The sequence below is a fragment of the Oncorhynchus masou genome, unplaced genomic scaffold (genome assembly GCF_036934945.1).
Source record: "Oncorhynchus masou masou isolate Uvic2021 unplaced genomic scaffold, UVic_Omas_1.1 unplaced_scaffold_640, whole genome shotgun sequence".
In the NCBI taxonomy this organism is placed as follows: domain Eukaryota; kingdom Metazoa; phylum Chordata; class Actinopteri; order Salmoniformes; family Salmonidae; genus Oncorhynchus; species Oncorhynchus masou.
The window spans coordinates 171,026-234,650 of record NW_027012832.1 but is presented as its reverse complement, the minus strand read 5'-3'; the positions used below and the strand labels follow the sequence as shown (position 1 = coordinate 234,650).

The window sequence follows — 63,625 nt, the reverse complement described above, 5'->3', positions numbered from 1 at the left end:
CGATGCTATAAGACCTTTACTCTGATGCTACAGTTCCTTTACTCTGAGGAACACTGATGCTACAGTTCCTTTACTCTGAGGAACACTGAGGCTACAGTTCCTTTACTCTGAGGAACACTGAGGCTACGATGCTATAAGACCTTTACTCTGATGCTACAGTTCCTTTACTCTGAGGAACACTGATGCTACAGTTCCTTTACTCTGAGGAACACTGAGGCTACGATGCTACGATGCTACAGTTCCTTTACTCTGAGGAACACTGAGGCTACGATGCTACGATGCTACAGTTCCTTTACTCTGAGGAACACTGAGGCTACGATGCTATAAGACCTTTACTCTGATGCTACAGTTCCTTTACTCTGAGGAACACTGAGGCTACGATGCTATAAGACCTTTACTCTGATGCTACAGTTCCTTTTCTCTGAGGAACACTGATGCTACAGTTCCTTTACTCTGAGGAACACTGAGGTTTCAAGATGTAAAATCAGGATGTATCCTGACGGGTAGATCCTCTCTGTCTGATCTCATCACCGTGTTCTGTGTTGCCCTGGTGATAATGAAGAACACAATGCATAACGTTTCATTTATTTTCATCTCTCTGTTCTTCCCTATCAATCCAAGGGCCACTCAACAAAAAGTGTGATGTTCAGTGGTCTAGGAAGCTGAAATAGAAACTACATTTCACAAAGATTACGATTAGGCTCGGCTGTGAAAAAGATGATAGGTTAGTAGTGAGATGTGATACTTGCACCCTGACCTCATCCCACCTCCATGTCCACAGCCACACAGCCCGTGAATAGCGCCCTTTAGGCGTGTGAACACATCCAGACCATTAACCCAGAGTATAACCTCCCAGACTTGGGGGTGATGACGAGCGTGTTGTTGGACCTCCGACATGATGAGTCTGGCTGTGGAGCAACACTGCAGCTACATTAATATTGCACGTATTACCCTCCTCTCCTGGGTCCTTCTCTTGGTAACTACCAGTGAATAATGCATGACAGAGACACTGGAATACTGTATAATGGGTTACTGTGGTTTGGTGCACAATAGGAGCTGTTTGGGGGGGGGCTGTCGTTATGACTGCACTAGGACACGGGGGGGGGGCTGTCGTTATGACTGCACTAGGACCCTGGGGGGGGGGGGGGGGGGCTGTCGTTATGACTGCACTAGGACCCTGGGGGGGGGCGGGGGGGGGGCTGTCGTTATGACTGCACTAGGACACGGGGGGCAGGGGGGCTGTCGTTATGACTGCACTAGGACACGGGGGGCTGTCGTTATGACTGCACTCGGACACGGGGGTCGTTATGACTGCACTCGGACACGGGGGGTCGTTATGACTGCACTAGAACACGGGGGCGGGAGGGGCTGTCGCTATGACTGCACTCGGGCACGGGGGTCGTTATGACTGCACTCGGACACGGGGGGCGGGGGGGTTGACTACGCTAGGACACGGGGGCGGGAGGGGCTGTCGCTATGACTGCACTCGGACACGGGGGGGTAGTTATGACTGCACTAGGACATGGGGGACGGGGGGGCTGTCGTTATGACTACACTAGGACACGGGGGGCTGTCGTTATGACTACACTAGGACACGGGGGCTGTCGTTATGACTACACTAGGACACGGGGGGTCGTTATGACTGCACTAGGACACGAGGGGGTCGTTATGACGTCACTAGGACACGGGGGGTCTGTCGTTATGACTGCATTAGGACACGGGGGTCGTTATAACTGCACTAGGACACGGGGGGTCGTTATGACTTCACTAGGACACGGGGGGTCTGTTGTTATGACTGCACTAGGACACGGGGGGGTCGGGGGGGGGGGGGGGGCTGTCGTTATGACTGCGCGGGGGCGGGGACGGGGGGACGGGGGGCTGTCGTTATGACTGCATTAGGACACGGGGGGGGCTGTCGTTATGACTGCACTAGGACGGGGGGTACGGGGGGACGGGGGACGGGGGCTGTCGTTATGACTGCACAAGGCAGGTGGGATGGGGGGCTGTCGGGGGGCGACGGGGGGGCTGTCATGACTGCACTCGGACACGTGGGGGTCGTTATGACTGCACTAGGACACGGGGGGCTGTCGTTATGACTGCACTAGGACACGGGGGCGGGGGACAGGGGGGCTGTCGTTATGACTGCACTCGGACATGGGGGGGCTGTTGCTATGACTGCACTCGGACATGGGGGCGGGGACGGGGGGCTGTCGTTATGACTACACTAGGACACGGGGGCGGAGGACAGGGGGGCTGTCGTTATGACTGCACTAGGACACGGGGGACGGGGGGGCTGTCGTTATGACTGCACTAGGACACGGGGGCGGGGGCAGGGGGGCTGTCGTTATGACTGCACTCGGACACGGGGGTCGTTATGACTGCACTCGGACACGGGGGGGGTCGTTATGACTGCACTAGAACACGGGGGGGCGGGAGGGGCTGTCGCTATGACTGCACTCGGACACGGGGGTCGTTATGACTGCACTCGGACACGGGGGGCGGGGGTCGTTGACTACACTAGGACACGGGGGCGGGAGGGGCTGTCGCTATGACTGCACTCGGACACGGGGGGTCGTTATGACTGCACTAGGACATGGGGGGGCGGGGGTCGTTATGACTACACTCGGACACGGGGGTCGTTATGACTGCACTAGGACACGGGGGGGTCGTTATGACTGCACTAGGACACGGGGGGTCGTTATGACTGCACTAGGACACGGGGGGGTCGTTATGACTGCACTAGGACACGGGTGGGTCGTTATGACTGCACTAGGACAAGGGGGGTCGTTATGACTGCACTAGGACTCGGAGGGGTCGTTATGACTGCACTAGGACACGGGGGCGGGGGGCTGTCGTTATGACTGCACTAGGACACGGGGGTCGTTATGACTGCACTAGGACACGGGGGGTCGTTATGACTGCACTAGGACACGGGGGGGTCGTTATGACTGCACTAGGACACGGGGGCGGGGGGGGCTGTCGTTATGACTGCACTAGGACACGGGGGGGTCGTTATGACTGCACTAGGACACGGGGGTCGTTATGACTGCACTAGGACACGGGGGGAACGGGGGGGTCGTTATGACTACACAAGGACACGGGGGGAACGGGGGGTCGTTATGACTACACTAGGACACGGGGGGGGCTGTCGTTATGACTACACAAGGACACGGGGGGGGAACGGGGGGCGTTATGACTGCACTAGGACACGGGGGGGTCGTTATGTCTACACTAGGACACGGGGGGGGGTCGTTATGACTGCACTAGGACACGGGGGGGGTCGTTATGACTGCACTAGGACACGGGGGGGGTCGTTATGACTACACTAGGACACGGGCCTTATGCCTTTTGAAACACATTGAATTATTGCATCTCCTTCCTCTCTGACACCAACACACACAGGAGCTGCTGACATCTTGTATCTTAAGATACCTCATCATGGACTATTGTTCTCTTAACAACTATTCTTATGTTAACAATAGTACATGATGCTGAAATGAAACCTTGATCAAAAACATTCCCAAATAGGGTACTTTTCAGTTTAAAAATAAAAAATAAACTAACATGAGTGTGTTCTCTGGCGTGTAGTTATTGTGAATTATTTTTTTACTTTCTCAAGATTCATCTGGTGCTGAAGAAAAACAAAATCTAAACAATTACTTGAATTTTACAATTTTTCGGTTTTATAATTATGTCCAAAGTAAAAGAGATTTCGATAATGAAATGATCTTCTGAGCCCTTTACACATAATATTACAGGAACCCCAATGTCCTTCTGTACGACTTCTGAAGCATGAAATTAGAAAGTTAAAAAGACTTCCTTGTCTGAATAAACGTTTCCAGGGAGCAAATAATAACAGTCAAATATAAATAAATGAGATGCGGGTTCCCTAATTATAATATTATCAGTCCCCCTTAATGTATTTTTCTAACTTTAAAGATCATGATGTTATTTATAGAACTCCATTTCCCCCAAACTGTATTTATTTATTATGATCCCCGTCCTCTAAAATCCCCACAGTTCTTCACTTCATCTTTCAGAACGATGAAAGAGTTCAATATGTAGTGTGTGTGTGTGTGTGTGTGTGTGTGTGCGTGTGTGCGTGTGTGTGTGTGTGTGTGGATGGTAGTTGTTGAGCAAGGAGAGGCAGGAAGCACAACATACAGTGCAGGGTTCTTATTTTAAGGCTCTTGGAGCAGGTGCAGCTTTTAGCAACACGTAGAATTCATCCAACAAGATGCTTGACCAGGCTCAAAGTAAATAATAAACAAATTATTTTATTTTTTATTAGTCAAATAAATACAAAGACTGAAGATCAGTCTGACTAGCCCCTAGGACTCACATCAGCCCTAACTAACCCCTGCAGAGACAGGCAGCCATTTTGTATTGAATCTCCCATAAAGCTCTAGAACTGAGCATTTAAACCCTCCAGCCACTGGCAGAGATCAGGTGACAGGAAATAGGAAACACTTGCATTAACAGAGGGCACCCTGTCAAACTAAGCCCTGAGGAGGGAGCTATCACTCGATAATCCCCAGGTTCAAAATGATGGAAAATGATGTGGATATATTGAAGCAACATCTCAAGACATCAGTCAGGGAAGTTAAAGCTTGGTCGCAAATGGGTCTTCCAAATGGACAATGACCCCAAGCATACTTCCAAAGTTGTGGCAAAATGGCTTAAGGACAACAAAGTCAAGGTATTGGAGTGGCCATCACAAAGCCCTGACCTCATAACTATAGAATTCTTTTGGGGCAGAACTGAAAAAGTGTGTGAGAGCCAGGAGGCCTACAAACCTGACTCAGTTACACCAGCTCTGTCAGGAGGACTGGGCCCTAAACAATCTTGTAGCTTCGCATCCGCATCATCTAACCACTTCCGTATTGGCTGTAAAAAACCCGTCTCTGATTTGAAGACTTCCCCATAAGTGCTATGCTACCTAGGAGGGAGAGAGAGAGAGTGAGGACCCCCCAAAGAGCATCTGAAGGAGCTAAATATTAGCCAAGAAAGAAAGCTGTCCTTTTTAACGGCATGAAGAAAACAAACTCCTTGTCCTTTGGTGTCCAGCCATCTGTGCTTCTGTCCCTGCACCGTAAACAGAGTCTAGGGGGACAGAACAGAGCAGAGGCTCGGGAGGCGCCACAGATAAAACCCCTCTGATAATAAACTTCTACATCCCATTCATTTAAGACTTTACAAGTCGCCACACTCATCATCTTTTCTTCTGTCAAATCACGTCCCAAATCACGTCCCAAATCACGTCCCACACACCGACGTACGGTTCCTTTTAAATATTGATTAACCCAAAACACACCACCACACTGGGAGAGTCCACAGTGTTAACCCACACCACACCAGCACACTGGGAGAGTCCACAGTGTTAACCCACACCACACCACCATACTGGGAGAGTCCACAGTGTTAACCCACACCACACCAGCACACTGGGAGAGTCCACAGTGTTAACCCACACCACACCACCACACTGGGAGAGTCCACAGTGTTAACCCACACCACACCACCATACTGGGAGAGTCCACAGTGTTAACCCACACCACACCACCATACTGGGAGAGTCCACAGTGTTAACCCACACCACACCAACATACTGGGAGAGTCCACAGTGTTAACCCACACCACCATACTGGGAGAGTCCACAGTGTTAACCCACACCACACCACCATACTGGGAGAGTCCACAATGTTAACCCACACCACACCACCACACTGGGAGAGTCCACCGTGTTAACCCACACCACCACACTGGGAGAGTCCACAGTGTTAACCCAACCACACCACCACACTGGGAGAGTCCACAGTGTGAACCTACACCACCATACTGGGAGAGTCCACAGTGTTAACCCAAACCACAACACCATACTGAGAAAGTCCACAGTGTTAACCCACACCACACCACCACACTGGGTGAGTCCACAGTGTTAACCCACACCACACCACCATACTGGGAGAGTCCACAATGTTAACCCACACCACCACACTGGGGAGTCCACCGTGTTAACCCACACCACCACACTGGGAGAGTCCACAGTGTTAACCCACACCACACCACCACACTGGGAGAGTCCACAGTGTGAACCTACACCACCATACTGGGAGAGTCCACAGTGTTAACCCACACCACACCACCATACTGGGAGAGTCCACAGTGTTAACCCACACCACCATACTGGGAGAGTCCACAGTGTTAACCCACACCACACCACCGTACTGGGAGAGTCCACAGTGTTAACCCACACCACACCACCATACTGGGAGAGTCCACAGTGTTAACCCACACCACACCACCATACTGGGAGAGTCCACAGTGTTAACCCACACCACACCACCATACTGGGAGAGTCCACAGTGTTAACCCACACCACACAACCATACTGGGAGAGTCCACAGTGTTAACCCACACCACCATACTGGGAGAGTCCACAGTGTTAACCCACACCACCATACTAGGAGAGTCCACAGTGTTAACCCACACCACCATACTGGGAGAGTCCACAGTGTTAACCCACACCACACCACCATACTGGGAGAGTCCACAGTGTTAACCCACACCACACCACCACACTGGGAGAGTCCACAGTGTTAACCCACACCGCACCACCATACCGGGAGAGTCCACAATGTTAACCTATACCACCATACTGGGAGAGTCCACAGTGTTAACCCACACCACACCACCATACAGGGAAAGTCCACAGTGCAAACCCACACAACCACACTGGGAGAGTCCACAGTGTTAACCCACACCACACCACCGTACTGGGAGAGTCCTCAGTGTTAACCCATACCACCATACCCGGAGAGTCCACAGTGTTAACCCACACTACACCACCATACAGGGAGAGTCCACAGTGTTAACCCACACCACCATACTGGGAGAGTCCACAGTGTTAACCCACACCACCATACTGGGAGAGTCCACAGTGTTAACCCACACCACCATACTGGGAGAGTCCACAGTGTTAACCCACAACACCATACAGGGAGAGTCCACAGTGTTAACCCACACCACACCACCATACTGGGAGAGTCCACAGTGTTAACCCACACCACCACACTGGGAGAGTCCACAGTGTTATCCCACACCACACCACCATACTGGGAGAGTCCACAGTGTAAACCCACACCACACCACCATACTGGGAGAGTCCACAGTGTTAACCCAAACCACACCACCATACTGGGAGAGTCCACAGTGTAAACCTACACCACACCACCATACTGGGAGAGTCCACAGTGTAAACCTACACCACACCACCATACTGGGAGAGTCCACAGTGTTAACCCACACCACACCACACCACCATACTGGGAGAGTCCACAGTGTAAACCCACACCACACCACCATACTGGGAGAGTCCACAGTGTTAACCCAAACCACACCACCATACTGGGAGAGTCCACAGTGTAAACCTACACCACACCACCATACTGGGAGAGTCCACAGTGTAAACCTACACCACACCACCATACTGGGAGAGTCCACAGTGTTAACCCACACCACACCACACCACCATACTGGGAGAGTCCACAGTGTAAACCCACACCACACCACCATACAGGGAGAGTCCACAGTGTTAACCCACACCACACCACACCACCATACTGGTAGAGTCCACAGTGCAAACCCACACCACACCACCATACTGGGAGAGTCCACAGTGTTAACCCACACCACACCACCATACTGGGAGAGTCCACAGTGTTAACCCACACCACACCACCGTACTGGGAGAGTCCACAGTGTTAACCCACACCACACTACCATACTGGGAGAGTCCACAGTGTTAACCCACACCACACCACCATACTGGGAGAGTCCACAGTGTTAACCCACACCACCACACTGGGATAGTCAACAGTGTTAACCCACACCACCACACTGGGAGAGTCCACAGTGTTAACCCACACCACCACACTGGGAGAGTACACAGTGTTAACCCACACCACCACACTGGGAGAGTACACAGTGTTAACCCACACTACCGTACTAGGAGAGTCCACAGTGTTAACCCACACCACCATACTGGGAGAGTCCACAGTGTTATCCCACACCACCACACTGGGAGAGTCCACAGTGTGAACCTACACCACCATACTGGGAGAGTACACAGTGTTAACCCACACCACCACACTGGGAGAGTACACAGTGTTAACCCACACCACCATACTAGGAGAGTCCACAGTGTGAACCTACACCACCATACTGGGAGAGTCCACAGTGCTAACCCACACCACACCACCATACTGGGAGAGTCCACAGTGTTTACCCACACCACCATACTGGGAGAGTCCACAGTGTTAACCCACACCACCATACTGGGGGAGTCCACAGTGTTAACCCACACCACACCACCACACTGGGAGAGTCCACCGTGTTAACCCACACCACCACACTGGGAGAGTCCACAGTGTTAACCCACACCACACCACCATACTGGGAGAGTCCACAGTGTTAACCCACACCACACCACCATACTGGGAAAGTCCACAGTGTTAACCCACACCACCATACTGGGAGAGTCCACAGTGTTAACCCACACCACACCACCGTACTGGGAGAGTCCACAGTGTTAACCCACACCACACCACCATACTGGGAGAGTCCACAGTGTTAACCCACACCACACAACCATACTGGGAGTCCACAGTGTTAACCCACACCACCATACTGGGAGAGTCCACAGTCTTAACCCACACCACCATACTAGGAGAGTCCACAGTGTTAACCCACACCACCATACTGGGAGAGTCCACAGTGTTAACCCACACCACCATACTGGGAGAGTCCACAGTGTTAACCCACACCACACCACCATACTGGGAGAGTCCACAGTGTTAACCCACACCACCATACTGGAAGAGTCCACAGTGTTAACCCACACCACAACACCATACCGGGAGAGTCCACAATGTTAACCTATACCACCATACTGGGAGAGTCCACAGTGTTAACCCACACCACACCACCATACAGGGAAAGTCCACAGTGCAAACCCACACAACCACACTGGGAGAGTCCACAGTGTTAACCCACACCACACCACCGTACTGGGAGAGTCCTCAGTGTTAACCCATACCACCATACCGGGAGAGTCCACAGTGTTAACCCACACTACACCACCATACTGGGAGAGTCCACAGTGTTAACCCACACCACACAACCATACTGGGAGTCCACAGTGTTAACCCACACCACCATACTGGGAGAGTCCACAGTGTTAACCCACACCACCATACTAGGAGAGTCCACAGTGTTAACCCACACCACCATACTGGGAGAGTCCACAGTGTTAACCCACACCACACCACCATACTGGGAGAGTCCACAGTGTTAACCCACACCACACCACCGTACTGGGAGAGTCCACAGTGTTAACCCACACCACACCACCATACTGGGAGAGTCCACAGTGTTAACCCACACCACACAACCATACTGGGAGTCCACAGTGTTAACCCACACCACCATACTGGGAGAGTCCACAGTGTTAACCCACACCACCATACTAGGAGAGTCCACAGTGTTAACCCACACCACCATACTGGGAGAGTCCACAGTGTTAACCCACACCACACCACCATACTGGGAGAGTCCACAGTGTTAACCCACACCACACCACCATACTGGGAGAGTCCACAGTGTTAACCCACACCACCATACTGGAAGAGTCCACAGTGTTAACCCACACCACAACACCATACTGGGAGAGTCCACAATGTTAACCTATACCACCATACTGGGAGAGTCCACAGTGTTAACCCACACCACCATACAGGGAAAGTCCACAGTGCAAACCCACACAACCACACTGGGAGAGTCCACAGTGTTAACCCACACCACACCACCGTACTGGGAGAGTCCTCAGTGTTAACCCATACCACCATACCGGGAGAGTCCACAGTGTTAACCCACACTACACCACCATACAGGGAGAGTCCACAGTGTTAACCCACACCACCATACTGGGAGAGTCCACAGTGTTAACCCACACCACCATACTGGGAGAGTCCACAGTGTTAACCCACACCACCATACTGGGAGAGTCCACAGAGTTAACCCACAACACCATACTGGGAGAGTCCACAGTGTTAACCCACACCACATCACCACACTGGGAGAGTCCACAGTGTTAACCCACACCACCACACTGGGAGAGTCCACAGTGTTATCCCACACCACACCACCATACTGGGAGAGTCCACAGTGTAAACCCACACCACACCACCATACTGGGAGAGTCCACAGTGTTAACCCAAACCACACCACCATACTGGGAGAGTCCACAGTGTAAACCTACACCACACCACCATACTGGGAGAGTCCACAGTGTAAACCTACACCACACCACCATACTGGGAGAGTCCACAGTGTTAACCCACACCACACCACACCACCATACTGGGAGAGTCCACAGTGTAAACCCACACCACACCACCATACTGGGAGAGTCCACAGTGTTAACCCAAACCACACCACCATACTGGGAGAGTCCACAGTGTAAACCTACACCACACCACCATACTGGGAGAGTCCACAGTGTAAACCCACACCACACCACCATACTGGGAGAGTCCACAGTGTTAACCCACACCACACCACCGTACTGGGAGAGTCCACAGTGTTAACCCACACCACACTACCATACTGGGAGAGTCCACAGTGTTAACCCACACCACACCACCATACTGGGAGAGTCCACAGTGTTAACCCACACCACCACACTGGGATAGTCCACAGTGTTAACCCACACCACCACACTGGGAGAGTCCACAGTGTTAACCCACACCACCACACTGGGAGAGTACACAGTGTTAACCCACACCACCACACTGGGAGAGTACACAGTGTTAACCCACACCACCACACTGGGAGAGTACACAGTGTTAACCCACACTACCATACTGGGAGAGTCCACAGTGTTAACCCACACCACACCACCATACTGGGAGAGTCCACAGTGTTATCCCACACCACCACACTGGGAGAGTCCACAGTGTGAACCTACACCACCATACTGGGAGAGTACACAGTGTTAACCCACACCACCACACTGGGAGAGTACACAGTGTTAACCCACACCACCATACTAGGAGAGTCCACAGTGTGAACCTACACCACCATACTGGGAGAGTCCACAGTGCTAACCCACACCACACCACCATACTGGGAGAGTCCACAGTGTTTACCCACACCACCATACTGGGAGAGTCCACAGTGTTAACCCACACCACCATACTGGGAGAGTCCACAGTGTTAACCCACACCACACCACCACACTGGGAGAGTCCACCGTGTTAACCCACACCACCACACTGGGAGAGTCCACAGTGTTAACCCACACCACACCACCACACTGGGAGAGTCCACAGTGTGAACCTACACCACCATACTGGGAGAGTCCACAGTGTTAACCCACACCACACCACCATACTGGGAGAGTCCACAGTGTTAACCCACACCACCATACTGGGAGAGTCCACAGTGTTAACCCACACCACACCACCGTACTGGGAGAGTCCACAGTGTTAACCCACACCACACCACCATACTGGGAGAGTCCACAGTGTTAACCCACACCACACAACCATACTGGGAGTCCACAGTGTTAACCCACACCACCATACTGGGAGAGTCCACAGTGTTAACCCACACCACCATACTAGGAGAGTCCACAGTGTTAACCCACACCACCATACTGGGAGAGTCCACAGTGTTAACCCACACCACACCACCATACTGGGAGAGTCCACAGTGTTAACCCACACCACACCACCATACTGGGAGAGTCCACAGTGTTAACCCACACCACCATACTGGGAGAGTCCACAGTGTTAACCCACACCACAACACCATACCGGGAGAGTCCACAATGTTAACCTATACCACCATACTGGGAGAGTCCACAGTGTTAACCCACACCACACCACCATACAGGGAAAGTCCACAGTGCAAACCCACACAACCACACTGGGAGAGTCCACAGTGTTAACCCACACCACACCACCGTACTGGGAGAGTCCTCAGTGTTAACCCATACCACCATACCGGGAGAGTCCACAGTGTTAACCCACACTACACCACCATACAGGGAGAGTCCACAGTGTTAACCCACACCACCATACTGGGAGAGTCCACAGTGTTAACCCACACCACCATACTGGGAGAGTCCACAGTGTTAACCCACGACACCATACAGGGAGAGTCCACAGTGTTAACCCACACCACATCACCAGACTGGGAGAGTCCACAGTGTTAACCCACACCACCACACTGGGAGAGTCCACAGTGTTATCCCACACCACACCACCATACTGGGAGAGTCCACAGTGTAAACCCACACCACACCACCATACTGGGAGAGTCCACAGTGTTAACCCAAACCACACCACCATACTGGGAGAGTCCACAGTGTAAACCTACACCACACCACCATACTGGGAGAGTCCACAGTGTAAACCTACACCACACCACCATACTGGGAGAGTCCACAGTGTTAACCCACACCACACCACACCACCATACTGGGAGAGTCCACAGTGTAAACCCACACCACACCACCATACTGGGAGAGTCCACAGTGTTAACCCAAACCACACCACCATACTGGGAGAGTCCACAGTGTAAACCTACACCACACCACCATACTGGGAGAGTCCACAGTGTAAACCTACACCACACCACCATACTGGGAGAGTCCACAGTGTTAACCCACACCACACCACACCACCATACTGGGAGAGTCCACAGTGTAAACCCACACCACACCACCATACTGGGAGAGTCCACAGTGTTAACCCACACCACACCACACCACCATACTGGTAGAGTCCACAGTGCAAACCCACACCACACCACCATACAGGGAGAGTCCACAGTGTTAACCCACACCACACCACACCACCATACTGGGAGAGTCCACAGTGTTAACCCACACCACACCACCATACAGGGAGAGTCCACAGTGTTAACCCACACCACACCACACCACCATACTGGTAGAGTCCACAGTGCAAACCCACACCACACCACCATACTGGGAGAGTCCACAGTGTTAACCCACACCACACCACCGTACTGGGAGAGTCCACAGTGTTAACCCACACCACACTACCGTACTGGGAGAGTCCACAGTGTTAACCCACACCACACCACCACACTGGGAGAGTCCACAGTGTTAACCCACACCACCACACTGGGATAGTCCACAGTGTTAACCCACACCACCACACTGGGAGAGTCCACAGTGTTAACCCACACCACCACACTGGGAGAGTCCACAGTGTTATCCCACTCCACACCACCATACTGGGAGAGTCCACAGTGTTATCCCACACCACACCACCACACTGGGAGAGTCCACAGTGTTATCCCACACCACCATACTGGGAGAGTCCACAGTGTTAACCCACACCACACCACCACACTGGGAGAGTCCACAGTGTTATCCCACACCACCATACTGGGAGAGTCCACAGTGTTTACCCACACCACACAACCGTACTGGGAGAGTCCACAGTGTTTACCCACACCACCATACTGGGAGAGTCCACAGTGTTAACCCACACCACCATACTGGGAGAGTCCACAGTGTTAACCCACACCACCATACTGGGAGAGTCCACAGTGTTTACCCACACCACCATACTGGGAGAGTCCACAGTGTTAACCCACACCACCATACTGGGAGAGTCCACAGTGTTAACCCACACCACCATACTGGGAGAGTCCACAGTGTTAACCCACACCACCATACTGGGAGAGTCCACAGTGTTTACCCACACCACACAACCGTACTGGGAGAGTCCACAGTGTTTACCCACACCACCATACTGGGAGAGTCCACAGTGTTAACCCACACCACCATACTGGGAGAGTCCACAGTGTTAACCCACACCACCATACTGGGAGAGTCCACAGTGTTTACCCACACCACCATACTGGGAGAGTCCACAGTGTTAACCCACACCACCATACTGGGAGAGTCCACAGTGTAAACCTACACCACACCACTCTGTCTCTGCCACCTTTCACCTCAGATGGGATGTCTCCTGGTCTGACAAACACCTCTCTGTCTCTGGTTTCTCTGTGTATTATATTGATCAACAGAGTCATGGTTTCTCTGTGTCCTCTACACCCTCCTGTCTCCTGTCCTCTACACCCTCCTGTCTCCTGTCCTCTACACCCTCCTGTCTCCTGTCCTCTACACCCTCCTGTCTCCTGTCCTCTACACCCTCCTGTCTCCTGTCCTCTACACCCTCCTGTCTCCTGTCCTCTACACCCTCCTGTCCTCTACACCCTCCTGTCTCCTGTCCTCTACACCCTCCTGTCTCCTGTCCTCTACACCTCCTGTCTCCTGTCCTCTACACCCTCTTGTCTCCTGTCCTCTACACCCTCTTGTCTCCTGTCCTCTACACCTCCTGTCTCCTGTCCTCTACACCTCCTGTCTCCTGTCCTCTACACCCTCTTGTCTCCTGTCCTCTACACCCTCCTGTCTCCTGTCCTCTACACCTCCTGTCTCCTGTCCTCTACACCCTCTTGTCTCCTGTCCTCTACACCCTCCTGTCTCCTGTCCTCTACACCTCCTGTCTCCTGTCCTCTACACCTCCTGTCTCCTGTCCTCTACACCCTCTTGTCTCCTGTCCTCTACACCCTCCTGTCTCCTGTCCTCTACACCCTCTTGTCTCCTGTCCTCTACACCCTCCTGTCTCCTGTCCTCTACACCCTCTTGTCTCCTGTCCTCTACACCTCCTGTCTCCTGTCCTCTACACCTACTGTCTCCTGTACTCTACACCTCCTGTCTCCTGTCCTCTACACCCTACTGTCTCCTGTCCTCTACACCTACTGTCTCCTGTCCTCTACACCTTCCTGTCTCCTGTCCTCTACACCCTCCTGTCTCCTGTCCTCTACACCTCCTGTCTCCTGTCTCATGTCATCTAGACACCTCTGTCTCCTGTCCTCTACACCCTCCTGTCTCCTGTCCTCTACACCTCCTGTCTCCTGTCTCATGTCATCTAGACACCTCTGTCTCCTGTCCTCTACACCCTCCTGTCTCCTGTCCTCTACACCTACTGTCTCCTGTCCTCTACACCCTCCTGTCTCCTGTCCTCTACACCCTCCTGTCTCCTGTCCTCTACACCCTCCTGTCCTCTATTACCCTCCTGTCTCCTGTCCTCTACACCTACTGTCTCCTGTCCTCTACACCCTCCTGTCTCCTGTCCTCTACACCCTCCTGTCTCCACACCTCCTGTCTACTGTCTCATGTCATCTAGACACCTCTGTCTCCTGTCCTCTACACCCTCTTGTCTCCTGTCCTCTACACCCTCTTGTCTCCTGTCCTCTACACCCTCCTGTCTCCACACCTCCTGTCTACTGTCTCATGTCATCTAGACACCTCTGTCTCCTGTCCTCTACACCCTCCTGTCTCCTGTCCTCTACACCCTCCTGTCTCCGAGACAACCAATACTAATCTTCCCACATAGTATGAGAGTTACTGGGGCACCATGGCAACCATACTGGTATTCACCCTCACCTGTGTAGCTTCTTCCTCTGCTGTACAGCTATAGGATCGGGTGCAGCAGAAACATCAAATTGTAGGGAGAGAGGATTGCCATAAAGAAATATCCAGCTCCAAAAATGGTTTGGTGATCATGAATAGAAACGTCTACTGCCCTGTTGAGAGGTAGCTGGCTAGAAGCATTTCACTGCCCTGTTGAGAGGTAGCTGGCTAGAAGCATTTCACTGCCCTGTTGAGAGGTAGCTGGCTGGAACCATTTCACTGCCCTTTTGAGAGGTAGCTGGCTAGAAGCATTTCACTGCCCTGTTGAGAGGTAGCTGGCTAGAAGCATTTCACTGCCCTGTTGAGAGGTAGCTGGCTAGAAGCATTTCACCTTTTGCTCCCTGTTTGTTGTATCTTGTGTATGACATAAAAACGTTGATTTCATGTACAAGATATATAAAATATAAATATATATTTTAAATTAAGGATGACAATCAGTTTACACAGAATTATTGCATTTTATATTTCAAATGCTCCGGCCTCTTTACTGATTAGATTTTATATATCGACCACACACACACACACACACACACACACACACACACACACACACACACACACACACACACACACACACACACACACACACACACACACACACACACACACACACACACACACACACACACACACACACACACACACACACACACACACACACACACACACACACACACACACACACACACACACACACACACACACAAACCTTCGACAGGCGTCACCCTCCGCAGCGCAGAGGCAGACACGCATTTCTATAGGGTGGTGTTGTTCCATCATGGGCACCGGGCGGCTCGTGATTGACCAGTTTCTCTCCGGTACTGTCAACCAGCAGCGCGCCGGCGCCTCCCCTTCCCATATAAGTGAACGGAATCTATTCATTCTTCACGCGGAGCTTGGTGAAGTAGAACCGACTGGTCCACGGGATGTTGACAGAATAAAATCTACTACTTTTGAAACATTTTTGTCGACCGTTTTCTTTCGGTAGTTTGGCTTTTACTTCGGTCATATCCATCTTCATCGCCTCCATATAATCTCCGGTATTTGGCACCAGTGATTGTTTTCTCTCTACCTCGCGGTACGGGTGCGTTATTACCGAAATGAAGGCTACTACTCCCGTCCGCCCCCAGAAGGATACCTCAAGCAGCAGCGGCAACGAGCTTTCTTTACACTACCTCTCGGATCACAGCCTGAATATCAATCGGTCTCGGTTGCAGGAAGAAGAGCAGCTGTGTCTGCAGGACGATATGAACCAGTGTTACAGTCGCCTCAAGCGCCTCGTACCCACCATACCGCAGGATAAGAAAGTCAGCAAAGTGGAGATCCTTCAGCACGTCATAGATTACATCTTGGACCTGCAGCTCGCGCTGGAGACGCACCCTTCTCTCCTGAAACAACAGACGGGGACCATGACGGGGACGTGCCCGCCGTCCCCAGCCTCTAACCGGACACCACTAACGGTTCTCAACACAGACCACCAGGTAAGAAGCAATGGCACAATACCTAAATTCAACGTCTCTTCCACGTTGGTTCAACAATGAAATGACGTGGAAACAACGTTGATTCAACCAGTGTGTGCCCAGTGGGATGGTCTAGAAAACTATATATAGAATGGGTGGTGTGTATCAGTGGCGTTGTCCTTTTCAAGTCAGGAGACTCCTGTATTGTAGAATAACAAATGGTCTTGTTTATGTTCTTGTGGAAAACACCATATCGGCAGAGACACATGTTATTGAAACATGTATTGACAGAGACACATGTTATTGAAACATGTATTGACAGACACATGTTATTGAAACATGTATTGACAGAGACACATGTTATTGAAACATCGTATTGACAGAGACACATGTTATTGAAACATCGTATTGACAGAGACACATGTTATTGAAACATCGTATTGACAGAGACACATGTTATTGAAACATCGTATTGACAAGGCACAGACACATGTTATTGAAACATCGTATTGACAAGGCACAGACACATATTATTGAAACATCGTATTGACAAGGCACAGACACATGTTATTGAAACATCTTATTGACAAGGCACAGACACATGTTATTGAAACATCTTATTGACAAGGCACAGACACATGTTATTGAAACATCTTATTGACAAGGCAGAGACACATGTTATTGAAACATCTTATTGACAAGGCACAGACACATGTTATTGACACATCTTATTGACAAGGCAGAGACACATGTTATTGAAACATCGTATTGACAAGGCAGAGACACATGTTATTGAAACATGTATTGACAGAGACACATGTTATTGAAACATGTATTGACAGAGACACATGTTATTGAAACATCGTATTGACAGAGACACATGTTATTGAAACATGTATTGACAAGGCAGAGACACATGTTATTGAAACATCGTATTGACAGAGACACATGTTATTGAAACATCGTATTGACAGAGACACATGTTATTGAAACATGTATTGACAGAGACACATGTTATTGAAACATCGTATTGACAGAGACACATGTTATTGAAACATCGTATTGACAGAGACACATGTTATTGAAACATCGTATTGACAAGGCAGAGACACATGTTATTGAAACATTGTATTGACAAGGCAGAGACACATGTTATTGAAACATCGTATTGACAGAGACACATGTTATTGAAACATCGTATTGACAAGGCAGAGACACATGTTATTGAAACATCGTATTGACAAGGCAGAGACCCATGTTATTGAAACATGGTATTGACAGAGACACATGTTATTGAAACATCGTATTGACAGAGACATGTTATTGAAACATCGTATTGACAGAGACACATGTTATTGAAACATCGTATTGACAGAGACATGTTATTGAAACATTGTATTGACAGAGACACATGTTATTGAAACATCGTATTGACAGAGACATGTTATTGAAACATCGTATTGACAGAGACATGTTATTGAAAGGCATAATGCATAATTTCTAGTGGCAGTGGTTGGTGCATGTGAAAGACAGGACTCCTGTGCATGAGGTGAAGGAGTCTGTGGTCCTGCTCTCAGATCAGATGATAAGTTGTGTTGTGGTCCTGCTGTGATGCTCTCAGATCAGATGATAAGTTGTGTTGTGGTCCTGCTGTGATGCTCTCAGATCAGATGATAAGTTGTGTTGTGGTCCTGCTGCTCTCAGATCAGATGATAAGTTGTGTTGTGGTCCTGCTGTGATGCTCTCAGATCAGATAAGTTGTGTTGTGGTCCTGCTGTGATGCTCTCAGATCAGATACGTTGTGTTGTGGTCCTGCTGCTCTCAGATCAGATGATAAGTTGTGTTGTGGTCCTGCTGCTCTCAGATCAGATGATAAGTTGTGTTGTGGTCCTGCTGTGATGCTCTCAGATCAGATGATAAGTTGTGTTGTGGTCCTGCTGTGATGCTCTCAGATCAGATGATAAGTTGTTTTGTGGTCCTGCTGTGATGCTCTCAGATCAGATAAGTTGTGTTGTGGTCCTGCTGTGATGCTCTCAGATCAGATAAGTTGTGTTGTGGTCCTGCTGTGATGCTCTCAGATCAGATGATAAGTTGTGTTGTGGTCCTGCTGTGATGCTCTCAGATCAGATGATAAGTTGTGTTGTGGTCCTGCTGTGATGCTCTCAGATCAGATGATAAGTTGTTTTGTGGTCCTGTTGTGATGCTCTAAGATCAGATAAGTTGTGTTGTGGTCCTGCTGTGATGCTCTCAGATCAGATAAGTTGTGTTGTGGTCCTGCTGTGATGCTCTCAGATCAGATAAGTTGTGTTGTGGTCCTGCTGTGATGCTCTCAGATCAGATAAGTTGTGTTGTGGTCCTGCTGTGATGCTCTCAGATCAGATGATAAGTTGTGTTGTGGTCCTGCTGTGATGCTCTCAGATCAGATGATAAGTTGTGTTGTGGTCCTGCTGTGATGCTCTCAGATCAGATGATAAGTTGTTTTGTGGTCCTGTTGTGATGCTCTAAGATCAGATAAGTTGTGTTGTGGTCCTGCTGTGATGCTCTCAGATCAGATGATAAGTTGTGTTGTGGTCCTGCTGCTCTCAGATCAGATGATAAGTTGTGTTGTGGTCCTGCTGTGATGCTCTCAGATCAGATAAGTTGTGTTGTGGTCCTGCTGTGATGCTCTCAGATCAGATACGTTGTGTTGTGGTCCTGCTGCTCTCAGATCAGATGATAAGTTGTGTTGTGGTCCTGCTGCTCTCAGATCAGATGATAAGTTGTGTTGTGGTCCTGCTGTGATGCTCTCAGATCAGATGATAAGTTGTGTTGTGGTCCTGCTGTGATGCTCTCAGATCAGATGATAAGTTGTTTTGTGGTCCTGCTGTGATGCTCTCAGATCAGATAAGTTGTGTTGTGGTCCTGCTGTGATGCTCTCAGATCAGATAAGTTGTGTTGTGGTCCTGCTGTGATGCTCTCAGATCAGATGATAAGTTGTGTTGTGGTCCTGCTGTGATGCTCTCAGATCAGATGATAAGTTGTGTTGTGGTCCTGCTGTGATGCTCTCAGATCAGATGATAAGTTGTTTTGTGGTCCTGTTGTGATGCTCTAAGATCAGATAAGTTGTGTTGTGGTCCTGCTGTGATGCTCTCAGATCAGATAAGTTGTGTTGTGGTCCTGCTGTGATGCTCTCAGATCAGATAAGTTGTGTTGTGGTCCTGCTGTGATGCTCTCAGATCAGATGATAAGTTGTGGTGAAGGGTCATGTCATGTAGTCAACACTGGTTCATTGTCTGTATAGCTCGTGGTTTGTGTCACCTTACCTGACTCATAAACTGCCAGGTAGTGTTCATTCTCTTTTCCCTTATTTCAGAGGATGTCAACAGGCAAAAAGGACGACTCAGTTTTGTGTCGCTGAGAAATGGCCAATGGTGAGTAGGATCCTATTATTCTGGTTTAAATCTGCTTCACAATCTGTGTGTTCTCTTCAATGAAATTGATCATCATTTCACCCGGATTAGTATTATTGTGAGTAGTACTAGCAGTATTAGTATTATTACGAGTAGTACTAGTAGTATTATTATTATGAGTAGTACTAGTAGTATTAGTATTATTATGAGTAGTACTAGTATTATTATTATTATTATTATTATTATTATTATTATTATTATGAGTAGTAGTAGGAGTATTGTTATTATTATTGTGAATAGTACTATCAGTATTGTTATTATTATGTGTAGTACTGGCAGTAGTATTATTATGTGTAGTACTGGCAGTATTAGTATTATTATGAGTAGTACTAGCAGCATTATTGTTATGAGTAGTACTAGTAGCATTATTGTTATGAGTAGTACTAGCAGTATTATTATTATGAGTAGTACTAGCAGTATTATTATTATGAGTAGTACTAGCAGTATTATTATTATGAGTAGTACTAGTAGCATTATTGTTATGAGTAGTACTAGCAGTATTATTATTATGAGTAGTACTAGCAGTATTAGTATTATTATGAGTAGTACTAGCAGTATTATTATTATGAGTAGTACTAGCAGTATTATTATTATGAGTAGTACTAGTAGCATTATTGTTATGAGTAGTACTAGCAGTATTATTATTATGAGTAGTACTAGCAGTAGTATTATTATGAGTAGTACTAGTAGCATTATTGTTATGAGTAGTACTAGCAGTAGTATTATTATGAGTAGTACTAGTAGCATTATTGTTATGAGTAGTACTAGTATCATTAGTATTATTATGAGTAGTACTAGTAGCATTATTGTTATGAGTAGTACTAGCAGCATTATTGTTATGAGTAGTACTAGCAGTATTATTATTATGAGTAGTACTAGCAGTAGTATTATTATGAGTAGTACTAGTAGCATTATTGTTATGAGTAGTACTAGCAGTATTATTATTATGAGTAGTACTAGCAGTAGTATTATTATGAGTAGTACTAGTAGCATTATTGTTATGAGTAGTACTAGCAGCATTATTGTTATGAGTAGTACTAGCAGCATTATTGTTATGAGTAGTACTAGCAGTAGTATTATTATGAGTAGTACTAGCAGTATAAGCGTTATTATGAGTAGTACTAGCAGTATTAGTATTATTATGAGTAGTACTAGTAGCATTATTGTTATGAGTAGTACTAGCAGCATTATTGTTATGAGTAGTACTAGCAGTATTATTATTATGAGTAGTACTAGCAGTAGTATTATTATGAGTAGTACTAGTAGCATTATTGTTATGAGTAGTACTAGCAGCATTATTGTTATGAGTAGTACTAGCAGCATTATTGTTATGAGTAGTACTAGCAGTATTATTATTATGAGTAGTACTAGTATCATTAGTATTATTATGAGTAGTACTAGCAGTATTATTGTTATGAGAAGTACTAGCAGTATTATTATTATGAGTAGTACTAGTAGCATTAGTATTATTATGAGTAGTACTAGCAGTATTATTGTTATGAGTAGTACTAGCAGTATTATTATTATGAGTAGTACTAGCAGCATTATTGTTATGAGTAGTACTAGCAGTATTATTATTATGAGTAGTACTAGTAGCATTATTGTTATGAGTAGTACTAGCAGTATTATTATTATGAGTAGTACTAGTGGCATTAGTATTATTATGAGTAGTACTAGCAGTATTATTATTATGAGTAGTACTAGCAGTATTATTATTATGAGTAGTACTAGCAGTATTAGTATTATTATGAGTAGTACTAGCAGTATTATTGTTATGAGTAGTACTAGCAGTATTATTATTATGAGTAGTACTAGCAGCATTATTGTTATGAGTAGTACTAGCAGTATTATTATTATGAGTAGTACTAGTAGCATTATTGTTATGAGTAGTACTAGCAGTATTATTATTATGAGTAGTACTAGTACCATTAGTATTATTATGAGTAGTACTAGCAGTATTATTGTTATGAGTAGTACTAGCAGTATTATTATTATGAGTAGTACTAGCAGTATTAGTATTATTATGAGTAGTACTAGCAGTATTATTATTATGAGTAGTACTAGCAGTAGTATTATTATGAGTAGTACTAGCAGTAGTATTATTATGAGTAGTACTAGCAGTATTATTGTTATTGTGAATAGTACTATCAGTATTATTATTAGTATTATTATTCTGAGTAGTAGTAGCAGAATTATTATTATTGTTATGAGTAGAGGTCGACCGATTAATTGGAATGGCCGATTAATTAGGGCCGATTTCTTCAAGTTTTCATAACAATCGGAAATTGATATTTTTGGGCGCCGATTTTGCCAAACTTTTTATATATATATATATAACTGCCTGTTCAGGGGCAGAACGACAGATTTTCACCTTGTCAGCTCGGGGGATCCAATCTTGCAACCTTACAGTAAACTAGTCCAATGCTCTAACCACCTGATTACGTTGCACTCCACGAGGAGCCTGCCTGTTACGCGATTGCAGTAGAAGCCAAGGTAAGTTGCTAGCTAGCATTAAACTTATCCTATAAAAAAAACAATCAATCAATCATAATCACTAGTTATAAGCACTTTCGCGCGTTTTGCCAGCAGCTCTTCGCAAGCACATCGCCGTTTATTACTTCAAGCCTATCATTCTAACTGCTGGTGTAACCGATGTGAAATGGCTAGCTAGTTAGCTGGGTGTGCGCTAATAGCGTTTCAAACATCACTCACTCTTGAGACTTGGAGTGGTTGTTCCCCTTGCTCTGCAAGGTCCACGGCTTTTGTGGAGCGATGGGTAACGCTGCTTCGAGTGTGGCTGTTGTCGATGTGTTCCTGGTTCGAGCCCAGGTAGGAGCGAGGAGAGGGACGGAAGCTATACTGTTACACTGGCAATACTATAGTGCCTATAAGAACATCCAATAGTCAAAGGTACATGAAATACAAATGGTATAGAGAGAAATAGTCCTATAAATACTATATTAACTACAACCTAAAACCTCTTACCTGGGAATATTGAAGTCTCATGTTAAAAGGACCCACCAGCTTTCATATGTTCTCATGTTCTGAGCAATTAATGTTATTATTATTATTATTATGAGTAGTACTAGTATTATTATTGTTATTATGAGTGGTAGTAGTAGTATTAGTATCATTATTATGAGTAGTAGTAGTAGTGTTAATATTGTTGTTATGAGCAGCAGCAGTAGTATTATTATTATGAGTAATAGCAGTATTATTATTATTATTGTTATTATTATGAGTATTAGCGGTATTCTTATTATTGTTGTTATTATTATGAGTATTAGTAGCATTATTATTGTTATTGTTATGAGTAGTGTTATTATTATTATTATTGTTGTTATTATGAGTAGTAGTAGTATTGTTGTTGTTGTTGTTAGTATGAGTAATAGTATTATTATTATTGTTGTTGTTGTTGTTGTTGTTGTTATTATTATGAGTAGTAGCAGTATTATTGTTGTTGTTGTTATTATTATGAGTAGTAGAAGTATTATTATTGTTGTTATTTTTATGAGTATTAGTAGTAGTAGTAGTAGTAGTCGTATTATTGTTGTTGATGTTATTATTAGTAGTAGAAGTATTATTATTGTTGTTGTTATTATTATGAGTTGTAGTAGTATTGCTATTGTTATTATGAGTAGTAGTAGTAGTAGTATTATTATTGTTGTTGTTGTTATTATTAGTAGTAGAAGTATTATTATTGTTGTTGTTGTTATTATTATTATTAGTAGTAGTATTATTGTTGTTGTTGTTATTGAGTAGTAGTAGTAGTATTGCTATTGTTATTATGAGTAGTAGTAACAGTATTATTATTATTGTTGTTATTATTCTTATGTGTAGTAGTAGTAGTAGTAGTATTGTTGATGTTATTATTATTATTATTAGTAGTAGTATTATTATTGTTGTTGTTGTTATTATTATGAGTAGTAGTAGTAGTAGTAGTAGTAGTAGTAGTAGTAGTAGTATTATTATGAGTAGTAGTAGTGGTAGTAGTAGTAGTAGTAGTAGTAGTAGTAGTATTGCTATTGTTATTATGAGTAGTAGTAGCAGTATTATTATTGTTGTTGTTATTATTATTATGAGTAGTAGTAGTAGTAGTAGTAGTAGTAGTAGTGTTGTTGTTATTATTATGAGTAGTAGTAGTAGTATTGTTGTTGTTATTATTATGAGTAGTAGTAGTAGTAGTAGTAGTGTTGTTGTTATTATTATGAGTAGTAGTAGCAGTATTATTATTATTGGTGTTATTATTATGAGTAGTAGTAGTAGTAGTAGTAGTAGTAGTAGTAGCAGTATTATTATTATTGTTGTTGTTATTATTATGAGTAGTAGTAGCAGTATTATTATTATTGTTGTTATTATTATTAGTAGTAGAAGTATTATTATTGTTGTTGTTGTTATTATTATTAGTAGTAGTAGTATTGCTATTGTTATTATGAGTAGTAGTAGTAGTAGTAGTAGTAGTAGTAGTATTGCTATTGTTATTATGAGTAGTAGTAGTAGTTGTAGTAGTATTGCTATTGTTATTATGAGTAGTAGTAGTAGTAGTAGTAGTAGTAGTAGTAGTAGTATTGCTATTGTTATTATGAGTAGTAGTAGTAGTAGTAGTAGTAGTAGTATTGCTATTGTTATTATGAGTAGTAGTAGTAGTAGTATTGCTATTGTTATTATGAGTAGTAGTAGTAGTAGTAGTAGTAGTAGCAGTATTATTATTATTATTGTTATTATTATGAGTAGTAGAATTATTAGTATTGTTGTTGTTATTATTATGAGTAGTAGTAGTAGTAGTATCAGTATTATTATTATTGTTGTTGTTATTATTATGAGTAGTAGTAGTAGTAGTAGTATTGCTATTGTTATTATGAGTAGTAGTAGTAGTAGTATCATTATGAGTAGTACTAGTAGCATTATTGTTATGAGTAGTACTAGCAGCATTATTGTTATGAGTAGTACTAGCAGCATTATTGTTATGAGTAGTACTAGCAGTATTATTATTATGAGTAGTACTAGTAGCATTAGTATTATTATGAGTAGTACTAGCAGTATTATTGTTATGAGTAGTACTAGCAGTATTATTATTATGAGTAGTACTAGCAGTATTATTATTATGAGTAGTACTAGCAGTATTATTATTATGAGTAGTACTAGCAGTATTATTGTTATGAGTAGTACTAGCAGTATTATTGTTATGAGTAGTACTAGCAGTATTATTATTATGAGTAGTACTAGCAGTAGTATTATTATGAGTAGTAGTAGTAGTAGTAGTAGTATTGCTATTGTTATTATGAGTAGTAGTAGCAGTATTATTATTATTATTAGTAGTAGTAGTAGTAGCATTATTATTATTAGTAGTTGTAGTAGTAGTAGTAGTAGTAGTAGTAGTATTGTTGTTGTTGTTGTTATTATTATGAGTAGTAGTAGCAGTATTATTATTATTGTTGTTGTTATTATTATGAGTAGTAGTAGTAGTAGTAGTAGTAGCAGTATTATTATTATTATTGTTGTTGTTATTATTATGAGTAGTAGTAGCAGTATTATTATTATTGTTGTTGTTATTATTATGAGTAGTAGTAGTAGTAGTAGTAGTAGTAGTAGTAGTAGACACCGGAGACACCTGAAACCCCACCTCTTCAAGGAATACCTAGGATAGGATAAGTAATCCTTCTCACCCCACCCCCCCCCCCTCCCCCTTAATGATTTAGATGCACTATTGTAAAGTGGCTGTTCCACTGGATGTCAGAAGGTGAATTCACCAATTTGTAAGTCGCTCTGGATAAGAGCGTCTGCTAAATGACTTAAATGTAAATGTAAATGTAGTAGTAGTAGTAGTAGTAGTAGCAGTATTATTATTATTGTTGTTGTTATTATTATGAGTAGTAGTAGTAGTAGTAGTATTGCTATTGTTATTATGAGTAGTAGTAGCAGTATTATTATTATTGTTGTTGTTATTATTATGAGTAGTAGAAGTATTAGTATTGTTGTTGTTATTATTATGAGTAGTAGTAGTAGTAGTAGTAGTAGTATTATTGTTGTTATTATGAGTAGTAGTAGTAGTAGTAGTAGTAGTAGTAGTAGTAGTAGTATTGCTATTGTTATTATGAGTAGTAGAAGTATTATTGTTGTTATTATTATGAGTAGTAGTAGTAGTAGTAGTAGTAGTGCTATTGTTATTATGAGTAGTAGTAGTAGTAGTATTGCTATTGTTATTATGAGTAGTAGTAGTAGTAGTAGTGCTATTGTTATTATGAGTAGTAGTAGTAGTATTGCTATTGTTATTATGAGTAGTAGTAGTAGTAGTAGTAGTAGTAGTAGTAGTAGTATTGCTATTGTTATTATGAGTAGTAGTAGCAGTAGTAGTAGTAGTATTGCTATTGTTATTATGAGTAGCAGTAGTAGTAGTAGTAGTAGTGGTGGTATTGCTATTGTTATTATGAGTAGTAGTAGTAGTAGTAGTAGTAGTAGTAGTAGTAGTATTGCTATTGTTATTATGAGTAGTAGTAGTAGTAGTAGTAGTAGTAGTAGTAGTAGTGCTATTGTTATTATGAGTAGTTGTAGTCGTAGTAGTAGTAGAATTGCTATTGTTATTATGAGTAGTAGTAGTAGTATTGCTATTGTTATTATGAGTAGTAGTAGTAGTAGTAGTATTGCTATTGTTATTATGAGTAGTAGTAGTAGTAGTAGCAGTAGTAGTATTGCTATTGTTATTATGAGTAGTAGTAGTAGTAGTAGCAGTAGTAGTATTGCTATTGTTATTATGAGTAGTAGTAGTAGTAGTAGTAGTATTGTTATTGTTATTATGAGTAGTAGTAGTAGTAGTAGTAGTAGTAGTAGTAGTAGTATTGCTATTGTTATTATGAGTAGTAGTAGTAGTAGTAGTAGTAGTAGTAGTAGTAGTAGTAGTAGTAGTGGTGGTATTGCTATTGTTATTATGAGTAGTAGTAGTAGTAGTAGTAGTAGTAGTAGTAGTAGTAGTATTGCTATTGTTATTATGAGTAGTAGTAGTAGTAGTAGTAGTAGTAGTAGTAGTAGTAGTATTGCTATTGTTATTATGAGTAGTTGTAGTCGTAGTAGTAGTAGAATTGCTATTGTTATTATGAGTAGTAGTAGTAGTATTGCTATTGTTATTATGAGTAGTAGTAGTAGTAGTAGTATTGCTATTGTTATTATGAGTAGTAGTAGTAGTAGTAGTATTAGTAGTAGTGCTATTGTTATTATGAGTAGTAGTAGTAGTAGTGGTAGTAGTAGTATTGCTATTGTTATTATGAGTAGTAGTAGTAGTAGTATTATTATTATGAGTAGTAGTAGTAGTAGTAGTAGTAGTAGTAGTAGTATTGCTATTGTTATTATGAGTAGTAGTAGTAGTAGTAGAGTAGTAATAGTAGTATTGCTATTGTTATTATTGTTATTAGTAGTAGTAGTATTGCTATTGTTATTATGAGTAGTAGTAGCAGTATTATTATTATTATTAGTAGTAGTAGCAGTATTATTATTATTATTAGTAGTAGTAGCAGTATTATTATTATTATTAGTAGTAGTAGTAGTAGTAGTAGTAGTATTGCTATTGTTATTATGAGTAGTAGTAGTAGTAGTAGTAGTAGTAGTAGTAGTAGTATTGCTATTGTTATTATGAGTTGTAGTAGTAGTAGTAGTAGTAGTAGTAGTAGTAGTAGCAGTATTATTATGAGTAGTAGTAGTAGTGGTAGTAGTAGTAGTAGTATTGTTATTATGAGTAGTAGTAGTAGTAGTAGTAGTAGTATTGCTATTGTTATTATGAGTAGTAGTAGTAGCAGTATTATTATTATTAGTAGTAGTAGTAGTAGTAGTTGTAGTAGTATTGCTATTGTTATTATGAGTAGTAGTAGCAGTATTATTATTATTATTATTAGTAGTAGTAGTAGCATTATTATTATTAGTAGTAGTAGTAGTAGTAGTAGTAGTGTTGTTGTTGTTGTTGTTATTATTATGAGTAGTAGTAGCAGTATTATTATTATTGTTGTTGTTATTATTATGAGTAGTAGTAGTAGTAGTAGTAGTAGTAGTAGTAGTAGTAGTATTATTATTGTTGTTGTTATTATTATGAGTAGTAGTAGCAGTATTATTATTATTGTTGTTGTTATTATTATGAGTAGTAGTAGTAGTAGTAGTAGACACCGGAGACACCTGAAACCCCACCTCTTCAAGGAATACCTAGGATAGGATAAGTAATCCTTCTCACCCCCCTCCCCCTTAATGATTTAGATGCACTATTGTAAAGTGGCTGTTCCACTGGATGTCAGAAGGTGAATTCACCAATTTGTAAGTCGCTCTGGATAAGAGCGTCTGCTAAATGACTTAAATGTAAATGTAGTAGTAGTAGTAGTAGTAGTAGTAGCAGTATTATTATTATTGTTGTTATTATTATTATGAGTTGTAGTAGTAGTAGTAGTATTGCTATTGTTATTATGAGTAGTAGTAGCAGTATTATTATTATTGTTGTTGTTATTATTATGAGTAGTAGAAGTATTAGTATTGTTGTTGTTATTATTATGAGTAGTAGTAGTAGTAGTAGTATTATTGTTGTTATTATGAGTAGTAGTAGTAGTAGTAGTAGTAGTAGTAGTATTGCTATTGTTATTATGAGTAGTAGAAGTATTATTGTTGTTATTATTATGAGTAGTAGTAGTAGTAGTAGTAGTAGTAGTAGTAGTAGTAGTGCTATTGTTATTATGAGTAGTAGTAGTAGTAGTATTGCTATTGTTATTATGAGTAGTAGTAGTAGTAGTAGTGCTATTGTTATTATGAGTAGTAGTAGTAGTAGTAGTAGTAGTAGTGCTATTGTTATTATGAGTAGTAGTAGTAGTATTGCTATTGTTATTATGAGTAGTAGTAGTAGTAGTAGTAGTAGTAGTAGTAGTATTGCTATTGTTATTATGAGTAGTAGTAGCAGTAGTAGTAGTAGTATTGCTATTGTTATTATGAGTAGCAGTAGTAGTAGTAGTAGTAGTGGTGGTATTGCTATTGTTATTATGAGTAGTAGTAGTAGTAGTAGTAGTAGTAGTATTGCTATTGTTATTATGAGTAGTAGTAGTAGTAGTAGTAGTAGTAGTAGTAGTAGTAGTATTGCTATTGTTATTATGAGTAGTAGTAGTCGTAGTAGTAGTAGAATTGCTATTGTTATTATGAGTAGTAGTAGTAGTAGTAGTATTGCTATTGTTATTATGAGTAGTAGTAGTAGTAGTAGTAGTATTGCTATTGTTATTATGAGTAGTAGTAGTAGTAGTAGTAGCAGTAGTAGTATTGCTATTGTTATTATGAGTAGTAGTAGTAGTAGTAGTAGTAGTAGTATTGTTATTGTTATTATGAGTAGTAGTAGTAGTAGTAGTAGTAGTAGTAGTAGTAGTAGTAGTAGTAGTAGTAGTAGTATTGCTATTGTTATTATGAGTAGTAGTAGTAGTAGTATTATTATTATGAGTAGTAGTAGTAGTAGTAGTAGTAGTAGTAGTAGTATTGCTATTGTTATTATGAGTAGTAGTAGTAGAGTAGTAATAGTAGTATTGCTATTGTTATTATTGTTATTAGTAGTAGTAGTATTGCTATTGTTATTATGAGTAGTAGTAGCAGTATTATTATTATTATTAGTAGTAGTAGCAGTATTATTATTATTATTATTAGTAGTAGCAGTATTATTATTAGTAGTAGTAGTAGTAGTAGTAGTAGTAGTAGTAGTAGTATTGCTATTGTTATTATGAGTAGTAGTAGTAGTAGTAGTAGTAGTAGTAGTATTGCTATTGTTATTATGAGTTGTAGTAGTAGTAGTAGTAGTAGTAGTAGTAGTAGTAGTAGTAGTAGTAGTAGTAGTAGTAGTATTACTATTGTTATTATGAGTGGTAGTAGCAGTATTGTTATTATGAGTGGTATTAGTGTTGTTGCTGTGGTTTCAGCTATTAAACTGTGACTTGCAGTAGACAGAGTGTCATTGAGTAACCTGATTATTGACAACACCCAGGAGCCAGCTGTGTGTTGCACAATAACTGTCCTCTTGTGTAGCAACGTTCCAAGCAGAGGGTTAAAGGTCATCTGCCTGTAAATGAGGAGCAGAGCCTGGTTAGGTTAGCTGATAGGCTCTGAGACCCAGACAGGCCTGGTTAGGTTAGCTGGAAGGCTCTGAGACCCAGACAGGCCTGGTTAGGTTAGCTGGAAGGCTCTGAGACCCAGACAGGCCTGGTTAGGTTAGCTGGAAGGCTCTGAGACCCAGACAGGCCTGGTTAGGTTAGCTGGAAGGCTCTGAGACCCAGACAGGCCTGGTTAGGTTAGCTGGAAGGCTCTGAGACCCAGACAGGCCTGGTTAGGTTAGCTGGAAGGCTCTGGGACCCAGACAGGCCTGGTTAGGTTAGCTGGAAGGCTCTGAGACCCAGACAGGCCTGGTTAGGTTAGCTGGAAGGCTCTGAGACCCAGACAGGCCTGGTTAGGTTAGCTGGAAGGCTCTGAGACCCAGACAGGCCTGGTTAGGTTAGCTGGAAGGCTCTGAGACCCAGACAGGCCTGGTTAGGTTAGCTGGAAGGCTCTGAGACCCAGACAGGCCTGGTTAGGTTAGCTGGAAGGCTCTGAGACCCAGACAGGCCTGGTTAGGTTAGCTGGAAGGCTCTGAGACCCAGACAGGCCTGGTTAGGTTAGCTGGAAGGCTCTGAGACCCAGACAGGCCTGGTTAGGTTAGCTGGAAGGCTCTGAGACCCAGACAGGCCTGGTTAGGTTAGCTGGAAGGCTCTGAGACCCAGACAGGCTGACAGACAGACAGCCAGACAGGTAGGCAGGCTGACAGGCAGACAGACAGACAGGCAGACAGACAGACAGGCAGGCAGACAGGCAGGCAGACAGACAGGTTGGCAGGCTGACAGGCAGACAGACAGCCAGGCAGGCAGACAGGCAGGCAGGCAGGCAGGCAGACAGACAGACAGACAGACAGGCAGCCAGACAGGTAGGCAGGCTGACGGGCAGACAGACAGACAGACAGCCAGACAGACAGACAGGCAGGATGACAGGCAGCTGTGTTTGTGGTATACTGGAAGTCAGTTGTCTGAGCCAGTCCGTTTGTTTTGGCTTGTTGATGAAGCCCTGTGTTGTGTTGACGGCGCCAGTCAGTCTGGAGCAGACCGTTCACACACCCCATCTATTCATTCTGTCCACAGGTGTGCAGAGCAGAGCTGAGAGCGGAGCTGAGAGCAGAGCTGCTCCAGTCCACAGCCAGCACAGCCTCAGCCTCCAGCCAGGGAATCTCAGCCAGCCACACGAAGCTTTATCACACAGGGGGATCCCCCCCGCTGGAGAACCTACGACTGGCAAATAAAAACCTATTTATAACACGTTTATTAGAAACAAACTAAAGCCTGCTACGTTCAACTGACCCATAACTTAACTGTATGTGTCAAATACAATTACAACCTGAAAGGGTGACTGAGGAATCCCTTGTTGTTGTGAGGTCTTGCTAGAAACTAGAGCTTGTTGAACGACAAATACCAGTTTATAAAATGTGACAAATACCGGTTTATAAAATAAAAATAACTAAACCTACAGTGTGGAACTTTACTAAACAGGAGTATAATTGTACATGTTTTGACATCTATTGTTTAAAATAGATGATGTGTGTCGAACAAGGTTTTTCCCTGAAATCAACATGTTTCATATTGTAAAGAGGAACAAATGACTGGAGACAATTCAGATTGTCTATGTAGAAACAGATGCTCTAGGTGGAAGAAAAGATCTATTATCCTCAAAAAGACTATTGTAATTATAAGATATTTTTATTAAAACCTTTTGACATGTAAATAATGTGTTTTTGATTAAATATTAATACTTCAAGATGTTTTGTTAATAAACTGTCCACAGCAGTTAATTTTGCAGAGTTATATTTCAGCGTATTGTTGTTCTATTTCAGCGTATTGTTGTTCTATTTCAACGTATTGTTGTTCTATTTCAGCGTATTGTTGTTCTATTTCAACGTATTGTTGTTCTATTTCAACGTATTGTTGTTCTATTTCAACGTATTGTTGTTCTATTTCAACGTATTGTTGTTCTATTTCAACGTATTGTTGTTCTATGTCAGCGTATTGTTGTTCTATTTCAACGTATTGTTGTTATATTTCAACGTATTGTTGTTCTATTTCAACGTATTGTTGTTCTATTTCAGCGTATTGTTGTTCTATTTCAGCGTATTGTTGTTATATTTCAATGTATTGTTGTTCTATTTCAGCGTATTGTTGTTATATTTCAGCGTATTGTTGTTATATTTCAACGTATTGTTGTTCTATTTCAACGTATTGTTGTTATATTTCAATGTATTGTTGTTCTATTTCAACGTATTGTTGTTCTATTTCAAAGTATTGTTGTTATATTTCAGCGTATTGTTGTTCTATTTCAACGTATGGTTGTTCTATTTCAGCGTATTGTTGTTATATTTCAGCGTATTGTTGTTATATTTCAGCGTATTGCTGTTCTATTTCAACGTATTGTTGTTCTATTTCAACGTATTGTTGTTATATTTCAACGTATTGTTGTTATATTTCAACGTATTGTTGTTCTATTTCAACGTATTGTTGTTCTATTTCAACGTATTGTTGTTCTATTTCAACGTATTGTTGTTCTATTTCAGCGTATTGTTGTTCTATTTCAGCGTATTGTTGTTATATTTCAACGTATTGTTGTTCTATTTCAACGTATTGTTGTTCTATTTCAACGTATTGTTGTTGTATTTCAGCGTATTGTTGTTGTATTTCAACGTATTGTTGTTCTATTTCAGCGTATTGTTGTTATATTTCAGCGTATTGTTGTTATATTTCAGCGTATGGTTGTTCTATTTCAACGTATGGTTGTTCTATTTCAATGTATGGTTGTTATATTTCAACGTATTGTTGTTATATTTCAACGTATTGTTTTAGTTCAACGTTATAGTTTTAAAGCACACAGCATGTAAAGGCTCCAGTAATAGCTGGAAGAGCAGTTTAAAATGTACTCAAACTGTTTGTATGTAATTTGGTAAAGCCAAAAATCCCTTGTTTTATACAGCCTTTTGCAAGGCACTGTATTCCCTTCAATTGTTTTTCTCTTGTATTGACTTCATTTAGGAACCATTTGAAATGTTGACATTTTGGGCAGTTTTAACCCATGTGAAAACCAGTCTTTAGAAGTCCGATAGGATTGTTGATGATTTGGTAACATTTGACTGTAACTGTTGAAGAACAATACAACTGGAGAAACTAACCTCCAATCACTGCATCAGATTGTTCTGAGGACCACAAGGACCAAAACTAACCTCCAATCACTGCATCAGATTGTTCTGAGGACCACAAGGACCAAAACTAACCTCCAATCACTGCATCAGATTGTTCTGAGGACCACAAGGACCAAAACTAACCTCCAATCACTGCATCAGATTGTTCTGAGGACGACAAGGACCAAAACTAACCTCCAATCACTGCATCAGATTGTTCTGAGGACCACAAGGACCAAAACTAACCTCCAATCACTGCATCAGATTGTTCTGAGGACCACAAGGACCAAAACTAACCTCCAATCACTGCATCAGATTGTTCTGAGGACCACAAGGACCAAAACTAACCTCCAATCACTGCATCAGATTGTTCTGAGGACCACAAGGACCAAAACTAACCTCCAATCACTGCATCAGATTGTTCTGAGGACTACAAGGACAAAAACTAACCTCCAATCACTGCATCAGATTGTTCTGAGGACCACAAGGACCAAAACTAACCTCCAATCACTGCATCAGATTGTTCTGAGGACCACAAGGACCAAAACTAACCTCCAATCACTGCATCAGATTGTTCTAAGGACCAAAACTAACCTCCAATCACTGCATCAGATTGTTCTGAGGACGACAAGGACCAAAACTAACCTCCATTCACTGGATCAGATTGTTCTGAGGACCACAAGGACCAAAACTAACCTCCAATCACTGCATCAGATTGTTCTGAGGACCACAAGGACCAAAACTAACCTCCAATCACTGCATCAGATTGTTCTGAGGACGACAAGGACCAAAACTAACCTCCAATCACTGCATCAGATTGTTCTGAGGACCACAAGGACCAAAACTAACCTCCAATCACTGCATCAGATTGTTCTGAGGACGACAAGGACCAAAACTAACCTCCATTCACTGCATCAGATTACTGTGCTATCCCGATAAGGATCTCCATGGTGATGTCTACCTCTGAGCCTGGATCTGTGTGAGAGGACAGCTGTTCAGTATTTACTGTGTTCCACTGTTGGACAACGTGACCTTCCACGTGATGGAGAGGAAGAGCTGTCATCACATTAAAGGGTTTCCAGTCACACTTCATGGGTCGTCTCTTGTTAAAGGGGTCACACTTCATGGGTTGTCTCAAGTTAAAGGGTTTCCGGTCACACTTCATGGGTCGTCTCTAGTTAGAGGGTTTCCAGTCACACTTCATGGGTTGTCTCTAATTAAAGGGTTTCCAGTCACACTTCATGGGTCGTCTCTAGTTAGAGGGTTTCCAGTCACACTTCATGGGTCGTCTCTAGTTAAAGGGTTTTCGGTCACACTTCATGGGTCGTCCCACACTTCATGGGTCGTCTCTAGTTAAAGGGTTTCCGGTCACACTTCATGGGTCGTCTCTAGTTAGAGGGTTTCCAGTCACACTTCATGGGTCGTCTCTAGTTAAAGGGTTTCCAGTCACACTTCATGGGTCGTCTCTAGTTAAAGGGTTTCCAGTCACACTTCATGGGTCGTCTCTAGTTAAAAGGTTTCCAGTCACACTTCATGGGGCGTCTCTAGTTAAAGGGTTTCCAGTCACACTTCATGGGTCGTCTCTAGTTAAAGGGTTTCCAGTCACACTTCATGGGTCGTCTCTAGTTAAAAGGTTTCCAGTCACACTTCATGGGTCGTCTCTAGTTAAAGGGTTTCCAGTCACACTTCATGGGTCGTCTCTAGTTAAAGGGTTTCCAGTCACACTTCATGGGTCGTCTCTAGTTAAAAGGTTTCCAGTCACACTTCATGGGCCGTCTCTAGTTAAAGGGTTTCCGGTCACACTTCATGGGTCGTCTCTAATTAAAAGGTTTCCAGTCACACTACATGGGTCGTCTCTAGTTAGAGGGTTTCCAGTCACACTTCATGGGTCGTCTCTAGTTAAAGGGTTTCCAGTCACACTTCATGGGTCGTCTCTAGTTAAAAGGTTTCCAGTCACACTACATGGGACGTCTCTAGTTAGAGGGTTAACAGTCACACTTCATGGGTCGTCTCTATTTAATGGGTTTCCGGTCACACTTCATGGGACGTCCCACACTTCATGGGTCGTCTCTAGTTAAAAGGTTTCCGGTCACACTTCATGGGTTGTCTCTAGTTAAAGGGTTTCCGGTCACACTTCATGGGTCGTCCCTAGTCAAAAGGTTTCCAGTCACACTTCATGGGTCGTCTCTAGTTAGAGGGTTTCCGGTCACACTTCATGGGTCGTCTCTAGTTAAAGGGTTTCCGGTCACACTTCATGGGTTGTCTCTAGTTAAGGGGGTCACACTTCATGGGTCGTCTCTAGTTAGAGGGTTTCCAGTCACACTTCATGGGTCGTCTCTAGTTTTGTAACTGAGAGGGTCCTGGTCAGTCATCAGTAGTTGTGATAGTGCTGATGTGACTGATGTAGGTCTTCTGAATTGATCTCTAATCTACATACTGTTCTGTTCTGTAATTATTCCCTCTTATCGATTGATCTATTCTAGATTACTGCTTGTCTGCTGTGAAAGGCTGAGCTATTGATATTTACAGTGATGAGGACAGTGTATGCCGAATGATAAGAAATATACTTCTGACAACCTCATATGCATGGTTTAAGATAACTAAGAGAGAGACCTAGGGACAGGGTTTAAGATATAACTAAGAGAGAGACCTAGGGACAGGGTTTAAGATAACTAAGAGAGAGACCTAGGGACAGGGTTTAAGATAACTAAGAGAGAGACCTAGGGACAGGGTTTAAGATATAACTAAGAGAGAGACCTAGGGACAGGGTTTAAGATATAACTAAGAGAGAGACCTAGGGGCAGGGTTTAAGATATAACTAAGAGAGAGACCTAGGGACAGGGTTTAAGATATAACTAAGAGAGAGACCTAGGGACAGGGTTTAAGATATAACTAAGAGAGAGACCTAGGGACAGGGTTTAAGATATAACTAAGAGAGAGACCTAGGGACAGGGTTTAAGATATAACTAAGAGAGAGACCTAGGGACAGGGTTTAAGATATAACTAAGAGAGAGACCTAGGGACAGGGTTTAAGATATAACTAAGAGAGAGACCTAGGGACAGGGTTTAAGATATAACTAAGAGAGAGACCTAGGGACAGGGTTTAAGATATAACTAAGAGAGAGACCTAGGGACAGGGTTTAAGATATAACTAAGAGAGAGACCTATAAAGCATTGCATGGGCTTGCTCCTACCTATCTCTCTGATTTGGTCCTGCCGTACATACCTACACGTACGCTACGGTCACAAGACGCAGGCCTCCTAATTGTCCCTAGAATTTCTAAGCAAACAGCTGGAGGCAGGGCTTTCTCCTATAGAGCTCCATTTTTATGGAACGGTCTGCCTACCCATGTCAGAGACGCAAACTCGGTCTCAACCTTTAAGTCTTTACTGAAGACTCATCTCTTCAGTGGGTCATATGATTGAGTGTAGTCTGGCCCAGGAGTGGGAAGGTGAACGGAAAGGCTCTGGAGCAACGAACCACCCTTGCTGTCTCTGCCTGGCCGGTTCCCCTCTTTCCACTGGGATTCTCTGCCTCTAACCCTATTACAGGGGCTGAGTCACTGGCTTGCTGGGGCTCTCTCATGCCATCCCTGGAGGGGGTGCGTCACCTGAGTGGGTTGATTCACTGATGTGGTCATCCTGTCTGGGTTGGCCCCCCCCCCCCTTGGGTTGTGCCGTGGCGGAGATCTTTGCGGGCTATACTCAGCTTTGTCTCAGGATGGTAAGTTGGTGGTTGAAGATATCCCTCCAGTGGTGTGGGGGCTGTGCTTTGGCAAAGTGGGTGGGGTTATATCCTTCCTGTTTGGCCCTGTCCGGGGGTGTCCTCGGGTGGGGCCACAGTGTCTCCTGACCCCTCCTGTCTCAGCCTCCAGTATTTATGCTGCAGTAGTTTATGTGTCGGGGGGCTGGGGTCAGTTTGTTATATCTGGAGTACTTCTCCTGTCCAATTCGGTGTCCTGTGTGAATCTAAGTGTGCGTTCTCTAATTCTCTCCTTCTCTCTCTCGGAGGACCTGAGCCCTAGGACCATGCCCCAGGACTACCTGACATGATGACTCCTTGCTGTCCCCAGTCCACCTGGCCGTGCTGCTGCTCCAGTTTCAACTGACCTGAGCCCTAGGACCATGCCCCAGGACTACTTGACATGATGACTCCTTGCTGTCCCCAGTCCACCTGGCCGTGCTGCTGCTCCAGTTTCAACTGTTCTGCCTTATTATTATTCGACCATGCTGGTCATTTATGAACATTTGAACATCTTGGCCATGTTCTGTTATAATCTCTACCCGGCACAGCCAGAAGAGGACTGGCCACCCCACATAGCCTGGTTCCTCTCTAGGTTTCTTCCTAGGTTTTGGCTTTTCTAGGGAGTTTTTCCTAGCCACCGTGCTTCTACACCTGCATTGCTTGCTGTTTGGGGTTTTAGGCTGGGTTTCTGTACAGCACTTTGAGATATCAGCTGATGTACGAAGGGCTATATAAATAAATTTGATTTGATTTGATTTGATTTGACCTAGGGACAGGGTTTAAGATATAACTAAGAGAGAGACCTAGGGACAGGGTTTAAGATATAACTAAGAGAGAGACCTAGGGACAGGGTTTAAGATATAACTACGAGAGAGACCTAGGGACAGGGTTTAAGATTTAACTAAGAGAGAGACCTAGGGACAGGGTTTAAGATTTAACTAAGAGAGAGACCTAGGGACAGGGTTTAAGATATAACTAAGAGAGAGACCTAGGGACAGGGTTTAAGATATAACTAAGAGAGAGACCTAGGGACAGGGTTTAAGATATAACTAAGAGAGAGACCTAGGGACAGGGTTTAAGATATAACTAAGAGAGAGACCTAGGGACAGGGTTTAAGATATAACTAAGAGAGAGACCTAGGGACAGGGTTTAAGATATAACTAAGAGAAGACCTAGGGACAGGGTTTAAGATATAACTAAGAGAGAGACCTAGGGACAGGGTTTTGTAGGTGTGACTCTACGTGAGCAGAGAGACTAGGGACAGGGTTTTGTAGGTGTTAATATACGTGAGCAGAGAGACTAGGGACAGGGTTTTGCAGGTGTGACTCTACGTGAGCAGAGAGACTAGGGACATGGTTTTGTAGTTAATGTAGGTGTGACTCTACGTGAGCAGAGAGACTAGGGACAGGGTTTTGTAGTTAATGTAGGTGTGACTCTACGTGAGCAGAGAGACTAGGGACAGGGTTTTGTAGGTGTGACTCTACGTGAGCAGAGAGACTAGGTGAGTCCAGGAGGTTTTCCAGACACCCTGATTGACTGGCCCTTGAAGGACAGGGAAGCAGTCAGCTAGCTGTGTGTTTCCAGTCTGTGTACATAGTGAACATGACCCTTGTGGCCTGAACAGCCCTGTTGTTATGGTGTGTCATGTCTGTTGTTGTGATGGCTCAGGGTCTAATAGTCTGACGGACACCTTCACACGCACAGAGATGACAGGAAACAGAGTTACAGTCCTCTACCTCAAGAAATAGGAAACAGAGTTACAGTCCTCTACCTCAAGAAATAGGAAACAGAGTTACAGTCCTCTACCTCAGGAAGAGGACCACATCGTTATGACTACAGTTATTATAGAGATGACAGGAAACAGAGTTACAGTCCTCTACCTCAGGAAGAGGACCACATCGTTATGACTACAGTTATTATAGAGATGACAGGAAACAGGGTTACAGTCCTCTACCTCAGGAAGAGGACCACATCGTTATGACTACAGTTATTATAGAGATGACAGGAAACAGGGTTACAGTCCTCTACCTCAGGAAGAGGACCACATCGTTATGACTACAGTTATTATAGAGATGACAGGAAACAGGGTTACAGTCCTCTACTTCAGGAAGAGGACTACATCGTTATGACTACAGTTATTATAGAGATGACAGGAAACAGGGTTACAGTCCTCTACCTCAGGAAGAGGACCACATCGTTATGACTACAGTTATTATAGAGATGACAGGAAACAGGGTTACAGTCCTCTACTTCAGGAAGAGGACTACATCGTTATGACTACAGTTATTATAGAGATGACAGGAAACAGGGTTACAGTCCTCTACCTCAGGAAGAGGACCACATCGTTATGACTACAGTTATTATAGAGATGACAGGAAACAGAGTTACAGTCCTCTACCTCAGGAAGAGGACCACATCGTTATGACTACAGTTATTATAGAGATGACAGGAAACAGGGTTACAGTCCTCTACCTCAGGAAGAGGACCACATCGTTATGACTACAGTTATTATAGAGATGACAGGAAACAGGGTTACAGTCCTCTACCTCAGGAAGAGGACCACATCGTTATGACTACAGTTATTATAGAGATGACAGGAAACAGGGTTACAGTCCTCTACCTCAGGAAGAGGACCACATCGTTATGACTACAGTTATTATAGAGATGACAGGAAACAGGGTTACAGTCCTCTACCTCAGGAAGAGGACCACATCGTTATGACTACAGTTATTATAGAGATGACAGGAAACAGGGTTACAGTCCTCTACCTCAGGAAGAGGACCACATCGTTATGACTACAGTTATTATAGAGATGACAGGAAACAGGGTTACAGTCCTCTACCTCAGGAAGAGGACCACATCGTTACGACTACAGTTATTATAGAGATGACAGGAAACAGGGTTACAGTCCTCTACCTCAGGAAGAGGACCACATCGTTACGACTACAGTTATTATAGAGATGACAGGAAACAGGGTTACAGTCCTCTACCTCAGGAAGAGGACCACATCGTTATGACTACAGTTATTATAGAGATGACAGGAAACAGGGTTACAGTCCTCTACCTCAGGAAGAGGACCACATCGTTATGACTACAGTTATTATAGAGATGACAGGAAACAGGGTTACAGTCCTCTACCTCAGGAAGAGGACCACATCGTTACGACTACAGTTATTATAGAGATGACAGGAAACAGGGTTACAGTCCTCTACCTCAGGAAGAGGACCACATCGTTATGACTACAGTTATTGTTCTCAGTCGTGTTTATATTTAGTCATCTCGTAGACGTTCTTGTCCAGAGCATCTGGCAAATAAGTCGAATCACGAGAGGCATTGACCTCGAAGCCAGTTCCACTGCATTTGTTAATTGTTGCCTTCTAATCAGGGACTGGTTTAGACTGGGGACACCAGCTACGTGCAATTAATTATCAGGTAGAACAGAAAACCAGCAGGCTTGGGACCTCGTCAGGTCAGAGTTGAATAACCCTGTTATAGGATGAGGTGATCACAGCTGTTTCTTCATAGACTGTGAAATATCTGCTGGGCAGGGCTGATCACTCCTGTTTGAGGTAGGTGTGTGTGTGTGTGTGTGTGTGTGTGTGTGTGTGTGTGTGTGTGTGTGTGTGTGTGTGTGAGTGTGTGAGTGTGTGAGAGAGAGAGAGAGAGAGAGAAAAGTGCTAAGCTACCCTTCATCTCTTCTCCGGCCTGGGTCTGGCCACAATACTTTGTCCACGTCACAAGATGTGTTTTCTCCAAACATCTCCCAGCGGCATATCCAACCTGGGACAGAGGCAACTATGTTTCTTATTTTATTTATTTTTATTTCACCTTTATTTAAGCAGGTAGGCTAGTTGAGAACAAGTTCTCATTTGCAACTGCAACCTGGCCAAGATAAAGCATAGCAGTGTGAACAGACAACACAGAGATACACATGGAGTAAACAATTAACAAGTCAATAACACAGTAGAAAAAAAGAGTCTATATACATTGTGTGCAAAAGGCATGAGGAGGTAGGCGAATAATTACAATTTTGCAGATTAACACTGGAGTGATAAATGATCAGATGGTCATGTACAGGTACATTACATTTACATTTAAGTCATTTAGCAGACGCTCTTATCCAGAGCGACTTACAAATTGGAAGGTAGAGATACTGGTGTTCAAAAGAGCAGAAAAGTAAATAAATATAAACAGTATGGGGATGAGGTAGGTAAATTGGGTGGGCTATTTACCGATGGACTAAGTACAGCTGCAGCGATCGGTTAGCTGCTCAGATGGCAGATGTTTGAATTTGGTGAGGGAGATAAAAGTCTCCAACTTCAGCAATTTTTTCAATTTGTTCCAGTCACAGAACTGGAACGAAAGACTGCCAAATGAGGTGTTGGCTTTGGGGATGATCAGTGAGATACACCTGCTGGAGCGCGTGCTACGGATGGGTGTTGCCATCGTGACCAGTGAACTGAGATAAGGCGGAGCTTTACCTAGAATGGACTTGTAGATGACCTGGAGCCAGTGGGTCTGGCGACGAATATGTAGCGAGGGCCAGCCGACTAGAGCATACAGGTCGCAGTGGTGGGTGGTATAAGGTGCTTCAGTAACAAAATGGATGGCACTGTGATAAACTGCATCCAGTTTGCTGAGTAGAGTGTTGGAAGCTATTTTGTAGATGACATCGCCGAAGTCGAGGATCGGTAGGATAGTCAGTTTTACTAGGGTAAGTTTGACGGCGTGAGTGAAGGAGGCTTTGTTGCGGAATAGAAAGCCGAGTCTAGATTTGATTTTAGATTGGAGATGTTTGATATGAGTCTGGAAGGAGATTTTACAGTCTAGCCAGACACCTAGGTACTTATAGATGTCCACATATTCTAGGTCGGAACCATCCAGGGTGGTGATGCTAGTCGGGCATGCGGGTGCAGGCAGCGAACGGTTGAAAAGCATGTATTCGGTTTTACTAGCGTTTAAGAGCAGTTGGAGGCCACGGAAGGAGTGTTGTATGGCATTGAAGCTCGTTTGGAGGTTAGATAGCACAGTGTCCAAGGACGGGCCGGAAGTATATAGAATGGTGTCGTCTGCGTAGAGGTGGATCAGGGAATCGCCCGCAGCAAGAGCAACATCATTGATATATACAGAGAAAAGAGTCGGCCCTAGAATTTAACCCTGTGGCACCCCATAGAGACTGCCAGAGGACCGGACAGCCTGCCCTCCGATTTGACACACTGAACTCTGTCTGCAAAGTAGTTGGTGAACCAGGCAAGGCAGTAAACAGAAAAACCGAGGCTACTGAGTATGCAGATAAGAATATGGTGATTGACAGAGTCGAAAGCCTTGGCCAGGTCGATGAAGACGGCTGCACAGTACTGTCTTTTATCGATGGCGGTTATGATATCGTTTAGTACCTTGAGCGTGGCTGAGGTGCACCCGTGACCGGCTCAGAAACCAGATTGTCATGGAGGGAAGTATCTCCTAGCATGGTGTATCCATCCTTGGACAGAGGCAACCTCTGTGTCCCCACATGCGTCCTCCATTGCCTGGAGAAGCGGCATGCGATCATACACTTTCCAGGGCCAGGCTAAGAAGAATTCCTCTATGGGATTTAGAAATGGTGAATATGGGGGTAGGTACAAAACTACAAATTGTGGATGGGTGGCAAACCAGTTTTGGACCAGAACAACCCGGTGAAAACTAACATTGTCCCATAAAACCACAAATCTAGCAGGCTCCTGATCTGGATCAGGGACAAGCATTGTGTAAATTGCATCCAGAATAGTGAGCATATGGCCGGTGTTGTACGGACCCAGTGTGGCGTTGTGATGGAGGACCCCGTTTTGAGTGATGGCACACAGTTATATTACCCCCACGCTGTCCAGGGACATTGGTAAATGCCCTCTGTCCTATTACATTTCTTCCGCGGCGCCTGGTTTTGGTGAGGTTGAAGCCAACCTCATCCACATAAATAAATTCATGGCGAATTACATGGGCATCCAGCTCCAATACTCTCTGTAACAGACAAAAGGATATACAGATGAGTAAATATGGCCTGAAGTACTGGAAGTAGTGTTGCATACATACCTTTACAAAGCCTATTCTTGCCTCTGTCAAAGTTTCTCTCAAATGGCACCTTGTAAAGTTGTTTCATCGTCACTTGGTGCCGTTGGAGGATGCGTTGTATGGTCGACAGGCTTACTGCATTGATGTTGTTAAGTATGGTGTCATTATTCAAGATATGCTCTCTTATCTCCCGAATCCTAATTGCATTGTTGGCCAAAACCATATTTATAATTGCAGTCTCTTGTACATCTGTAAACAAGCGTCCTCGTCCTCCATGATGTCTTTGCCTTTCTACTCTGTACAGAATTCAAACACAGTATGTGTTCAGCACAGGAACTGTAAACAATGTACATAAACATGTAGTACAGCATGAAAACCAACCTCATTCATTCAATGTAGTACAGCATGATAACCAACCTCATTCATTCAATGTAGTACAGCATGATAACCAACCTCATTCATTCAATGTAGTACAGCATGATAACCAACCTCATTCATTCAATGTAGTACAGCATGATAACCAACCTCATTCATTCAATGTAGTACAGCATGATAACCAACCTTATTCATTGAATGCAGTGCAGTAAATGGATGGCTTAGAGTTACACATGTTTATGCAATACTATGCAGTCATACGTGTTTTACAGTACATTGCTGTAATGCTAAAATAGTCATTAAATAGTTACATACCTGTTCTCATTTCTGAAGGTTTCGAATTATGGACGCCACTGAAAATCGACTCAAGTTGGGCTGGACTTTCAGTCCAGTCTCTCTCATGGTCAAACCGTGGTTGATCAACAAGTGTTGCCCTAATCTCACCTGAGATGGCTCTCCTTCCTTCTCTTCTTTGCCCTCGTCTTCCTCTTCCTCTCCCTCCTACTCCTCTTGCTCTCTGTCCATTGTTGGCGTCCATTGTTCAAAACAGGTAATCTGACCTTTGACCTATTTATAGGCCTATACTGCAGTAAAGCAGTGATTGGTTAGTGATCAGTTAAGCTATTAGTGTTTGCACATCTGAGGAGTGTGTGTGTGACCTGGTGAATAAGTGTAGCATTTTGATTGGTTGTGTTTGGAAAAGGAAAGCAAGTCACTTCCTGTTAGATTTTTGTGTTTTAGGTAGAGAATTGTGTGTAGTGTTTTGAAAAAAAAAGTGTTTTATGCAATTGACAACTGAGTCGAAGGCTGAGAAATAGATTATGGTTTTGGGATATTCGGTGTGCAGTTTTGCACTTTCAGTGAGAGGTTGCAAAAATCGTGTGACATGAAAAGATTTTGTGTGTAAGCAGTTGGGGAAAAACTGTAAAATACGGTTTGAATGTGTGTAACCTCCAAATGGAGGTTCCTTGTCACATAACAAAATACATATTGAATATTTAAATTAAATGTAAGATTAGAAGGTTATTTTGCAGTAGTTTTCCTATAGACACAAAGCTTGTGATCAGAGTTTACTGAAGGCTTCAGGAAATGTACTTCTCGTCTTGGTTTGGTCTGTCTACTGAGTGTACAGACATCCCCACTTACCACCTGTCTCCTAAATAAGTCAAGTGTAATGTTTTTATGGAATAGAAAAGCCTCTTCTTTAATCACACACGTTCTGCCAGCCGAGTGCCTAAACTATGGAGGCTAGAGATGGGCTCGGCCTTCAATAAACCTTCTGAGTCTGCTAAACTGAAATAACAGGTTTAGCTGTTCTCCCCTCCTGAATTAACTTCACATTACACCGTTCCACAGGGGCACACACCGGTGTGTGTGTGTGTGTGTGTGTGTGTGTGTGTGTGTGTGTATGTGTGTAAAAAGAGGATAGCGTGCTGCCTCTTGGACAGTACTTGATGAGACTCTAATTGGTGCAGAGTGATTAAATATCTCATGCTTCTTACTAATTGCATCTATTTAAAGCAGCTATTAGCTTAAAAACCACCAACAGGCGTTTCCTCAAACTCAATGTTCGATGTTGTTCAGAAAACTCAGAGGACAGGAAAACAATACGAAGACAGAGAGAAGAAGAGAGGATTGTATTTTATATGATGATGTTCAGAAAACAATACGAAGACAGAGAGAAGAAGAGAGGATTGTATTTTATAATTTTAGCAAAATGACTGAAGCCTTTATAAAAAGTCTCTATACTGAATCCTTTAATAAAGTCTCTATACTGAAACCTTTAATAAAGTCTCTATACTGAAACCTTTAATAAAGTCTCTATACTGAATCCTTTAATAAAGTCTCTATACTGAAACCTTTAATAAAGTCTCTATACTGAATCCTTTAATAAAGTCTCTATACTGAAGCCCCCATCCCCTTCTTTCTGCAGTAATAGCATTGTCTGAGCACTGACTTGGTAGTCATAGTTACGTAACATTCCTAATCAAATGATTTCATTTCGACCACATTTTTTGATCTGGACAAATTAAAATAAAAGACATCAGGCACGAATTAACATAAATAATTATGTGAATGTAAATTGTGTTCATTTCAAAACATTTCCTATTCTTATTCCTATTATAATTGCCATCACGGTCATATATATCAGTATTATAACAGCCTTATACAGTGGATAGGGGAAGTTTACACACACTTAGGTTGGATTCATTAAAACTCATTTTTCAACCACTCCACACATTTCTTGTTCACAAAATGTTCAATGACCCCAAGCATACTTCCAAAGTTGTGGCAAAATGGCTTAAGGACAACAAAGTCAAGGTATTGGAGTGGCCGTCACAAAGCCCTGACCTCAATCTGATAGAACATTGGTGGGCAGAACTGAAAAAGCGTGTGCGAGTAAGGAGGCCTACAAACCTGATTCAGTTACACCAGCTCTGTCAGGAGGAATGGGGCCTACAAACCTGACTCAGTTACACCAGCTCTGTCAGGAGGAATGGGGCCTACAAACCTGACTCAGTTACACCAGCTCTGTCAGGAGGAATGGGGCCTACAAACCTGACTCAGTTACACCAGCTCTGTCAGGAGGAAAGGGCCAAAATTCACCCAACTTATTGTGGGAAGCTTGTGGAAGTCTAACCCAAAACGTTTGACCGAAGTTAAACAATTTAAAGGCAATGCTACCAAATACTAATTGAGTGTATGTAAACGTCTGACCCAATGGGAATGTGATGAACGAAATAAAAGCTGAAATAAATCATTCTCTCTACTATTATTCTGACATTTCACATTCTTAAAATAAAGTGGTGATCCTAACTGACCTAAGACAGGAAATTTTTACTCTGATTAAATGTCAGGAGTTTAAATGTATTTGGCTAAGGTGTATGTAAACGTCCTACTTCAACTGTATATACTGTACTCTTTTCATTTACTGATCGTTTTAAGTAAAACAAATATTATTATATTTCTGTAAATGTGCCAAATCACTAAAGTATTAATGCATAGATTATTGAACCACTTCTCAGTGATGCTTCAGTTATAGTTTGATTTCACTGAACTTAATTTCTGCAGCTCAGTCTCATTGAGATCAAATCTATTTTTAACGACTGACCTTGTCCATGCCGAGTCCCCATTCAGGGTAGCTAGCCTGGTGTTTTACAAAGCTTCGGGCCGGATACAGAAAAAACTGGCCAGGCACAACCTTTGCCAACTCCATCTCCCCGGAGACCCTCAATGAATTACAGAAATTACATCTCTCTGATAAATGCCAAGCTCTTCTAAGGAGGCCAGCGTCAGTGAGGCTCAGCCCCCGGAGAAGCAGTGATGAAGGAGGAAGGAGAGGCTGCCAATACCCTGACTGGAACACAGAGGACCAGGGCTGCTGGGGGTGGCTGGAACAACAGCCTTGTCACGCAACACCACTCTGAGGGGATGCTGGAAGCTGGGGCTGGAAGCTGAGGCTGGAAGCTGGGGCTGGAAGCTGAGGCTGGAAGCTGGGACTGGAAGCTGAGGCTAGAAGCTGAGGCTGGGGCTGGAAGCTGGGGCTGGAAGCTGAGGCTGGAAGCTGGGGCTGGAAGCTGAGGCTGGAAGCTGGGGCTGGAAGCTGAGGCTGGAAGCTGAGGCTGGAAGCTGGGGCTGGAAGCTGAGGGTGGAAGCTGGGGCGGGAAGCTGAGGGTGGAAGCTGGGGCTGGAAGCTGGGGCTGGAAGCTGAGGCTGGAAGCTGAGGCTGGAAGCTGGGACTGGAAGCTGAGGCTAGAAGCTGAGGCTGGGGCTGGAAGCTGGGGCTGGAAGCTGAGGCTGGAAGCTGGGGCTGGAAGCTGAGGGTGGAAGCTGGGGCGGGAAGCTGAGGGTGGAAGCTGGGGCTGGAAGCTGGGGCTGGAAGCTGAGGCTGGAAGCTGGGGCTGGAAGCTGAGGCTGCCAGGCGGGAGTTACACGTTCCTACAGATTGTGATGGAGTAGCATCACTCTGTACTGTCTCTGTACTGCCTCTATTCTGTCTCTGTACTGTCTCTATTCTGTCTCTGTGCTGTCTCTATTCTGTCTCTGTGCTGTCTCTATTCTGTCTCTGTGCTGTCTCTATTCTGTCTCTGTACTATCTCTATTCTGTCTCTGTACTGTCTCTTCTGTCTCTGTGCTGTCTCTATTCTGTCTCTGTGCTGTCTCTGTGCTGTCACTGTGGTGTCTCTATTCTGTCTATTCTGTCTCTATTCTGTCTCTATGCGGTCTCTGTACCGTCTCTATTCTGTCTCTATTCTGTCTCTATTCTGTCTCTATTCTGTCTCTGTGCTGTCTCTATTCTGTCTCTATTCTGTCTCTATTCTGTCTCTGTGCTGTCTCTATTCTGTCTATGTCTCTGTACTGTCTCTATTCTGTCTCTGTACTGTCTCTATTCTGTCTCTGTACCGTCTCTATTCTGTCTCTGTGCTGTCTATTCTGTCTCTGTGCTGTCTATTCTGTCTCTGTGCTGTCTCTGTGCTGTCTCTGTGCTGTCTCTGTGCTGTCTCTGTGCCGTCTCTGTTCCGTCTCTGTTCCGTCTCAGTGCTATCTATTCTGTCTCTGTACTGTCTCTGTGCTGTCTCTGTGCTGTCTCTTTTTTCAAATCAAATTTATTTGTCACATACACATGGTTAGCAGATGTTAACGCGAGTGTAGCGAAATGCTTGTGCTTCTAGTTCCGACAATGCAGTAATAACCAACAAGTAATCTAACTAACAATTCCTAAACTACTGTCTTATACACAAGTGTAAGGGAATAAAGAATATGTACATAAAGATATATGAATGAGTGATGGTACAGAGCAGCATAGGCAAGATACAGTAGATGGTATCGAGTACAGTATATACATATGAGATGAGTATGTAAACAAAGTGGCATAGTTAAAGTGGCTCGTGATACATGTATTACATAAGGATGCAGTAGATGATATAGAGTACAGTATATACGTATACATATGAGATGAATTATGTAGGGTATGTAAACATTATATTATGTAGCATTGTTTAAAGTGGCTAGTGATATATTTTGTGCTGTCTATGTGCTGTGCTGTCTATTGTGTCTCTGTGCCGTCTCTGTGCCGTCTCTGTGCCGTCTCTGTGCCGTCTCTGTGCAGTCTCTGTGCCGTCTCTATTCTGTCTTTGTGCAGTCTCTGTGCAGTCTCTGTATTGTCTCTATTCTGTCTCTGTACTGTGTCTGTGTTGTCTCTATTCTGTCTTTGTACTGTCTTTATTCTTTCTCTGTGCTGTCTCTGTACTGTCTCTGTGCTTTCTCTGTGCTGTCTCTGTGCTGTCTCTGTGCTGTCTCTGTGCTGTCTCTATTCTGTCTCTGTGCTGTCTTTGTGCTGTCTCTGTGCTGTCTCTGTGCTGTCTCTGTGCTGTCTCTAGTCTGTCTCTGTGCTGTCTCTGTAATGTCTCTGTGCTGTCTCTGTACTGTCTCTAGTCTGTCTCTGTGCTGTCTCTAGTCTGTCTCTGTGCTGTCTCTATTCTGTCTCTGTCTCCTTAGTAATGGATCATGTTATTTATTCCCTTTTGAAAGTCCGTTTCAGTGTAAATTACTTCGTTACAGAAAGAAGGTAAAAACGATAGGAATGTAAACATTCTATTCCTCATCTCATTCCTTCAACTCTCTGACTGACAATCTGTCGTTCTGTGTCTAAATGTAGATATGATTTTGAGGTTGAATCTGCCTGAGGGGAACCAGCACATAATCCCATTAAGTCTGAATGATGAAAGGGACCACTTGATAACTGTAAAACAACCATTACCATTGGAGGTTAAACGATCCCTTGTTAATACCCCTCAGTCCAATGTCTTCAACCCTTCCAACTGATACCAGTCTATTGATCTGCATTGGGGTATGTATAATGTACATGTCAGTATGCTGTAGTTCCCATATATTACAGAACATAACTTCCATTTATACCACCCCTCTGGTGCTGCTCAGACCTGAACCCGACTGGAACAGAACCCAGTGCTATCTGATAGTTCTGTTGCGTAATATGTCCTGATTATTGACATCAACATTACTGATGAGCAGACTGTTATCCTGTGTTGTCACGCTGCTAGCTTGGCACTAATCAAACAACTTCACTTGGCATAGACCCCAATTCTCTAATTCACATGGTAATCAGTTCCAGTCCAGGGGGTTCCTCCCTCTTACCCCCAAAACTGGTCCTGTTGACTCAAGAGCTGATTGGCCCAGACGGCCACCTGCTGCACCCTAGGTGGAGGCTTTGTTCAGGGATCCCCGACATCAACAACATGAGGCGAATGAACGCTGAACCCTGTTTACTACAGCCGTTGCTGTCACATCCAGAGTTACAGCTTTAATCAGTCTACTGTCACATCCAGAGTTACAGTAGGCTTTAATCGGTCTACTGTCACATCCAGAGTTACAGTAGGCTTTAATCGGTCTACTGTCACATCCAGAGTTACAGTAGGCTTTAATCGGGTCTACTGTCACATCGAGTTACAGTAGGCTTTAATCGGTCTACTGTCACATCCAGAGTTACAGCTTTAATCGGTCTACTGTCACATCCAGAGTTACAGTAGGCTTTAATCGGTCTACTGTCACATCCAGAGTTACAGTAGGCTTTAATCGGTCTACTGTCACATCCAGAGTTACAGTAGGCTTTAATCGGTCTACTGTCACATCCAGAGTTACAGCTTTAATCGATCTACTGTCACATCCAGAGTTACAGTAGGCTTTAATCGGTCTACTGTCACATCCAGAGTTACAGTAGGCTTTAATCGATCTACTGTCACATCCAGAGTTACAGTAGGCTTTAATCGGTCTACTGTCACATCCAGAGTTACAGTAGGCTTTAATCGGTCTACTGTCACATCCAGAGTTACAATAGGCTTTAATCGGTCTACTGTCACATCCAGAGTTACAGTAGGCTTTAATCGGTCTACAGTCACATCCAGAGTTACAGCTTTAATCGGTCTACTGTCACATCCAGAGTTACAGTAGGCTTTAATCGGTCTACAGTCACATCCAGAGTTACAGCTTTAATCGGTCTACTGTCACATCCAGAGTTACAGTAGGCTTTAATCAGTCTACTGTCACATCCAGAGTTACAGTAGGTTTTAATCGGTCTACTGTCACATCCAGAGTTACAGTAGGCTTTAATCGGTCTACTGTCACATCCAGAGTTACAGCTTTAATCGGTCTACTGTCACATCCAGAGTTACAGTAGGCTTTAATCAGTCTACTGTCACATCCAGAGTTACAGTAGGCTTTAATCAGTCTACTGTCACATCCAGAGTTACAGTAGGTTTTAATCGGTCTACTGTCACATCCAGAGTTACAGTAGGCTTTAATCGGTCTACTGTCACATCCAGAGTTACAGTAGGCTTTAATCGGTCTACTGTCACATCCAGAGGTACAGTAGGCTTTAATCGGTCTACTGTCACATCCAGAGTTACAGTAGGCTTTAATCGGTCTACTGACACATCCAGAGTTACAGTAGGCTTTAATCGGTCTACTGTCACATCCAGAGTTACAGTAGGCTTTAATCGGTCTACTGTCACATCCAGAGTTACAGCTTTAATCGGTCTACTGTCACATCCAGAGTTACAGTAGGCTTTAATCGATCTACTGTCACATCCAGAGTTACAGTAGGCTTTAATCGGTCTACAGTCACATCCAGAGTTACAGCTTTAATCGGTCTACTGTCACATCCAGAGTTACAGTAGGCTTTAATCAGTCTACTGTCACATCCAGAGTTACAGTAGGTTTTAATCGGTCTACTGTCACATCCAGAGTTACAGTAGGCTTTAATCGGTCTACTGTCACATCCAGAGTTACAGTAGGCTTTAATCGGTCTACTGTCACATCCAGAGGTACAGTAGGCTTTAATCGGGTCTACTGTCACATCCAGAGTTACAGTAGGCTTTAATCGGTCTACTGTCACATCCAGAGTTACAGTAGGCTTTAATCGGTCTACTGTCACATCCAGAGTTACAGTAGGCTTTAATCGGCCTACTGTCACATCCAGAGTTACAATAGGCTTTAATCGGTCTACTGTCACATCCAGAGTTACAGTAGGCTTTAATCGGGTCTACTGTCACATCCAGAGTTACAGTAGGCTTTAATCAGTCTACTGTCACATCCAGAGTTACAGTAGGCTTTAATCGGTCTACTGTCACATCCAGAGTTACAGTAGGCTTTAATCGGTCTACTGTCACATCCAGAGTTACAGTAGGCTTTAATCGGTCTACTGTCACATCGAGTTACAGTAGGCTCTAATCGGTCTACTGCCACATCCAGAGTTACAGCTTTAATCGGTCTACTGTCACATCCAGAGTTACAGTAGGCTTTAATCGGTCTACTGTCACATCCAGAGTTACAGTAGGCTTTAATCGGTCTACTGTCACATCCAGAGTTACAGTAGGCTTTAATCGGTCTACTGCCACATCCAGAGTTACAGTAGGCTTTAATCGGTCTACTGTCACATCCAGAGTTACAATAGGCTTTAATCGGTCTACTGTCACATCCAGAGTTACAGTAGGCTTTAATCGGACTACTGTCACATCCAGAGTTACAGCTTTAATCGGTCTACTGTCACATCCAGAGTTACAGTAGGCTTTAATCGGTCTACTGTCACATCCAGAGTTACAGTAGGCTTTAATCGGTCTACTGTCACATCCAGAGATACAATAGGCTTTAATCGGTCTACTGTCACATCCAGAGTTACAGTAGGCTTTAATCGGTCTACTGTCACATCCAGAGTTACAGTTTAAATCCGTCTACTGTCACATCCAGAGTTACAGTAGGCTTTAATCGGTCTACTGTCACATCCAGAGTTACAGTAGGCTTTAATCGGTCTACTGTCACATCCAGAGTTACAGTAGGCTTTAATCGGTCTACTGTCACATCCAGAGGTACAGTAGGCTTTAATCGGTCTACTGTCACATCCAGAGTTACAGTAGGCTTTAATCGGTCTACTGTCACATCCAGAGTTACAGTAGGCTTTAATCGGTCTACTGTCACATCCAGAGTTACAGTAGGCTTTAATCGGCCTACTGTCACATCCAGAGTTACAATAGGCTTTAATCGGTCTACTGTCACATCCAGAGTTACAGTAGGCTTTAATCGGTCTACTGTCACATCCAGAGTTACAGTAGGCTTTAATCAGTCTACTGTCACATCCAGAGTTACAGTAGGCTTTAATCGGTCTACTGTCACATCCAGAGTTACAGTAGGCTTTAATCGGTCTACTGTCACATCCAGAGTTACAGTAGGCTTTAATCGGTCTACTGTCACATCCAGAGTTACAATAGGCTTTAATCGGTCTACTGTCACATCCAGAGTTACAGTAGGCTTTAATCGGACTACTGTCACATCCAGAGTTACAGCTTTAATCGGTCTACTGTCACATCCAGAGTTACAGTAGGCTTTAATCGGTCTACTGTCACATCCAGAGATACAATAGGCTTTAATCGGTCTACTGTCACATCCAGAGTTACAGTAGGCTTTAATCGGTCTACTGTCACATCCAGAGTTACAGTTTAAATCCGTCTACTGTCACATCCAGAGTTACAGTAGGCTTACAGAAGGACTGCACGTTCCATGATCTCGCCATCACGGTTGACAACTCCATTGTGTCCTCCTCCCAGAGCGCTAAGAACCTTGGCGTGATCCTGGACAACACCCTGTCGTTCTCAACCAACATCATGGCGGTGGCCCGCTCCTGTAGGTTCATGCTCTACAACATCCGCAGAGTACGACCCTGCCTCACACAGGAAGCGGCGCAGGTCCTAATCCAGGCACTTGTCATCTCCCGTCTGGATTATTGCAACTCGCTGTTGGCTGGGCTCCCTGCCTGTGCCATTAAACCCCTACAACTCATCCAGAACGCCGCAGCCCGTCTGGTGTTCAACCTTCCCAAGTTCTCTCACGTCACCCCGCTCCTCCGCTCTCTCCACTGGCTTCCAGTTGAAGCTCGCATCCGCTACAAGACCATGGTGCTTGCCTACGGAGCTGTGAGGGGAACGGCACCGCAGTACCTCCAGGCTCTGATCAGGCCCTACACCCAAGCAAGGGCACTGCGTTCATCCACCTCTGGCCTGCTCGCCTCCCTACCATTGAGGAAGTACAGTTCCCACTCAGCCCAGTCAAAACTGTTCGCTGCTCTGGCCCCCAATGGTGGAACAAACTCCCTCATGACGCCAGGACAGCGGAGTCAATCACCACCTTCCGGAGACACCTGAAACCCCACCTCTTCAAGGAATACCTAGGACAGGATAAGTAATCCTTCTCACCACCCCCCCTTAATGATTTAGATGCACTATTGTAAAGTGGCTGTTCCACTGGATGTCAGAAGGTGAATTCACCAATTTGTAAGTCGCTCTGGATAAGAGCGTCTGCTAAATGACTTAAATGTTAATGTTAAATGTTAAATGCTTTAATCGGTCTACTGCCACATCCAGAGTTACAGTAGGCTTTAATCGGTCTACTGTCACATCCAGAGTTACAGTAGGCTTTAATCGGTCTACTGTCACATCCAGAGTTACAGTAGGCTTTAATCGGTCTACTGTCACATCCAGAGTTACAGTAGGCTTTAATCGGTCTACTGTCACATCCAGAGTTACAGTAGGCTTTAATCGGTCTACTGTCTCCTGTTAAATAGAGTGAAATCAAAAGATAAGAACGTTCCAGGCATTTCATTCTAGTCCCTCAAAAAAAATGCAACTATGCAAAAAATCCTCCCTCTGTCACTCAGAAACATAATTGCGTCTGGCAGCTGGAACTCTCTGCCTGTGCTGTTCCCTCTCTGGACCAGGAGCCAACAGTACCTGCTCTCCTGTACTGGACCAGGAGCCAACAGTACCTGCTCTCCTGTACTGGACCAGGAGCCAACAGTACCTGCTCTCCTGTACTGGACCAGGAACCAACAGTACCTGCTCTCCTGTTCTGGACCAGGAGCCAACAGTACCTGCTCTCCCTCTCTGGACCAGGAGCCAACAGTACCTGCTCTCCTGTACTGGACCAGGAGCCAACAGTACCTGCTCTCCTGTACTGGACCAGGAGCCAACAGTACCTGCTCTCCTGTTCTGGACCAGGAGCCAACAGTACCTGCTCTCCCGTTCTGGACCAGGAGCCAACAGTACCTGCTCTCCTGTACTGGACCAGGAGCCAACAGTACCTGCTCTCCTGTACTGGACCAGGAGCCAACAGTACCTGCTCTCCTGTACTGGACCAGGAGCCAACAGTACCTGCTCTCCTGTACTGGACCGGGAGCCAACAGTACCTGCTCTCCTGTACTGGACCGGGAGCCAACAGTACCTGCTCTCCTGTACTGGACCGGGAGCCAACAGTACCTGCTCTCCTGTACTGGACCAGGAGCCAACAGTACATGCTCTCTTGTTCTGGACCAGGAGCCAACAGTACCTGCTCTCCTGTACTGGACCAGGAGCCAACAGTACCTGCTCTCCTGTACTGGACCAGGAGCCAACAGTACCTGCTCTCCTGTACTGGACCAGGAGCCAACAGTACCTGCTCTCCTGTACTGGACCAGGAGCCAACAGTACCTGCTCTCCTGTACTGGACCAGGAGCCAACAGTACCTGCTCTCCTGTTCTGGACCAGGAGCCAACAGTACCTGCTCTCCTGTTCTGGACCAGGAGCCAACAGTACCTGCTCTCCTGTACTGGACCAGGAGCCAACAGTACCTGCTCTGCTGTACTGGACCAGGAGACAACAGTACCTGCTCTCCTGTTCTGGACCAGGAGCCAACAGTACCTGCTCTGCTGTACAGGACCAGGAGCCAACAGTACCTGCTCTGCTGTACTGGACCAGGAGCCAACAGTACCTGCTCTCCTGTTCTGGACCAGGAGCCAACAGTACCTGCTCTGCTGTTCTGAACCAGGAGCCAACAGTACCTGCTCTCCTGTTCTGGACCAGGAGCCAACAGTACCTGCTCTCCTGTTCTGGACCAGGAGCCAACAGTACCTGCTCTGCTGTACTGGACCAGGAGCCAACAGTACCTGCTCTGCTGTACTGGACCAGGAGCCAACAGTACCTGCTCTCCTGTACTGGACCAGGAGCCAACAGTACCTGCTCTCCTGTACTGGACCAGGAGCCAACACTACCTGCTCTGCTGTACTGGACCAGGAGCCAACAGTAGCTGCTCTCCTGTACTGGACCAGGAGCCAACAGTACCTGCTCTCCTGTACTGGACCAGGAGCCAACAGTACCTGCTCTCCTGTACTGGACCAGGAGCCAACAATACCTGCTCTGCTGTACTGGACCAGGAGCCAACAGTACCTGCTCTCCTGTACTGGACCAGGAGCCAACAGTACCTGCTCTCCTGTACTGGACCAGGAGCCAACAGTACCTGCTCTCCTGTACTGGACCAGGAGCCAACAGTACCTGCTCTCCTGTACTGGACCAGGAGCCAACAGTACCTGCTCACCTGTACTGGACCAGGAACCAACAGTACCTGCTCTCCTGTTCTGGACCAGGAGCCAACAGTACCTGCTCTCCCTCTCTGGACCAGGAGCCAACAGTACCTGCTCTCCTGTACTGGACCAGGAGCCAACAGTACCTGCTCTCCTGTACTGGACCAGGAACCAACAGTACCTGCTCTCCCGTTCTGGACCAGGAGCCAACAGTACCTGCTCTCCCGTTCTGGACCAGGAGCCAACAGTACCTGCTCTCCTGTACTGGACCAGGAGCCAACAGTACCTGCTCTCCTGTACTGGACCAGGAGCCAACAGTACCTGCTCTCCTGTACTGGACCAGGAGCCAACAGTACCTGCTCTCCTGTTCTGGACCAGGAGCCAACAGTACCTGCTCTCCTGTACTGGACCAGGAGCCAACAGTACCTGCTCTCCTGTTCTGGACCAGGAGCCAACAGTACCTGCTCTCCTGTACTGGACCGGGAGCCATAAGTACCTGCTCTCCTGTACTGGACCAGGAGCCAACAGTACCTGCTCTCCTGTACTGGACCAGGAGCCAACAGTACCTGCTCTCCTGTTCTGGACCAGGAGCCAACAGAACCTGCTCTCCTGTACTGGACCAGGAGCCAACAGTACCTGCTCTCCTGTACTGGACCAGGAGCCAACAGTACCTGCTCTCCTGTTCTGGACCAGGAGCCAACAGTACCTGCTCTCCTGTTCTGGACCAGGAGCCAACAGTACCTGCTCTCCTGTACTGGACCAGGAGCCAACAGTACCTGCTCTCCTGTACTGGACCAGGAGCCAACAGTACCTGCTCTCCTGTTCTGGACCAGGAGCCAACAGTACCTGCTCTCCTGTTCTGGACCAGGAGCCAACAGTACCTGCTCTCCTGTACTGGACCAGGAGCCAACAGTACCTGCTCTGCTGTACTGGACCAGGAGACAACAGTACCTGCTCTCCTGTTCTGGACCAGGAGCCAACAGTACCTGCTCTGCTGTACAGGACCAGGAGCCAACAGTACCTGCTCTGCTGTACTGGACCAGGAGCCAACAGTACCTGCTCTCCTGTTCTGGACCAGGAGCCAACAGTACCTGCTCTGCTGTTCTGAACCAGGAGCCAACAGTACCTGCTCTCCTGTTCTGGACCAGGAGCCAACAGTACCTGCTCTCCTGTTCTGGACCAGGAGCCAACAGTACCTGCTCTGCTGTACTGGACCAGGAGCCAACAGTACCTGCTCTGCTGTACTGGACCGGGAGCCAACAGTACCTGCTCTCCTGTACTGGACCAGGAGCCAACAGTACATGCTCTCTTGTTCTGGACCAGGAGCCAACAGTACCTGCTCTCCTGTACTGGACCAGGAGCCAACAGTACCTGCTCTCCTGTACTGGACCAGGAGCCAACAGTACCTGCTCTCCTGTACTGGACCAGGAGCCAACAGTACCTGCTCTCCTGTTCTGGACCAGGAGCCAACAGTACCTGCTCTCCTGTTCTGGACCAGGAGCCAACAGTACCTGCTCTCCTGTACTGGACCAGGAGCCAACAGTACCTGCTCTGCTGTACTGGACCAGGAGACAACAGTACCTGCTCTCCTGTTCTGGACCAGGAGCCAACAGTACCTGCTCTGCTGTACAGGACCAGGAGCCAACAGTACCTGCTCTGCTGTACTGGACCAGGAGCCAACAGTACCTGCTCTCCTGTTCTGGACCAGGAGCCAACAGTACCTGCTCTGCTGTTCTGAACCAGGAGCCAACAGTACCTGCTCTCCTGTTCTGGACCAGGAGCCAACAGTACCTGCTCTCCTGTTCTGGACCAGGAGCCAACAGTACCTGCTCTGCTGTACTGGACCAGGAGCCAACAGTACCTGCTCTGCTGTACTGGACCAGGAGCCAACAGTACCTGCTCTCCTGTACTGGACCAGGAGCCAACAGTACCTGCTCTCCTGTACTGGACCAGGAGCCAACACTACCTGCTCTGCTGTACTGGACCAGGAGCCAACAGTAGCTGCTCTCCTGTACTGGAGCAGGAGCCAACAGTACCTGCTCTCCTGTACTGGACCAGGAGCCAACAGTACCTGCTCTCCTGTACTGGACCAGGAGCCAACAATACCTGCTCTGCTGTACTGGACCAGGAGCCAACAGTACCTGCTCTCCTGTACTGGACCAGGAGCCAACAGTACCTGCTCTCCTGTACTGGACCAGGAGCCAACAGTACCTGCTCTCCTGTACTGGACCAGGAGCCAACAGTACCTGCTCTCCTGTACTGGACCAGGAGCCAACAGTACCTGCTCACCTGTACTGGACCAGGAACCAACAGTACCTGCTCTCCTGTTCTGGACCAGGAGCCAACAGTACCTGCTCTCCCTCTCTGGACCAGGAGCCAACAGTACCTGCTCTCCTGTACTGGACCAGGAGCCAACAGTACCTGCTCTCCTGTACTGGACCAGGAACCAACAGTACCTGCTCTCCTGTTCTGGACCAGGAGCCAACAGTACCTGCTCTCCCGTTCTGGACCAGGAGCCAACAGTACCTGCTCTCCTGTACTGGACCAGGAGCCAACAGTACCTGCTCTCCTGTACTGGACCAGGAGCCAACAGTACCTGCTCTCCTGTACTGGACCAGGAGCCAACAGTACCTGCTCTCCTGTTCTGGACCAGGAGCCAACAGTACCTGCTCTCCTGTACTGGACCAGGAGCCAACAGTACCTGCTCTCCTGTTCTGGACCAGGAGCCAACAGTACCTGCTCTCCTGTACTGGACCGGGAGCCATAAGTACCTGCTCTCCTGTACTGGACCAGGAGCCAACAGTACCTGCTCTCCTGTACTGGACCAGGAGCCAACAGTACCTGCTCTCCTGTTCTGGACCAGGAGCCAACAGAACCTGCTCTCCTGTACTGGACCAGGAGCCAACAGTACCTGCTCTCCTGTACTGGACCAGGAGCCAACAGTACCTGCTCTCCTGTTCTGGACCAGGAGCCAACAGTACCTGCTCTCCTGTTCTGGACCAGGAGCCAACAGTACCTGCTCTCCTGTACTGGACCAGGAGCCAACAGTACCTGCTCTGCTGTACTGGACCAGGAGCCAACAGTACCTGCTCTCCTGTTCTGGACCAGGAGCCAACAGTACCTGCTCTGCTGTACTGGACCAGGAGCCAACAGTACCTGCTCTGCTGTACTGGACCAGGAGCCAACAGTACCTGCTCTCCTGTTCTGGACCAGGAGCCAACAGTACCTGCTCTGCTGTTCTGAACCAGGAGCCAACAGTACCTGCTCTCCTGTTCTGGACCAGGAGCCAACAGTACCTGCTCTCCTGTTCTGGACCAGGAGCCAACAGTACCTGCTCTGCTGTACTGGACCAGGAGCCAACAGTACCTGCTCTGCTGTACTGGACCAGGAGCAAACAGTACCTGCTCTCCTGTACTGGACCAGGAGCCAACAGTACCTGCTCTCCTGTGCTGGACCAGGAGCCAACAGTACCTGCTCTCCTGTTCTGGACCAGGAACCAACAGTACCTGCTCTCCTGTACTGGGCCAGGAGCCAACAGTACCTGCTCTCCTGTTCTGGACCAGGAGCCAACAGTACCTGCTCTCCTGTACTGGACCAGGAGCCAACAGTACCTGCTCTCCTGTACTGGACCAGGAGCCAACAGTACCTGCTCTCCTGTACTGGACCAGGAGCCAACAGTACCTGCTCTCCTGTTCTGGACCAGGAGCCAACAGTACCTGCTCTCCTGTACTGGACCAGGAGCCAACAGTACCTGCTCTCCTGTACTGGACCAGGAGCCAACAGTACCTGCTCTCCTGTACTGGACAAGGAGCCAACAGTACCTGCTCTGCTGTACTGGACCAGGAGCCAACAGTACCTGCTCTCCTGTTCTGGACCAGGAGCCAACAGTACCTGCTCTCCTGTACTGGACCAGGAGCCAACAGTACCTGCTCTCCTGTACTGGACAAGGAGCCAACAGTACCTGCTCTGCTGTACTGGACCAGGAGCCAACAGTACCTGCTCTCCTGTTCTGGACCAGGAGCCAACAGTACCTGCTCTCCTGTTCTGGACCAGGAGCCAACAGTACCTGCTCTCCCGTTCTGGACCAGGAGCCAACAGTACCTGCTCTTCCGTTCTGGACCAGGAGCCAACAGTACCTGCTCTGCTGTACTGGACCAGGAGCCAACAGTACCTGCTCTGCTGTACTGGACCAGGAGCCAACAGTACCTGCTCTCCTGTTCTGGACCAGGAGCCAACAGTACCTGCTCTCCCGTTCTGGACCAGGAGCCAACAGTACCTGCTCTCCTGTTCTGGAGCAGGAGCCAACAGTACCTGCTCTGCTGTTCTGGAGCAGGAGCCAACAGTACCTGCTCTGCTGTACTGGACCAGGAGCCAACAGTACCTGCTCTGCTGTACTGGACCAGGAGCCAACAGTACCTGATCTCCCGTTCTGGACCAGGAGCCAACAGTACCTGCTCTCCTGTTCTGGACCAGGAGCCAACAGTACCTGCTCTCCTGTTCTGGACCAGGAGCCAACAGTACCTGCTCTGCTGTACTGGACCAGGAACCAACAGTACCTGCTCTCCTGTACTGGACCAGGAGCCAACAGTACCTGCTCTCCTGTACTGGACAAGGAGCCAACAGTACCTGCTCTCCTGTACTGGACCAGGAGCCAACAGTACCTGCTCTCCTGTACTGGACAAGGAGCCAACAGTACCTGCTCTCCTGTACTGGACCAGGAGCCAACAGTACCTGCTCTCCTGTACTGGACCAGGAGCCAACAGTACCTGCTCTCCTTTTCTGGACCAGGAGCCAACAGTACCTGCTCTCCTGTACTGGGCCAGGAGCCAACAGTACCTGCTCTCCTGTTCTGGACCAGGAGCCAACAGTACCTGCTCTCCTGTACTGGACCAGGAGCCAACAGTACCTGCTCTCCTGTTCTGGGCCAGGAGCCAACAGTACCTGCTCTCCTGTTCTGGACCAGGAGACAACAGTACCAGCTCTCCCGTTCTGGACCAGGAGCCAACAGTACCTGCTCTCCTGTACTGGAGCAGGAGCCAACAGTACCTGCTCTCCTGTACTGGACCAGGAGCCAACAGTACCAGCTCTCCCACTCTGGAGCAGGAGCCAACAGTACCTGCTCTCCCGTGCTGGAGCAGGAGCCAACAGTACCAGCTCTCCCACTCTGGAGCAGGAGCCAACAGTACCAGCTCTCCCACTCTGGAGAAGGAGCCAACAGTACCTGCTCTCCCGTGCTGGAGCAGGAGCCAACAGTACCTGCTCTCCTGTGCTGGAACAGGAGCCAACAGTACCTGCTCTCCTGTACTGGGCCAGGAGCCAACAGTACCTGCTCTCCTGTTCTGGACCAGGAGCCAACAGTACCTGCTCTCCTGTTCTGGACCAGGAGCCAACAGTACCTTCTCTCCTGTACTGGACCAGGAGCCAACAGTACCTGCACTCCCTCTCTGGACCAGGAGCCAACAGTACCTGCTCTCCTGTACTGGAGCAGGAGCCAACAGTACCTGCTCTCCTGTTCTGGACCAGGAGCCAACAGTACCTGCTCTCCTGTTCTGGGCCAGGAGCCAACAGTACCTGCTCTCCTGTTCTGGACCAGGAGCCAACAGTACCTGCTCTCCCGTTCTGGACCAGGAGCCAACAGTACCTGCTCTCCTGTTCTGACCAGGAGCCAACAGTACCTGCTCTCCTGTACTGGACCAGGAGCCAACAGTACCTGCTCTCCTGTACTGGACCAGGAGCCAACAGTACCTGCTCTCCCGTTCTGGACCAGGAGCCAACAGTACCTGCTCTCCTGTACTGGAGCAGGAGCCAACAGTACCTGCTCTCCCATTCTGGACCAGGAGCCAACAGTACCTGCTCTCCTGTTCTGGGCCAGGAGCCAACAGTACCTGCTCTCCTGTACTGGAGCAGGAGCCAACAGTACCTGCTCTCCTGTACTGGACCAGGAGCCAACAGTACCTGCTCTCCCGTTCTGGACCAGGAGCCAACAGTACCTGCTCTCCGTTCTGGACCAGGAGCCAACAGTACCTGCTCTCCCATTCTGGACCAGGAGCCAACAGTACCTGCTCTCCCGTTCTGGACCAGGAGCCAACAGTACCTGCTCTCCCGTACTGGAGCAGGAGCCAACAGTACCTGCTCTCCCGTTCTGGACCAGGAGCCAACAGTACCTGCTCTCCCGTTCTGGACCAGGAGCCAACAGTACCAGTTCTCCCGTTCTGGACCAGGAGCCAACAGTACCTGCTCTCCCGTTCTGGACCAGGAGCCAACAGTACCAGCTCTCCCGTTCTGGACCAGGAGCCAACAGTACCAGCTCTCCCGTTCTGGACCAGGAGCCAACAGTACCTGCTCTCCTTTTCTGGACCAGGAGCCAACAGTACCTGCTCTCCTGTACTGGACCAGGAGCCAACAGTACCTGCTCTCCTGTACTGGAGCAGGAGCCAACAGTACCAGCTCTCCCACTCTGGAGCAGGAGCCAACAGTACCTGCTCTCCGTGCTGGAGCAGGAGCCAACAGTACCAGCTCTCCCACTCTGGAGCAGGAGCCAACAGTACCAGCTCTCCCACTCTGGAGCAGGAGCCAACAGTACCTGCTCTCCCGTTCTGGAGCAGGAGCTAACAGTACCTTCTCTCCTGTACTGGAGCAGGAGCCAACAGTACCTGCTCTCCTGTTCTGGACCAGGAGCCAACAGTACCTGCTCTCCTGTTCTGGACCAGGAGCCAACAGTACCTGCTCTCCCACTCTGGAGCAGGAGCCAACAGTACCAGCTCTCCCACTCTGGAGCAGGAGCCAACAGTACCTGCTCTCCCGTTCTGGAGCAGGAGCTAACAGTACCTGCTCTCCTGTACTGGAGCAGGAGCCAACAGTACCTGCTCTCCTGTTCTGGACCAGGAGCCAACAGTACCTGCTCTCCTGTTCTGGACCAGGAGCCAACAGTACCTGCTCTCCCACTCTGGAGCAGGAGCCAACAGTACCAGCTTCATTCAGAAGACTTCCGCCAGCCAGGACATCACCTCACCCTGTCAGATCCCCAGCCAGGACAGCATCTCTCTCCAGCCAGGACAGCATCTCTCCCCAGCCAGGACAGCATCTCTCCAGCCAGGACAGCATCTCTCCCCAGCCAGGACAGCATCTCTCCCCAGCCAGGACATCACCTCACCCTGTCAGATCCCCAGCCAGGACAGCATCTCTCCCCAGCCAGGACATCACCTCACCCCTGTTAGATCCCCAGCCAGGACAGCATCTCTCCCCTGTCAGATCCCCAGCCAGGACAGCATCTCTCTCCAGCCAGGACAGCATCTCTCCCCAGCCAGGACAGCATCTCTCTCCAGCCAGGA

The 63,625-nt window shown here is 45.7% G+C and overlaps 1 protein-coding gene across 1 annotated transcript; it reads left to right on the top strand.

Annotated features, from left to right (window-relative positions):
* The first annotated feature begins 16,387 nt into the window (after positions 1–16,387).
* Positions 16,388–32,352, top strand: LOC135536586 (DNA-binding protein inhibitor ID-4-like). The gene is made up of 3 exons (XM_064962877.1): positions 16,388–17,058; positions 20,390–20,447; positions 31,649–32,352. Exons 1-2 carry the CDS (start codon positions 16,678–16,680, stop codon positions 20,432–20,434), a joined length of 426 nt encoding a protein of 141 aa, XP_064818949.1. The 5' UTR covers positions 16,388–16,677; the 3' UTR covers positions 20,435–20,447; positions 31,649–32,352.
* The last annotated feature ends 31,273 nt before the right edge of the window (positions 32,353–63,625 follow it).

Coding starts and splice junctions, on each gene's coding strand:
- LOC135536586 (XM_064962877.1), top strand. CDS start 16,678: ATGAAGGCTACTACTCCCGTCCGCCCCCAGAAGGATACCTCAAGCAGC. Junction 17,059..20,389: donor TTCTCAACACAGACCACCAG/GTAAGAAGCAAT, acceptor CCCTTATTTCAG/AGGATGTCAACAGGCAAAAA.